At 39.5% G+C, this 50,570-nt stretch overlaps 1 long non-coding RNA gene and 1 pseudogene across 1 annotated transcript; one reads left to right on the top strand and one right to left on the bottom strand.

Annotated features, from left to right (window-relative positions):
* Positions 1-24,244: 24,244 nt before the first annotated feature.
* LOC144364945 (uncharacterized) lies at positions 24,245-34,180 on the bottom strand. The gene is made up of 3 exons (XR_013423107.1): positions 31,392-34,180; positions 26,860-26,920; positions 24,245-24,861 (listed from the first exon to the last, which is right to left on the bottom strand). It is a non-coding gene; the product is annotated as an uncharacterized LOC144364945 (long non-coding RNA).
* LOC144378430 (cysteine-rich PDZ-binding protein pseudogene) lies at positions 24,866-25,174 on the top strand (annotated as a pseudogene).
* Positions 34,181-50,570: the final 16,390 nt, after the last annotated feature.

Consider the following 50,570-nt stretch of genomic DNA (forward strand, 5'->3'; position numbering starts at 1 on the left):
TTAACTCCTTTCATATTATAGGCCAAAAGTTACTAGTGGCTGTCATTTTAAAATATTTGAAATACTTATCAGCTAATAACACAATTTGATAGCATATTAATGAAAAAAGAATTAAAACCACTTAGTTTATTGGATTTTTTAAAAATATTTTTATTAGCTATATTGACCTTTATTTATTTGTTTATATGTGGTGCTGAGAATCAAACCCAGTGCCTCACACATGCTAGACAAGAGCTCTACCACTGAGCCACAACCCCAAACCCTTGAATGGTTTTATTATCCAGTTTGCCTTCTTGTATTAACATGGATATTTTTATTTTAAAAATATATATATATATATTTATAACAGGCAAGCAGGAAATCAGAGGGACAGGATGTGACTTATAATGATGGAGACAGAAATTTGTAGATGTTAGACTGTTGCTTTTAAGAGGAAAGAGGAAAACACGAGCTAAGGAAAGCAAGGAATGCAGCTCTCAAGCTTCAAAAGACAGGGAACAGATTTTTTTTTAAAATATTTATTCACAATACCTTTATTTCACTCATTTATTTTTTACGTGGTGATGAGGATCAAACCCAGGGTCCCTCGAGTGCAAGGCTCTACTGCTGAGCCACAACCCCAACCCCACCCAACAAATTATTTATTTATTTTTTAATTATTTTGTGGTACTGGAGATGGAACCCAGGGTCTCCCACATATTAGGTGAGTGCTGTATGTTGCACATACCACAGACCTAAGGAACAAATTCTTTCCTAAATCCTTGAGGGCATGTGGCCCCACTAATTACTTGGTTTTAACCCATTCAAACCCTGTACAGACTTCTGAATGGTATTTGTGTTGTTTGAAGCTGCTAAATTTGTGATAATTTGTGATAATAGTGATAGGAAATGAATAAAGAATATGCCATGGAAGTCAGAGGTATAGCTCGGTGATAAGGCACACCTAGGATTAATCTCAGTATTGTGAAAAAAAAAATATTTTGGATCTCAGTTTTCTTGTTTTTCAATTAAGAAGATCAGACTTCATGATTAATTTAATTAATTGATTGATTATTTTGGTACTGAGGGTTGAATCCAGGGCACTTTACCACTCAGCTACATTTTTAATTTTTAGAGAAAGGGTCTTGCTAAGTTGCTTAGAGCCTCACTAATTTGTCTAAGCTGTCTTCAAATTTGCAATCCTTCTGCCTCAGCCTCCCGAATTGCTGGAGTTATAGTTGTACCACCATGTCCAGCTAGACTACATGATTCATTTATTTTTAAATTTTTTTTTAGTTGTAGTTGGACACAATACATTTATTTTGTTTATTTATTTTTATGTGGTACTGAGGATCAAACCCAGGGCCTCACATGTGTCAGCCAAGCACTCTACCACTAAGCCACAGTCACAGCCCCCAGACTAAAATGATTTATAAAGACATTTTCAATTCTACAAACTCATAATTCTATTTTTTTGGCCATAACCTGTCTTTTGTAAATTCATCTTACTCATAACTACCCATTCAGTGCTTCTCTCCCTTACTGAACCAAGCCCTGTACTGATAGATGGTATTGTAACCATCATCAACCTGTGCCCATCACTGAGTAGGTGCCCAACACATGAGTATTTAATGAAGGCTCCTCTGGTTGTCTTCAGATTTCAGGGCTTATAAAATAAATATTTTGGTCCCTGTCACACAGTCCTACAATTGTGCTTTATGACAGAAAAGGAAAAACCAGGAATAAGAGAAAATGAACCCCACAGGTTTTGCCAAAACTACGATCTGTTAGATAAATTGCTAAAGTAGACAATAATAGTAGAATCCTTCAAGCAGTAATTCCATAATCATCACAATAGTTTAAAATTATACATACTCGGGGCTGGGGATGTGGCTCAAGTGGTAGCAGTAACGTGCTCATTTCGCATGCACTGGGCGCTGGGTTCGATCCTCAGCACCACATAAAAATAAAATAAGATGTGTCCATTGAAAACTAAAAAATAAATATTAAAAATTAAAAAATATATACATACTCTGAAGAAGTACATTATGTATAACAGAACAAATACTATTGGACAGGTGTTATTTAAGCAATCTCATATTGAATTTCTGGATTTCTGCAACAACAGTTAAAGGATAAAAATTACATTTCTTAAATGTATATATATAAAATAAAAAATGCACAGAATATTTCTGAAAAGATATACAGGAAACTGAGAATCGTCCTTACCTACAGTTTACTATCCACATTAACTTGACTTTACTGTCCCCCTGTCTTCATTAGCATGATTCAAGTTCCAGGAAAACTCTTACTCAGGAAATAAAAGTTAATTTTGGGAACATGCAGAGAACCTATTTTAATGGCTTGGCTTCTCAATAGACTGTTATCAAATGATTATTTACTAAGGCTTTTTGAAACCCTCAGAAAAGTGCATCCATAATTCCTAACCATGATCCTTACCCAAACTTGAAGACTGACCCTGTAATTACGAACCACTTTACCAGATCCTAAAAGCTCATAAATATTCACACTTTACTTTCTCCTCCCAGATACTGCCAAGACTCCATCAAGGCAGTGTGCTCCTTTACCATGGTGTAAATAAGTCTGGATTTGCTTAATCAATAGAGTTTTGGATGGTATTTTCAAGGAGCTAGCACTGCATTTGACAAACTGACAGAGGTGCTTTCTTTTCTTTTTTTTTTCTTTTCTTGTAGTACCAGGATCTAACCCAGGGACTCTCTACCACTGAGCTACATCCCCAACTACTTTTTTTTTTAAAGTTTACTTTGTTTTTTAATTTTTAAAAATTTGTTCTTATTAGTTACATGACAGTAGAATATATTTTTAAAAAATAATTTTTGGGGGGCTGGGATTGTGACTCAGCAGTAGAATGCTCAATTAGCACATACAAGGCCCTGAGTTCCATCCTCAACACCACAAAAAAATAAATAAACAAAATAAGGGTATTGTGTCCAACTACTTCTAAAAAAATAAATATTTTAAATAATAATGATAATGATAATTTTTTAGTTGTAAATGACACAATGCCCTTATTTATTTTTATGTAGTGCTGAGGATTGAACACAGTGCCTCATGTGTGCTAATCAAGCACTCTACCACTGAGCCATGACTCCAGCCCCTAGAATGTATTTTGATATATCGTATATACATGGAGCTTTGTTTTAAACAAGGTCTTGCTATATTGCTCAGGTTGACTTTGCTTTCCATCCTCCTGCCTCAGCCACCCAAGTAGCTGAAATTACAGGCATAAGGTACCTGCCCAGCTATTAGTGGTAATTATTATCGAGGAGGAAATTAGAGATGTGGAAGACTTCTTTTTGTACACTTGAATTTTTACAAGGGAGTATCATCTATTGTGAGATGTGTGTGTGTATGTGTGTGTGTGTGTGTGTGTGTTTATTTATTTATTTATTTTAGTGGTGCAGAGGATCCAACCCAGGGTATCATGCAAGATAGGCAAGCACTGTACCACTGAGCTATACCTCCAACCTCTAAACAGCATTATTAAGGCAAAATCAGTACATGGCTAATTACACATATTTAAAGTATATAGTTGATGAATATTGATCAATCATGAAATAGTCAGCACAATTAAAGTAATGAATATATCATTACCCCCTAAATCATCCTCCTACTAGTTTGTAATCTTTCTTCTTTCTGCTGTTAGATGAGTTTTAAACTACTATACATGAATTTTTTTTTTTTTTTTTTTTTTTTTTTGGTACTGGGGATTGACCAGTGGGCTACATCCCCAACTCTTTTTATTTTAACAAAGGTTCTCACTAAATTTCTAAGGCTGGCCTCAAACCTGGAAATCCTCCTGCCTCAGCCTCCTAATTTGCTGGGATTGCAAGAGAGCACCATAGTGCAGGCTTAAGAATAATCTTATCACATCCTCATCATCACTTCTCAAAACAAATCTTTTTTTTTTTTTTTTAAAGAGAGAGTGAGAGAGGGGAACAGAGAGAGAGAGAGAGAGAGAGAATTTTAACATTTATTTATTTTTTTTCTTAATTCTCGGCGGACACAACATCTTTGTTGGTATGTGGTGCTGCTGAGGATCGAACCCGGGCCACACGCATGCTAGGCGAGCGCGCTACCGCTTGAGCCACATCCCAGCCCCTCAAAACAAATCTTAACTCCAGTTTTACCGATAAGAAAACTGAGATATAGGTAGGTTGAAAAATTTGCCCCATATCATTCATCTAGCAAGTTGTAGAATTGTTATTTGAACACAGGCAGGCTGATGGCAAATATATACTAAATCTGTTTTCTGTTTTTATTTTTGCTGTGCAGGGTATAGAATCCAAGGCCCCATGCATGCTAGGCAACTACACTCCATCCTACCAAATCACTAAATTAGCAATTTTCAAACTGGAATACATTTATTATATCTAAGGCTATACAATGATTTTTTAAAACATTTAGAGTTTTTTTGTTTGTTTTGTTTTGTTTTTTAATTTTTTATTTTTTTATTGGTTGTTCACAACATTACAAAGCTCTTGACATATCATATTTCATACATTAGATTGAAGTGGGTTATGAACTCCCAATTTTACCCCAAATGCAGATTGCAGAATCACGTCGGTTACACATCCACAATTTTACATAATGCCCAATTAGTAATTGTTGTATTCGGCTACCTTTCCTATCCCCTACTATCCCCCCTCCCCTCCCCTCCCATCTTCTCTCTCTACCCCATCTACTGTAATACATTACTCTCCTTGCTTATTTTCCCATTCCCCTCACAACCTCTTATATGTAATTTTGTATAGCAATGAGGGTCTCCCTTCATTTCCATGCAATTTCCCTTTACTCTTCCTTTCCCTCCCATCTCATGACTCTGTTTAATGTTAGTCTTTTCTTCCTGCTCTTCCTCCTTGCTCTGTTCATAGTTGCTCTCATTATATCAAAGAAGACATTTGGTATTTGTTTTTTAGGGATTGACTAGCTTCACTAAGCATAATCTGCTCTAGTGCCATCCATTTCCCTGCAAATTCTATGATTTTGTCATTTTTTATTGCTGCATAGTACTCCATTGTGTATAGATGCCACATTTTTTTTATCCATTCATCTATTGAAGGGCATCTGGGTTGGTTCCACAGTCTAGCTATTGTGAATTGTGCTGCTATGAACATCGATGTGGCAGCATCCCTGTAGCATGCTCTTTTAAGGTCTTCAGGGAATAGTCCGAGAAGGGCAATAGCAGGGTCAAATGGTGGTTCCATTCCCAGCTTTCCCAGGAATCTCCAAACTGCTTTCCAAATTGGCCGCACCAATTTGCAGTCCCACCAGCAATGTACAAGAGTACCCTTTTCTCCACATCCTCGCCAGCACTTGTTGTTGTTTGACTTCATAGTGGCTGCCAATCTTACTGGAGTGAGATGGTATCTTAGGGTGGTTTTGATTTGCATTTCTCTGACTGCTAGAGATGGTGAGCATTTTTTTCATGTACTTGTTGATTGATTGTATGTCCTCCTCTGAGAAGTGTCTGTTCAGATCCTTGGCCCACTTGTTGATTGGGTTATTTATTATCTTATTGTCTAATTTTTTGAGTTCTTTGTATACTCTGGATATTAGGGCTCTATCTGAAGTGTGAGGAGTAAAAATTTGTTCCCAGGATGTAGGCTCCCTATTTACCTCTCTTATTGTTTCTCTTGCTGAGAAAAAACTTTTTAGTTTAAGTAAGTCCCATTTGTTGATTCTTGTTATTAACTCTTGTGCTATGGGTGTCTTATTAAGGAATTTGGAGCCCGATCCCACAATACGTAGATTGGAGCCAACTTTTTCTTCTATCAGACGCAGAGTCTCTGATTTGATATCAAGCTCCTTGATCCATTTAGAGTTAACTTTTGTGCATGGTGAGAGGAAGGGATTCAGTTTCATTTTTTTGCATATGGATTTCCAGTTTTCCCAACACCATTTGTTGAAGATGCTATCCTTCCTCCATTGCATGCTTTTAGCCCCTTTATCGAATATAAGATAGCTGTAACTTTGTGGATTAGTCTCTGTGTCCTCTATTCTATACCATTGGTCCACTCGCCTGTTTTGGTACCAGTACCATGCTGTTTTTGTCACTATTGCTCTGTAATATAGTTTGAAATCTGGTATCGCTATACCGCCTGATTCACACTTCCTGCTTAAAATTGCTTTTGCTATTCTGGGTCTTTTATTTTTCCATATGAATTTCATGATTACTTTATCTATTTCTACAAGAAATGCCATTGGGATTTTGATTGGCATTGCATTAAACCTATAGAGAACTTTTGGTAATATCGCCATTTTGATAATGTTAGTTCTGCCTATCCATGAACAGGGTATATTTTTCCATCTTCTAAGATCTTCTTCTACTTCTCTTTTTAGGGTTCTGTAGTTTTCATTGTATAAATCTTTCACCTCTTTTGTTAGGTTGATTCCCAAGTATTTTATTTTTTTGGAGGATATTGTGAATGGAGTGCTTTTCCTCATTTCCGTTTCAGAAGTTTTTTTTTTTTTTTTTTTAAAGAGAGAGTGAGAGACAGAGGGGGACAGAGAGAGAGAATTTTAACATTTATTTATTTTTTTCTTAGTTCTTGGCGGACACAACATCTTTGTTGGTATGTGGTGCTGCTGAGGATCGAACCCGGGCCGCACGCATGCTAGGCAAGCGCGCTACCGCTTGAGCCACATCCCCAGCCCCCGTTTCAGAAGTTTTGTCGCTGATATACAGAAATGCCTTTGATTTATGCGTGTTGATTTTATATCCTGCCACTTTGCTGAATTCATTTATTAGTTCTAGTAGTTTCTTTGTAGACCCTTTTGGGTCTTCTAAGTATAGAATCATGTCATCTGCAAATAGTGATAATTTAAGTTCTTCTTTTCCTATTTTTATGCCTTTAATTTCTTTCGTCTGTCTAATTGCTCTGGCCAGTGTTTCGAGAACTATATTGAATAGAAGTGGTGATAGAGGGCATCCCTGTCTTGTTCCAGATTTTAGAGGGACATTTAGAGTTTTTAACTTCCAGATCTTGAATTTCCACATGCAGTCTGTAACTGAACTCTTCACTGAAAATGGACTATATGGGTCAAAGCTTCATAATCATGATCTCTTCTCACTCCCTTTTCACTCTTTCTGTATTAAAGATGTAACTCATTCATTCCACAGTGTATTGTTCTGGGATTTAAAAAACAAAACAAAACAAAACAAAAAAACCTTCTTGAGCACCAAAGGCAATTTGAGATATTGTGATTTTGTGATTGTGTAAGTAAATTTTTTAATTTTTTTTGGTACCAGGGATTGAACTCAGGGGCACTTGGCCACTGAGCTACATTCCCAGCCCTTTTTTTGTATTTTATATAGAGATAGGATCTCACTTACTTGCTTGGCACCTCACCATTGCTGAGTCTGGCTTTGAATTCATGATCCTCCTGCCTCAGCCTCCAGAGCCTCTGGGATGACAGGTCTGTGCCACTGTTCCCAACTTAGGTAAAATTTTTTAATGTAGAATTCTTTTTCAAGTCAAGATTTAATGATTCTCTCAACATATTAAAGGAGGACCCCATCAAGTGGAGCACTGATAGATCATTAAAATTAATTTTGTGTGTGTATGTGGTAGTAGAAAAAAAAAGTGATAATCATGAAGGGATAAATTCATTGAGAAAATACCACATCCACCTCAACACAAGATATGTTCCAATTTTATTTTGCTTTTGATGTCTAATATATATTTGTCAAAATATGTAGTGTAAGTTTTAACTACTTTAAAATTTTGTGCTTGGTTTGGTCCATTGTATCTATTCATAATTGAATTATTAACTCAATCCATAAAAAGTCTTAAATATGTGAGACTTTTAAAATAGAAATACTTTGAAATTTCAAGTTAATAATGTATATACATATACTTACCTTTTATAAGACTTACAGGATTTTCACATTGCTTCATTTCTTATCACAAGAAATGTGATATTTCAATCACTAGACAATGGGGTAAATGGGCAGGGAATAATCACTCCCGTTTTATGGACAGAAAAGAGAAATCAAAATGGGGATACTAATAGAATTTATGTGTAAACTTAAATAAATGAGAATTTATAGTAAATTTTTCATTCTAAAACTTACCTTGGCCAATGTACATTACCCAAAGCCTCCTACTAGGCTGGAGAAGGAAAGGCCAACTTCCTATGAAAGCACAAACAACCCAGACAAAACCCAGCAGCCACCTGAAGCCCAGAGGTGTCTGGCGAGGGGCATGTGAAATGTAGATGACATTGGCCAAAGATATAGGAAGATAAGTGAAAAGAAAAGAGACAAAGAAGGAAAAGAGTAGTAAATTAAACATAATTATAGGGCAAAGAACACTAAGACGCCTCAAGATTTTTTCAAGGGAGAGGGCTATGCCAGATCTAAAGGGAGAAGGATACAATCACTAGACAATGGGACTACCACACGGAGTGGTTATCTCACCTCAGGACCACAGACCTTGCAATGAAAGCCCAGCAAACACACTAGGAAGGCTGTACCCCTGGAGGGCAACAAGAGCAGAAGCTTCTTAGTGATGCTGGTGCCTCACTCAGCAAAGCAGTCCAGCAGAATATCTTCTGGGCCCTTCTATTGAAAACTGCAGCAAATTTATTTCCCCTGATCTGTACCTATGGGGAAACCAAGAGTGAAAGTTTGGGCAGAGTGAGATGTTGGGCAGCAATTTGGCCACAACTACTCTTGTGAAAGTACCAGAGATAAGGTGCTTGAGAAGAGTGGTCCTAAATTGAGGCAAGAAGGTAGAGCCTTTATCCTATACATTGGTCCATTTTTTATTATGAGCTGTCTGTCCTAGCAAGTGGCAGAAAATAATCCAGAGGGGACACTACTAGGAGTCACCAGCTACCAATTCTCACAACAACTGAGGAGTGCGCTTCTTTATGAAAAGAAATGTTTCTGGGTGGTGTACCACAAAGCCCACTGCAACATTCAAGGGCTTTGAGATTGTTCACCTAGATAATCTAAAAGAATCCAGGGGAGCCAGGCATGGCGCGGAGACTGAGGTAGAAGGACCACAACTTTGAAACCAGCTTCAGAAATCTGAGGAAGTCTTAAGCCACTTAGTGAGACTTTGTCTTAAAATAAAAAGAGGGAGATGAGATATAGGTCAGTGGTAAAGCACCCCTAGGTTCAACCCCCAGTACAAAAAAAAAAAAAGAAGAAAAATCTTGGGGGGAATCAGGACAGTAAGTAAATGCAGCAAAGTTGATAGATTCAAGGCCCAAATATAAGACAAATATAAAATTAAATGAAAATAACATTAACAGGGGCTGGGGTTGTGGCTCAGCGGTAGAACGCTCACCTAGCACATGCAAGGCCCTGGGTTTGATCCTTAGCACCACATAAAAATAAATAAATAAAGATATTGTGTCCAACTAAAAAAATAAATATTAAAAAATAAAATAACATTAACAATAACATCAAATAACCAAATACCTAGAAATAAATTTAAATAAAATGTAAATGTGTAACACTACCACATTGAAAACTATAAAACATTGCTGAAAGAAACTGAAGATGGCCTTAATACTTAAAAGATAGGAAACAGTATTATAAAAAATATCATTTTCTACAGTTTCAAAGCAATCTTCCCAAATTCCCAGAAGTTTTTTTTTTTTTAATTAAAACTGATTCAAATTCATATGGAAATTCAGATTGCCAAGATTAGTCAAGGTTATCCTGAAGAATAATTACAAAACTAAAGGACTACACTACCAGGTATCAACAATTACCTCTTATCCCAGCTACATGGGAGGCTAAAACAGAAGAATCATAAGTTTAAGGCCAGCTTGGGAAATTTAGTGAGACTCTGTTTCAAAATAAAATTTCAAAAGGGCTGACTGTGTAGCTCAGAAATAGAATGTTCCTAGATTCCTTTCCCAGTACTGAAAACAAAGCAAAACAAAGGAATTACAATGAAAGTATATCTGTGTGTGTGTGTGTGTGTGTGTGTGTGTGTGTGTGTTTTAGAGGGTATTATAAGAGAGACAAACCAAACAATGAAATAAAACAGAATCCAGAAATAAACTCTCAGTTTTCCTTATTTATGATAATAACAACAACAACAACAAAAGACACTGTAATGTAGTAGGTAAAGATCAGTCTTTCCACAGATGATGCTGAGTCTGGCTATATAACTGGATATACACATACTAAAACAATGCATTGTGCCCTATCATGCTAAAAGCAAGTTTAGGTATATTGTATAACTAAATATGAAAATTAAACCAAAAATATCTTCTAGATGAAGAAAGTAAGACAAATATTTTTATGGCTCTGGGACAGATAAAAATTCTGTTTGATAGAATATAAAAAGCACTACTATATTGAAATTGAGACCCCAGGGTCTCAGGAAGCTGAAATGGGAGGATCATTGAATCTAGGGGTTTAAGACCAGTCTGGAAAACAATGAGACCCATTCCCCCACCACCTTGTGAAAGAAAGAAACAGAACCAAACTAAAATTTTAATTTCATTAAAAAACAAAACACAAAATTAAAAACTTTTGTTCCCCAAAAGGCACCATTCAAAGAGTAAGAAGGCAAACTGTAGACCAAAAGAAGATATTTGCAATATATATATATATATATATATATATATATATATATATATATATGTAAAGCCTCTTATCTAGACTATAAAAAATTACAAAAAGAAAGTCCGATACAAAAGCAGATAAAAAAACAGAGTGTGAGGGGCTAAGCAAAGGTTAAAAAAAAATCTATTTCATCAAAGATAACTTTTAAATATAAATAAATATAAATTATTAAGGGAAAAAAAGTAAGCAAAAGACTCAGACACTTTCTTTTTATTCATTTATTTTTGCAGTGCTGGGGATGCAACCTAGGCCCTCACACACAGTAGGCAAGCACACTTCCATGAGTTGTATTCCCAGCCCAGACATAGATACTTGGTAAAAGAGGATCTCCAATCCTATAAAGGTACCACTTCACACCCAATAACATGGCTCTAACTAAAAAGTCTGAGAGCAACAACCATTTGGGAGGATATGTCACCACTAGTGGGGATGGTAAAGTGGGGATGCAACCACTTTGGAAAATGATCTAGCAATTCCTGAAATTATTAAATGTAGAGTTATCATATGGCCCAACAATTCCACCCTTAGGTGGAAAAGAAATGAAAATGTACAGCCACTCACAAACTTCTACTTGAATGTTTACAGTAGCATTATTATAGCAAAAAGGTGGGGAAAAAAATGTCCATCAACAGATGAATAAATAAAATATGACATATCTGTATAATTAAATATTATCTGACCATAAAAAGAAATGAAATGCTCATGATACAACTTGGATGAATCTTGAAAGCATTAAGGTAGGCAAAAGAAGCCAGTCACAAAAGTCTACATATTATCTAACAGCATTCATATGAAAGTTCAGAATAAGAAAATCTATAGAGACAGAAAGTATGTTAGTAGTTGCTTAGAGCTGGGCAGGGAGAGTCAGGAGATAAAGGATAACAGCTTAAGGGGATAACATTTCTTTTTGAAATGACAAAAATTTTCTAAAATTGACTATGCATATCTGGGAACATACTAAAATCCGCTGAATTGCATCATTGAAACAGGTGAATTGTAGAGTATGTGAATTATATCTCAAAAGGTTTTTTTTTTTTAAGGGGATATTCAAATGACCAATAAAAATTTTTTTTGGAGTGCTTAACTTTATCAGTTACCAGGAAAATACAAAGGAAAATCCAATGTAATATCAGTGTACATTCACATACTAGTTAAATAAATAAGGAAATTGCAGTTTTGTCAAAAATCTAGAATAACTAGAATTTTCCATACCTTTCTGTTGAAGGTATAAATTGGTCCAAACATTTTGGAAAATAGTTTTGTAGTATTAACTAATGCAAAACATATGTATAGCCTATGACCCAGCAATTACATTTCCAGGCACATACCCATGATAAATATATGCAATATGTTCACCTAAAGGCATTTATTAGAATAGTCATAGCAGTGCTATAGAGGCAAATCTAATAATCATAAAACCTTGAAACTATCCTACTTTCCACCAGTTATACAAATGATAGGTAAACTTAGGTATCAACTGATACAATGGAATACTGTGTAGCAATGAGAATGAAAGATTCATAGAACAATATTGATGTATATCACAAGCGTGTTCACAAGGGATTTGTTTGCTTATTTGTAGTATTGGGGACTGAACCCAGGGCACTCAGCTTCTAAGCTACACACTCAGCCCCATTTTTTTTTTTTTAATTTGTGCTGAGAATCAAACCCAGGTCCTTATGCATGTTAAGCAAGTACTCTACCACTGAGTGACATCTCCAGCCCTTTTTTAATTTTTTATTTATTTAAATTATTTATTTTTTTTTGTTTTGAGATAGGGTGTAAGTTGCCCAGGCTAGCCCCAAATTTGTAATTCTCCTGCTTCCACTTTCGGAGTATGCGGGATTACAAGTGTGAACCACAACACCTGGCTGAAATATTTATTTATATAGGCAAAGAGTACAGGCAAATCTAATTTATGTTCTTAGAAATCAGCATAAATAGTTTACTTCTGAAGATTGGAAATCAAAATTGGGGAGTGGGCTTTAAGGATGCTGGCTACATAGGTATTCTCAATTTGTAAAAATTCATTGAACTATCACACTTCTGATATGTATACTTTTGGTGTGTTTATTATACTTCAAAAGGTAAGTATGAAAAGTAAAAATAAACCATTCATTTTTCTCATTGCCTATCCAAGATGTCCAAGGGTAGAGAGTCCAGGCTGGGTCAAGGATGTAAGTCATCAAGAAGCCAGGCTCTTTTGTCGCTCTGCTTTCTCCTCTTCCTGCATGTGGTTCTATCTGCACAGCTGCAGAATGGTTACTTTACTTCCAGGTATCTTACCTTGTTCCAGTCAGGAGAGGATGAGGCCAAGAGGTTTCCCTTGAGAAGCTTTATCATTTTATTCAGGCTGGAGACTACCCCCTTTTTTTTTTTTCCAAATTTTAATGTTTATTTTTTTACTTTTCAGCGGACACAACATCTTTATTTGTATGTGGTGCTGAGGATCGAACCCTGGCCGCACGCATGCCAGGCGAGCGCACTACCGACTGAGCCACATCCCCGGGCCCTACCCTTTTCTTTTGGTAGTCTGTAATTCTGCTTCATGTCCACACCTAACTGCAAGTGATTCTGAGTAGGTGACAATTGTCGTGAGCATGATGCTCTAAATAAAATTGTGCTTTGTTAGTGATGAAGTGAATAGATAAAGGGGAGGCAATAAAAGTGTCCAGCATAGGCTATATGCTCTCAAGGACCTTACATTCTAGTGGAGGAGAGAAGAGAGTTAACAGAAAACTCAATTTAGCAAGTCCTCTGCAGGAAGTACAAACTGCTACAGGCATGCAACAAACCTTCCTCTTTTGTTCACCTGTTTTTTTTTTTTTTTTTTTGGTCAGTTTAATTCACAGGCCCCAGTCACTAAACATAACAAAGGTAGAGGAAAAGTTTGTCCTTTACGTAGTTCACTCTAATCTCTTACATCTAATTAGCGACTGACAATGGTGAGCCATCTGAGACCTGTGCTTCTTGGAAAACAGACCAGTTTAGAAATGTACCCATCCTTATTTTCCTTCAATCCTCAATCTTTTATATTCTGGAGAAACAAATAACTGCAAAGGACCACCTTAATCTTACATACAAATGTCACTTTAATGCTAAGTGCCACTCAACCTTTTTTTTTTTTTAAATTGAGAGAGAGAGAGAGAGAGAGAGAGAGAGAGAGAGAGATTTTAATATTTATTTTTTAGTTTTCAGCAGACACAACATCTTTGTTTGTATGTGGTGCTGAGGATCGAACCCGGCCGCACGCATGCCAGGTGAGCGCGCTACCGCTTGAGCCACATCCCCAGCCCCTCTGAAGAGTTTTTGTAACCATTTAAAATGTTTTCTGCCCATATAACAACTGTTCCTCCTCCTTCCCCTCCCCCTCCCTGTCCCCATCTCCCTCCCCCCACTCCTCCTTTTCTGTTCCATAGGAGATTGAACCCAGGACCTCTTGCATACTAAACAAGTGCTCTACCACTGATCTACATCCTTTGCTCTGAACACAACACTTTAACTAAATTAAATTCTCCACTCTGATCCCTTCTGCATCTTTAATATGCTTCTCTGAGAAATTTTGGTCAAGATTTAAGAAAGAAGCCAAAGACTTGAGTTTTTGTTAAAGGATGGTCACTCTCTTTTAAAAGAAACTTTGGTGTCCAAAGAATTATACACAGAGCCAAATTCACAGATTTTCTTTCTAGAGCTTTTTTTTTTAATTGAGAGAGAGAGAGAGAATTTTTAATATTTATTTCTTAATTTTCCACGGACACAACATCTTTGTATGTGATGCTGAGGATCTCTGTATGTGGTTCTGAGGATGGAACTCAGTCAGGCGAGCGCGCTACCGCTTGAGTGACATCCCCAGCGCTAGAGTTTATTTTTTAAAACCTATCCTCAATCCCTAAATCCCAGCTTCCCAATACTTAACCCCCAGGAAGATGTTCTTATCTCCTTAATTTCCCTCTACCACCATTCCTTCTCTGGCTGGTGAATGGCTGAACAGAACCACTAAACCACTGCTCTGCTCACTCTGATTTTTCTGTGCAATGCCTCCTTTGTGTGATTATTCCTATCCCATCTCCCTGTGAAGTGGTAGAGAGTAGCTGAACCTTGGGCATGCTCCTCTGTTACCCACCCAGTAGTCAATCAGAGAAATCAAGTAAGTTGATTGAATGAATCTTGCTTCAAGAGGCAGAAGAAAATTCTACCCTTCAGCAATGCCACAGAGGACTACTTCAGTCTCTTTTCAGCTTCTATCCCAAAAAGCAAGCAAACAAAAAAATAATAACCAGAACACATCAAGATACTCAGATCTTTGGAGCTTTTCTTATGACAGATGTCAGAGTATCTAACTCTCTCCCCATCCCTCCATTAAAGCACACACACACAAGCACACACACAGTCTCTCAAATATTGTATGTGTATTCAAAAATCTCAAACACATGATGAGATTATTAATACTGCTATCTCATAGAAGTGGAATCAAAGTAATCTTTATTTTCATTTTAGTACTGTTATATAATGAAGATATATTATGTAAAAATAATTAGAAAAAATCAATCTATTTTCAATCTCATAGAAAAAAATATTGTTTTTTAAAAATTACATAGAAACCTCCATACTCATGCCACTATTAGCTTTTTCTCATGTGTACTATGGAGATTATTATTCTATCTTCAAGAATTTAGGACAGAAAAGGAAAGCACACTTTCTGTCAAAAATAAGCTTCCAAGAGACAGTAACTCAAAAAAGGTTTCTCTTCTGAATACTGCCAACCTTTCCCAAAACTCTATTGTTTTCTCTGCTGGAATTAACCTCATTCACAGGAATTGGAAAACTGAATTGCTACTTGTTCATCTGTAAAACAAAATAATGAATTGTTACTTGGGGGGTTTCTCACATATTCAGAATGAAAATGTGTCATAAAACCTACTGCATTGCCCTTTTCTGAGCATATTCAGAGTTATAAGAGGATTTCAATCACTCATATTCTCATGTTGTAGTAATTTCTTTTTTTTTTTTTTTTTTTGGTACTGGATTTTCAACCCAAAGTTGCTCTACCACTGACCTATATCCCCAGCCCTTCTTATTTATTTATTTTTTTTTTAAATTTTGAGATGGGGTCTTGCTAAGTTGCCCAGGCTGGCCTAGAACTTGTGTTCCTCCTGCCTCAGCCTCCCAAGTAGTTGGGATTACAGGTGTGCAGCACTGCACCTGGCTACAGTGAATTATTATTATTATTATTATTATTATTTTCCAAAGAGAGGGGGAGAGAGAGAGAGAGAATTTTTAATATTCACTCTTTAGTTTTTCGGCCGACACAACATCTTTGTTTGTATGTGGAACCCAGGCCGCACGCATGCCAGGCAAGCGCACTACTGCTTGAGCCACATCCCCACTACAGTGAATTATTAATCACAGCAAAAATATTAGGAATAGTTAGTCCCTTGAGAACAATGATTTATGAAGTTCTTTTGGTCTAAAGACTACATCATATAAAATGTCTTTGATGTGGAAGACTTTAACAAATGTTTTAAGAGGTCAGATAGTATAATGCGCTGCATGTCTTAGGAAGGAATACTTGTAAAACTCAGAGAGAGACCATGAAGAATGAAGCAGAAATATGTCAGGAGATGTAAGTGAAATCTCAGCAATCACCTAGATAGCAGTCACAGACTCTGATGGTTGCTATTTTCAGGTTGGTGGCCAACACTCTTTGGCCAATGATAAAAGTATAAGTCCTTGAGTCTTTTTACTGAGTTGTGGGGAAGTTAGATGAAATATCTCGGTAAAACAATGTAAGTAGGGCTGGGGATCAGATCAGTGGGTGAGTGTATGTTTAGCATGTGCTAGGCCCTGGGTTCTCTCTGTAGCACTGAAAACCAACCAACCAATCAACCAGCCCACACTGTCGCCCTGGAAAATAAGAAACTGCAGCTAGATAAATGAGTTGATAGGAGGGCAGGGGTTGGAAAGAGATGTACTAACAACAGTAAGTATTAATTTCGACACCCTTATTGATGGTTATACAATAAGGATATCTTTATTCCCTGTGTGGAAAAAAAAATGATGAAAATAAGTACTGTACCAATTTTTAGAACATGACTAGTCCTTGAGAACCTACAGTTTTGTTGAAATATAAGGCAAAAGCAGGACAAAGTGGGTACACCTCTAATTCCAGCTCTTAGGGAGGTTAATATCTCTACCGAACATTCCAACTATTAAAATTTGCTCATTCTGGGCTGGGGATGTGGCTCAGCGGTAGCGCGCTCGCCTGGCATGCGTGCGACCCGGGTTCGATCCTCAGCACCACATACCAACAAAGATGTTGTGTCCGCCGAGAACTAAGAAGTAAAAATTAAAAATTCTCTCTAAAAAAAAAAAAAAAAAAAAAATTTGCTCATTCTCCCAAGTTTAATTTACATGTTACATCTTCAGGAAAACTGCCCTTAATTTCAACCAGTTAATTTGTAATTACCATGAGAACAAGAAATATTTTCTTCCTTATTTCTGTATTCTTGCTGAAGTAATATAAACATTGTAGATATTTTCAGAATAAATGTACTACTCTTGTGACAATCTAATATTGTGTGTGTGCACATGTGCATGCTGGAGATCTAATCCAGGGCAAGTGCTCTACCACTAAGCTATATCCACAGCTCCTAAGATAATTTTTGATGTAATTTGAATTGATCAAACAATTCTATGCTTCCTTTTTTCTTCTACTGATACCCCACTAATTCAATTTCCCCTTACCGCTAATCTTGGCAAATGAAACAATCTCCTGATCCCTCAAGTCCAGATTCTTTGACCTCTAAATTATCCCATATACCAAGAGACAGATTAATCTTTCTGAAACCAAGTTTAATAAGAGAATCATTAATAGCTCCTCAGAATTAGGCACAAACTCAAGGCTTCCATAATATGAGCTTATCCTGTGTTTCCAACTTGAGTACAACTTCAGTTAGACCCAATAGCCATTCAATGCTTTTGCAAATTGGTACCTCTGTTCACACTCCCTCTTCCTTTCAAGAGTTGTGTAACAAAACTTTACATATTCTTTTAGATCACCCCCAAATGCCACTCCCTTGTAATGACTTTTTTTTATCCCCCAGCTGAGGAGTAGCTCAGTGGTGCAGCACTTGCCTAGCATGTGCAAGGCCCTAGGTAGTATCCTCAGTACTGCTAAACAACAACCAAAAGACTTCTCTTATCCCTTAACCTGACATCAGCTCTTTCTCCCCTTTGAAATCCAATATATTTTACTTTTTGTATGTTATATAATCAGACCCTGCTTTGTAATCTGTAGAATGTAACCTAGCTTTCCTTCTATACTACAAACTTTTTTTTTTCTGTGATGGCTACCTCTGATCTACATCCCCAGCTCTATACTGTAAACTTTTTAGAGATTATATCTTACTAGCTTTCTGATACCTACAATAGTAGAAGAAAGAGGTACATGGGGATGTGGCTCAAGCGGTAGCGTGCTCGCCTGGCATGCGTGCGGCCCGGGTTTGATCCTCAGCACCAATACAAAACAAACAGAGATGTTGTGTCCGCAGAAAAAAAACTAAAATGAATAAATAAATTCTCTCTCTCTCTCTCTCTCTCTCTCTCTCTCTCTCTCTCCCCCCCTCTCCTCTCTCTTTAAAAAAAAAAATCTTGTTTTTATGTTTACAAATCCAATAATGTGTTTTCTAATTTGTATATATATATAGATCGATCGATAGATAGATATAATGATATATGTCCTGTTTACATGTAAAATATCTCATGATATTTCACATTCTATGAAGAAAGAAAATTAAAAGCTTCTGGTATTATTTTTGTTTTCTTATGACCCAATTTTATTAATCCTTTTTTATTTTTCATATACTTTTTCTTTCTCTAGAATTATAAGGACCTAGAAGGTAAGAGCAATATGTTCTTCTCTATCTCACATCAGGATCTTAGCCTACCCAGTAAGTGGCAATAGGAGAATAGGCTGCTTACCTGAATGGAAGACAAGCCCCATTATCCACTGTGTTGCTTAGCCAACTAAGTCATTATGCTTGTGGTCTTGGCTACCTCCTTAAGTCAGGCTGGCCTTAATAAACTGGGCCAAGGATACATAGGCTGTGAGTTCCACAATAAGAACCTCATGCTCAGAGCAAGGCTTGGTATCCAAAGACCAAGTAGGTGTCTGGCTTCATGAATGGATACTCAAGTGGATAAAGAAGCATTGCTAGGAAGGTTTTGGAAGGAACTAAGTTTCTCATTTATGGTTTGTAAATATGTATCCTACTGCAGACAAAGTATCAACTAAGAATTAATCATGGATTAGAAAAACTATTTCTCAGAATCAGCTGATGAATTGACCATGAGGCAAATGCAGGTATGTGTGTGTGTGTGTGCGTGTGTGTGCATGTGTATGTGTGTGTTTGTGTATGTGTGTGTCTGTCTGTCTCTGTGTGTGTGTACACTCACACATAATTTCCTAAAGCTAGAACATCAGTAAATTTTCTTAGGGCTGGGGATCTAGCTCAGTTGGTAGAGTGCTTGCCTTGCCTTGCATGCACAAGACCCTGGTTCAGTCAAAAAAAAAAAAAAAAAAAAGAAGAAGAAGAAGAAGAGGAGGAGAAGAAAAGAAAGAAAAAAATGTTCTTGCCACTGGAAAGGACAGGAAAATCACCGTTATTAATTTATAGGGTCTAATACTAATGTAAATAGGTAAGAGGAAACTTCTACCATCTAGTTTCTCTTTGTGTTAAAAAATATATAATGCCCTTTGAGGACTTAAATGGGCTCTCACAAAGCTCCCAACAATGATTTTATGAGTTAGCTATTTCTATTAAATGAATCCTAGAATTGAAGAATGTATGTGGGACAGAGAATACCAGAAAAATGATAGGCAACATGCAGCATACTTTCACAATTCCAAAGAACTTCTTTTTTTTTTTTAATATTTATTTATTTAGTTTTTTTTTGGCATACACAACATCTTTATTTGTACGTGGTGCTGAGGATCGAACCCAGGGCCACACGCATGCCAGGTGAGCGCGCTACCGCTTGAGCCACATCCCCAGCCCATCCAAAGAACTTCTAATGTGACCAATATACCTGAGATCACAGACTGTTGACCTAACTTTTTAATAAGTGTATTCCTGAAATCCATTTCTCCAGCCAGGGAGAAAACATAAACTAACAGGATCTGTGTATACAGGTTGTTGCTGGAAGGGACAAAATTTTTCCAGAGTTTGCAGACCCTGACTCACCATTGGGTCCTAAAATGTGAAGATAAAGAACTCATGGCCAAGCGTGGTGATGCACACACCTGTAATTCCAGCAGCTCAGGAGGCTGAGACAAGAGGATCACAAGTTCAAAGCCAGCTTCAGCAATGGTCAGGCACTAAACAACTCAGAGATTTATTTATTTAGAGATCCTGTCTCTAAATAAAATGCAAAATAAAGCTGGGGATATGTTTCAGCGGTTGAGTGACCCTGAGTTCAATCCCCAATACCAAAACCAAAATAAAACAAAACAAAAACTGAACTCATAAGGCATTCCTTATAAGATGAAAATGAATAAGGAAATCATCACATCCTCCTTGACCTCAAAAGCTTGAATAGGGGCAAAGATGGGTGAATGCCTCTAAGAACAGTCATGACAGGAAGAGTATAAAGAGAAGCTAGAGCCAGGTGCAGTGGCACATGCCTGAAATCCCAGCAGCTGGTGAGGCTGAGGCAGGAGGATCTGAAGTTCAAAGCCAGCCTCAGCAACTTAGTGAGGCCCTAAGCAACTTAGTGAGACCCTGTCTCAAAACAAAAAATAAAAAGGGCTGGAATGTGGCTCAGTGGTAAAGGCCTCTGGGTTCATTCCCCAGTACCCCCATCCCCCCAAAAAGAAGCTAGTAAAACTCGCATCTTTGATGCTTCCCATATCCAGCAATGCTGCTGCAATATGTGTACTCAACATTACCCTAGAGGGAAGAGGGAGACAGGAAGTCAGAGCAGCAGACAACACCTGCCATAATTATGTGCAAATTGTAAAAAGCATTCTCTCTGAATAGATAAATTATTAATTTTTATTAATTAAATAAAATTAAAGCTATCACATTCTGCAAGCTTTCTGTAGCTTCAACATTCCAGGACAACAATGAGGGGAGAATGGACAGGACTTCAGTAACAGCAGCACAATCTTAGCAGTGGCCTGTTAGACCCAGCATGAGGTTTTCAACTGAGCATGCATTTAGGAAACTCAATGAATTGGAGGAATTGAGGTTTAAAAAGGGAAGACTAAGGGGAGAGACTGCCATGTTACTGAACCTGAACTTCCAAAATGGAACTCCCCTCAAATCCAGCTCCTTCTCCAAGAGAGAATAAATGAGACCTTCCTTGCTTAGCACCCTTCCCAGAAAGACCTTAGCAAGTTTTAAAAACTATGTCATCTAAATTATCATCCTCATTCTGAAGATAATAAAACAAACACTTAAAAAGATTAAATATCTTGTTCAAGATTACACAGCTTGTAGGCAGCAAGACTAGGAAGTTAAACTTGAACACCTGTGCCAAACCACCAAACTTGCCAGTGACAGGTTTCTTAATGCAATGTCTGGCTCTGGAATGAAAGGAGGAGGAAACACCTCTGGCATCTTGTTGTAGTCAAGCCATTTCTTGTACCTCCCAGTGTGCTATATTTCACAGCATGCAATAGCTTGGATCAAGTATACCCCAAATGCTCGTGTGTTAAAGCTTTGGTTACTAGCCTACGGTGCTATTAGGAGGTGGTGGAACTTTTAGGAGGTGGAGCTGAGTTTGGGAGGAAGTTAGGTCATTGGGGACATACCTTTGAAGGGGATATTGGGACCCTTGCCTACTTTCCTGTCTTGCTTTCTTTAATTACCATGAAGTAAATAGGCCTCCTCTACCATGTGCTCCTGTCATAACATACTGTACTATTGCAGGCCCAAAGCAACACAGCCAAGCAACTATGGGCTAAAACCTCTGAAACCATGAGCCAAAGTAAGCCTTCTTCCTTATAAGTTCTTTATTGCAGATATTGCAGGAAGGAAGGATACATAGGGAAACTGATAAAATATGTATGAGGAATACTAATGAATCTATACAGATATTTTATTTTGATATTCAAGATTATTAATGTAGGCTGGGCGCAGTGGCACATGCCTATAATCCCAGAGGCTCGGGAAGCTGAGGCAGGAGGATGGCGCGTTCAAAGCCCCCCTCAGCAATGGCCAGGGGCTAAGCAACTCAGTGAGACCCTGTCTGTAAATAAAATACAAAATAGGGCTGGATTTGTGGCTCAGTGGTTGAGTGCCCCTGAGTTCAATCCCTTGTACCCTAGCCCCCCACCAAAGAGAAATTAATGTAGGTCCTGAAATAGCAATGTAAATGAAAGTCTGTAAAAATTTTTCTTTCACAGGGTGTATTATGAGATGAACAAATTATCCTGTAGCATCAATGCTTCATTCTGTGTTTGGAAGTGAGAGAGGAAATATAGTGCCTCTGGAATCAAATTGCCATGGTCATCTTAGTCCTGCAATTTTATTTATTTATATATTTATACATACATATACATACATACCAGGGATTGAACCCAGCAGTGCTTAACCACTGAGCAACAATCCCAGCCATTTTTATATTTTACTTAGAGACAGGGTCTTGCTAAGTTCCTTAGGGCCTTGCTAAGTTGCTGAGGCTGTCTTTGAACTTGAGATCTTCCTGCCTCAGCCTCCCAAACTGCTGGGATTATAGGTGTGTGACATTCCACTCTGGGCTAGTCCTATCATTTATTGGTGTGCACCTTTGGTAATTTACTGAGTCTCTGTGCTTAGTTCCTTTATCTGTAAATTGGAATTGATAATGGTATGACAGTACCTAGCTGATTTACTGTAAACATTAAATAGTATCAAAGTACTTACTCAGAGCAGTGCCTGGTACAGAGGAGCAAACCTGTTACAAAAGTCACTAAGCTGCCTGTTAGTCCACAACAGGAAATGGCTTTGCTTTGGTTTGGGGAGATAGTAACAGGCCCAAAGACTCTCTAGTCCAGTGGTCTGAAATCTCAGCATCTATCAGAATCATCTGGAGGCTCTGTTAAAATACAAATTGCTGGCTTACACCCCCAGAGCTTCTGTTCACTAGGTCTGGGCTGGGAGCCAGAAGTTGCATTTCAAACAAATTCCCAGGTATAACTGATGCCCTTGATCTGAGGACCACATTTTGAGAACCACTCTCATTCTACAGACATTAAAGCTGAGACCCAGACTGGAAAGTATATTCACCAAGGTCACCCATAGCCTGGAGTGAGTACTAAAGAAAACTAACTCCTAGGGCATCCTCTTTTGATTTTGCTCAGAGATTAGAGATATGAATTCCTTCTAGACACATCAGGGGAGCTGCAGGCCCCTGCACAGATCTGCACTTTCACAGCTTTGTGCATGGTTCCCTGCTAACCCCTTCAGAGCATTCTGGATGTTCTGAAGATGTATATCTGGGCATGACCAAAATATTTTGTGACAAATGTTGTCCATCTACATGGGTAAAAAGGAAAACAGCATGCATGGAGATTTCCAGGTGAGGGTACACAATTTTATAGTTCATTCTGGTGGATGTTCCAGAAGGGGAGTTGAGGAGACCATGCCACAGGAGGCCTAGTCAAGGGAGGCATTAATGGATATTAACAAGGACAAGAACAGGGGAGGTACAAGGTTCAAGAGAAGAGTGAAGGACTTTACCAGATACATGGCTAAACAGTATGAAAGAGGTAGAAGACTGAGTGCAAGGAGGAATAGGGTAATAGCGAGAGGTCGAGAAACAGTTCCAGAATCATGCATTGGAGTACAGAACTCCTGGGAAGTGAGCAATATTTCCATCCTGCTCCCCAAAAGCACTGTATGATACATTGCTGTATTTGTACATCAGCTCCTTCTGGTAATCTGAGAAGCCAGATGTGATTTGAGATGTCAGTGATAACTTCAAAAAACATTCCCATGGGCTAGGGATGTGGCTCAAGCAGTGGCACGCTCACCTGGCATGCGTGCGGCCCAGGTTCAATCCTCAGCACCACATACAAACAAGGATGTTGTGTCTGCCGAGAACTAAAAATAAATATTGAGAGGTTCTCTCTCTCTCTTAAAAAAAAAAAAAGAAAAGAAAAGAAAAGAAATTCCCATGCCTTTCAAGAATGGGGACATTTCAGGGGCTGGAAGTTCCCTATATCTTACCACCCTATCATAGTCCTTGAGGAGAAAAATATTTAAAGACTAAAACAACTTACCTATCTCCAGGAAACCTACTGTCTGAAACCTGATTTCCTCAGGCAGCAACCCTGCCCTCTCAAAGTACCACAAGACAGATGATGGGAGCAAAAAAGACCGTGTTCTGCTCCCCACAGCCACTGGGCATGTGCACCAGACTGTCTAGGTTCTATAGGTTCTCCCCATGATATCTACTGAGGTCCAAAAGGAGAGAGAAAGAATGTGGCTGTAGAGAGAAGCAACTATTACGAGTTATTATTACTTATTCAACAAATATGTATTTGCTATCATTTAGCGAATACCTACTACGTGACGTGGGGAAACAAGTCAAACACACTATCTTTAAAAAGTTCACCGTCAGAGGGAAAAACAATTAGAAGTATAATTCACTACAAATGATTTTTAATATAGTATTATACTATTGGGTGTGTACAAGATGCTGGAGCACACAGAAGGGTTTACAGGTCACCTAAGGGAGTTCAGAGCTTTTTAGAGGACATGTCACCAGAGCTGACAAATAACAAAACTTACCCTGAGACACCAACATCTCATCTTTTCCTAGGGAGCACTTGTATGCTTACAATTTAAGGACAGACTTAGTGGGGGAAGGGTTGGTTGCAGTGTGGCACCTATTTCCTGTATTCCTGGCTCTCATCCTGGTCTAGTACTTTAGGTAATTGAAGACAGCGGCAGTAAGGCAAAAGGATTCCACACCAACAAAGGACGGCTGGAAAGCAGTTAGTCCCTCAGTGGGTGAAAGACAAGTCTCTGGACTGGGAGGTGCAGAATGTCACGGCCTTCCACTCTGTGACGGCATCAGCAACGCCTCCTTGCCTGAGTGGTTGTGAAAACTGGAGAGCTCTCATCTGCGCGTTTATTCCTGCCGTAGTTTTCCAGGCGTAGGGTAGGCGGGACCCAGGGCTTGGATAGCAGAAGTAACAGAAGGAAATCTTTCTCAGGAGTATTGATGTTTGCAAGCTGCTGCTGCCTCATCTAAGGGAACTGCAAACGGAAGGATGGTGTTCAGAAATGTGAAAAGAAACTTGGTACTGTTATCACCCCAGATATATGGAAGGATGGTGCAGGCATCACAGAAAGTGGTGAAAGAAAGCTAAATGAAAAGAAAGCTTTGACTTCAAAAAGAGCAAGATTTGATCCATATGGAAAGAATAAGTTCTCCCCTTGCAGACTTTGTAAAAATTCTGTGCCTCAACCGGGTTCTCATTACTGCCAGGACTGTACCTGCAAAAAGCCCATCTGCCATGTGTGGGAAGAAAAGTTTGGATACCCAAACTACAAGCAAACTTCTATGTAGATGTATTGATGAGGTTTCTGGCTTTTTATGATTTTGCTTTCTGCTTTGAATTTTTAAGACATAGTAGAGATAGTCAACTTAAAAACTATCTATTTCTGGACAAATGATTAAGTTTTAACCAAGAAAGTTGGTAGACATCCATTCTTTTGCTCTCAAGTTCTGAACAACCACTTTTGCATTAAGCGATTATTTTCCTTATGAGCATTTTATTGAACTAAAGTAAGAGATAAATTTAATGAAAAAACATTCCCACGTTCAATATGTACCTTAACTTTACTTAACATTACGCTTGGGGAGCGGGTACCAGGGATTGAACTCAGGGGCCTTCAATCACTATGCCACATCCCCAGCTCTATTTAGAGACAGTGTCTCACTGAGTTGCTGAGTTGCTTAGCACCTGACAGTTGCTGAGGGGGGCTTTGAACTCATGACCCTCCTGTCTCAGTTTCCTGAGCTGCTAGGATTACAGGCATTCGCCTCTGTGCCTGGGTTAACATTACTCTTATTATCTCCTCCATCTATTTTATTTATAGATATTGCAAAAATGAGATTATTAATATTTTGCTTTGAACTAATTCTAATTCTAATCCAGCAATTCCTTAATTAATTGCAGTTTCAGAGGATATTTAAATGTTTGAAGCTATTGTTGCTAAATGGTTCCTTAGAAATTAATCTAGACCCAAATCAGATAAAAGTTAGATTTGTGATTTTTTTTTTAATTTGTTCTTGAAGCCAAAGCACCAGTTCCTTTCATATAGGAACAAGAACACAAGGAAAACCCATGTGTCCAAATGAATATATTGGATTTCAGAAAAGCACATATTACACACATTGCCTTGAATTCAAATTGTCATGAACAGTGTGCATATTGATGTGTAAATGAAAATGACCCCCTCACACCCTTTTCATAAAACTCTTTGAAGCTGAAAAAAAAATTTTTTTTAAAAAACCTCCTTTCTATCTCTCATAGAAATAAATTGAACAAAGTAAACATCTTGACTTTTTTTAATAACATAGATGCAAGAAACCACTCTGAGGTTTCAAATGAAGATTTTTCTTACACTGCTTTCATAGGTTGAGGACTTTTATTTTAAAAATTTGTAGCCTAGTATAGGTAGCCAAAAGGGTATTCTCTATTTCTAAGGGACCAGAGGAAGGAGGAGGGGAAGGAAAGGGGAGATACTAGGGATTGGCATTGACCAAATTATATTATTATATTGTGTGCACATTCTAATATGTAACAACAAATCCCACCATTATGTATAACTATAATGCACCAATAAAAAAAATTAAGAAAAACTGGTAATGGTGGCACATGTCTATATCCCAGTGACTCAGGAGGCTAAGGCAGGAGCCAAGTTCAGCAGCTTAGCAAGGCTCTAAACAATTTAGCAAGATCCTGTCTTGAAATAAAAACATCCAGGGATGTGGATCAGTGGTTAAGCACCTCTGGGTTCAATTCCCCATAAAAAAAGGAGAGAGAGAGAGAAAGAAAGAAAAAACAATAACAGTGGGAAAAAAAACTAAAGTCAATACCTGCATTTAGATTTGTGTGACCTAGAGTAAGAATGCATGGTCTGTATTGTAAGGAGGTGAAGATATGTAAATCTGTTTTGGTGATTGCATATGATTATATAAGAATTCAGGGAGGGGCTGGGATTGTGGCTCAGGGGTAGAGCGCTCACCTAGCTTGGGCATGACCCAGGTTTGATCCTCAGCACCACATTGTGTTGTGTCCATCTATACCTAAGAAAAAAATATGTATATATTAAAAAAAAAAAAAAAAGAATTCAGGGAAGGAAGGAAGTTCCCATACCCCACCAAACTTTCTTGGTTTTAGACTTAGATTCATTAGAAATTATCTGAATTTTCTGGGGACTCCACATTGTGTTATCTTGCTGTGCTTTTGAGTTGTCACTTATCCAATAGGAAACAGATCCCAGAGTCAGGTCTCGGAAGAACTGAGGGGCCTGATAACCTTCCAACTGAAGTGATGGAGATGATAATTTAGCCTCTGGATGAATATCACTACTTCTTGATGAGGTTAAGAATAAGAGAATTTTGGAAAACACAAGATTTCTGTTATGAGCTAAGTTGGGATGGAGGGACCACTAGAACAAAAGAGAAGAAAGCAGAGAACACTCAGAGAAAAGGAGGAAGAACTGAGGGGCTGATTGGTTACAGATGAAAAGGTCAGGCGAACGTTGGAGGAAAAGACCACCAAGAGACTGTCTCATGCAGCAGCAAAGGGTTTATTGGGGGTCCAGCATACTGGGGCTCAGAGCTCACTTCAGAGGAGCAGAGAACAAAGAGCCCCGAGAACAACTTAAGCAGAGCTTATATACATTCTTTGGAAAGGGCAGGGACTTTACATACATCATAGCATCCCTTAGCAAATCATTACATACCGTGGGAAAATCAAATAACAACTCTTAAAATATGATCAGCACATTCACTGGCGGGAACAGGTGGGGCAGGGGTGATTGGTCAGTCCTAAGAAGGGGTATACGTTTAAACTGATTGGTTGAAGCCCTGAGATGTATATGTGCTGAGCTGCACGGTTTCCCAACTTGTTATCAACTATCATAAACTACTGGGAGGGTCATCTGGCATCCCTGGTATTTCTCTGTCTCATGCTGATTGGTGGCTGCTAGGGGGTTGCTATGGATCTCCACCTAGCCTACTGAGTCAGGAACACCTGGTGCAGCAGATCTCTCCTGTTATTTGTAGATAAACAACTTAGCAGGGTGGGAATGTGCCTAGGAGTGCTCTGTGGGTTTTTCCAAGGACAAAGGCCATGTCCCTTCCTTGGACAGCTTTGCTCTGAGATAGAGGCTGGTTTTTCACACAAGCCAACAAAGGTGAGTGATAGATGAGGTTTGATCCGGAAATGAACAGATTAAGACTTAAGGTTTTGGGGCTGGGGATGTGGCTCAAGCGGTAGCGTGCTGGCCTGGCATGCGTGCGGCCCGGGTTCGATCCTCAGCACCACATACAAACAAAGATGTTGTGTCCGCCAAATACTAAAAAATAAATATTAAATTCTCTCACTCTTTCTTTAAAAAAAAAAAAAAGACTTAAGGTTTTGAAAGCCCTAACCTGAGAGAGAAATTCTTGGGAAAATTCCTGCACCTGTGACTCACAACCCAGTAGTATTCCACAGCAAGAAACTCAGTACAAAAACAGGAGACAGAAAGGAAGCTTCCAAAGCTCCACAACTAAGAATGTCTGGAGAATCCACAGACCTCAAAGGTAAATTACCTTCTACACCCATTACGGTGCTGTAATTGGTGACTAATGGGTTCAATTCTTGGCTGGGGTGAAGCTCAGTGATAGAACACATGCTTAACTTATGGGTTTAATTCCCAACACTCCCTCCCCACCATACACACACACAAAATAGATGGTTTGACTCTTGTTCCATCTAGTATGGAAGGCTTGCTCTCTCTCTCTCTCTCTCTTGGTGATGGGGATTGAACCCAGGACCTTGTGCATGCTGGCAAGCACTCTACCACCTGAGCTATATCCCCAGCCCCCAGAAGGCTTTCAATTAAACTTAACCTCATTATTAAAAATGTTTACTGTTTCTTCCAAATGTTAGTCACTGTGTCCTTACTCTTTGACTTACATTCTGAATTTTTTGAGGAGAGGGATAATATTAGCTTAGTTGATTCAACAAAAATACAGTGAGCATTATGTATGACCAAACATTAGAGAGATGTAGAAGACATGGTCCCTGACCTCAGATACCTCCTGCCTAAAGAGAGGTTACATATCATCCCAAGCCCCAGTTCATAAAACAGATGCAAAAAAAATTTTTTTTAGCTAAAAAATTATAGCTTTATTTGGGGCTGGGGTTATGGCTCTGCAGTAGCTCACACTTGCCTGGTTCAAAATAAATAAATAAAGCTATTGTGTCCATCTACAACTAAATTTTTTTTAAAAAAATAGCTTTATTCATCTTTCAGAGATTATTCTTTGGATAAGAAAATTATGTAAAAAAAAAACAATGATTTTTGTTTGAAAAAGTCTATCATGTTTATTTGCTAACACAATTCTATTAACTGCAGTATATATTAAGTCCCAAGATATACCGTTCATACAGTTGTCTTATTTATGTGCTTGAGGAAGACATGGGGGTATGTGTTGAACCTCCCTAGTGTCTTTTAAAGTAATATTAGCAATTAATGGCTTGGAGAATCCAGCACATAAAACTGTCTACCCTCTTTTTCTTTTAAATCTCTACTATCACTTCAAAATTCCCTTTGTGGCAAGAGGCACTTCCAGGTGGCTCTACCTGCTGAAGGCTGCTTTTCTAAGTAGTGAGACTTGATCCTCACTGTCCACTTCTTCAACTTCTGCCACCCTTGAGCCTCTGATTTCTAGGTTAAACTGACCGATCTCATCATTTTTTCTCCATGATGTATTTTAGTTCTAACCACTATCTTCTAAGCAGTATATTTCATTATATGAGTTCCTTGAATGATTGAAAGAATAAGAAATGTGAAATTTGAATGTGAAAGGCCCCAATGCAGAGAATCATTCCTCTTGGCTAAGAGCTTCACATACTCAGGGTTAATTGTGATTTTTTCACAAGTCTGCTGGTAAGAGAATCACTGCTGCTCCTCAGCCTTGGCCTCCTCCTCCACCACTCAGACCACTCAGAACAACCCAGGAAGGTACACAAAGGAAGAAAGAGGCAGCTGCCCAGATGGTCTGGTCAGATTTTTTCACAAAAACTTTTTAATAATAATGATAACAGACTTCTGGTTTGCCTTCCCTAATGTTCTTTTTTGACTGATCCCATGGAAATCAATGTCTGAGGACAACAGAAAGAGAAGGACTGGTTGTATACCCTCTCACAGTGGTTCTCTTCCAACACAGCTGGGAAACTCCTTCAAGCAGAAGGGCCAAGAAAAGCTACCTCATACAACAGAAGATTCTTCCAAGATTTTCTTTCTTTCAGTGCCTAGATGAATCTCTTCTTTCTTATATATGAACTTCCCTTTACCTCCCTCCTCTACCATTGTTTCCAAAAGAACAAATTGGTTAGAGCAGCTCTTTGGAAAAACTGGAAAGATCCATGCCTTCAAAGAACCAGAGCCTCCAGATAATAGAATTCTTGCTCAGATGCTCTCCAAACCCCTGATCAATGAGAGCTTGAGAAAAACCCCATGGGCCAGTCTCTGGACACTCATCATATTCAGCCACTTGTGGTAGTGATGATACTGTTACCGCTGCTGACCGGTGACGAGTCCTTGCTTCCCCAATGTTGAAGAATAACACCAGAGAAGCACGCCGAGGCAAGGTCAGAGTAGAAATTAGAAGTTTATTAAAGGACAGCAGAAAAGACTTCTCCCAGAGGAAGAAGGGGACCCAAGAGGTGGAATCCGTGGAAGTGCGGTTGTTTCCCCTTTATACAGTTCTTTCAATGATGGACCATAGGTTGGAAGGCCCGAGGGGTGGGACACAGGTGGGCCAAAGAAGTAATCTGGGCATTTTTGAGTCAGCATCTTCAAGTTTGCTGTTCATTAACATTTCTTTGGGATGGGCTATCTTCAAATCTGCTGGGGCTATTCATTAACATTTCTTTGGGATGGGCTATCTTTAAATCTGCTGGGGGCTGTTTCCTGGGCTTCATTAACATTCCAGGAGAGTTGCTCAACTTTTCTGGGAATTCATTCTCAACATGGCCTCCATTCTAGATTTCACTCGATATTAGACCCAATTTACCTAACTACACTGACTACCTAACTTTAAATCTGGCTTCAATACCAGGAAGAAAACATCATATAGGCCTGACAAGAGGGGAAAAAGGGAACAGAATATTGAAACAGTGAAACCAGTTGAGAAACCTGGTGTCACAGTTCATTACTCCCAATTTACTTTTGTTACTCCAGAATTCTTATGTTCATTCTATCGTAATTATCTTCCTTACTCTTTAAACGTTAACCTCTACTGCACCATTTTTCATAATCTTCATGCCTTCAATTTCATCCTCTCTTCTTATTAACATCCATATTAACTATGCCCATCTCATACAATCCTTCCTATTTTCATTTCCATCCCAGCTTTTCTACCACCTGATGGTGCTGTATTATTTCCCTAAGACTTTCTTTCCTACTTGCTGAAATTTCTCTCATTCTGATGCAAACTGTCCTCTTTCAATTCCCTCTCCCCACCCCAGTAGCAGACTACTCCCAGAGCTGTTGCTCACCTCTCTCCAGCAAGACAGTTTCATCCACCACCTGGAGGACACACAGGGATCCCAGAGCTGTTTACAGCTACAGCTGCACATCTGCTCCTGGTAACTGCTGGGAAAGTGAGAAGCCAAGTGAAAGCTAGGGAAGGGAAAGGTTGACTGTGGGGATCAGGTCAGCCCGTGGAGGAGGGGAACAATGTGACTTGGATCATCAGCCAGCATACCCAGGCTCCTTCACTGTTACATTTACTTGTCTTTGTAACATCCAGCTTTTCAGGACTAATATACTTGACAGAGGTAGAAAAAGTGAGCAGCAGAGTAGAGTAATATAGAAAGTTAGGGGAAAAAAAACAAGTAGAAAGTAGAAAAGCTCTATAGAATACATGACTCCTTGGAAATAATTTTTAAAAAGAAGCAGCAGGAGATTCATTTCAACATGAATCTAAAACACTAAAGATATTAATACCAGATAGCATCCAATTTTCATTTTATCTAAGTATTTTCCTGAGTCTACCTTGTCTCCAAAACTAGTGCACACAGATCTTTCTCCATACCCAGCTCTTTTTATCACCCCATTCAGTTGCCATTTTACATGGCTGTTAAAGCACATTTTTTTATCTTTTTTTTAAATATCTTTATTTTATTTTTATGTAGTGCTGAGGATCGAACCCAGTGCCTCATGCATGCCAGGGGAGCACGCAACCACTTGAGCCACAACCTGAGTCCCATAAAGCACATTTCTATGGAGAACTAAATGTTGTCAGCTCTAACACCTCACTGGGGAAAATGCCATATATCACCAGGGAGGGAGCGGGGGTTAGTCTGAAGTGAATGTCAGTGAGAGAAACAGAAGGAGACCTTCAGTGCTGAAAGAGAACAGGGAACATACATGTGCACCCACCATTGCCACCTGAACACACTTCTCACTGGACCACCACAAGCCTCAGTTGCCCGTCATGTCTGATTTTGCTATTATTCTGTTTGTGTTCCGTTCTTGTTGCTTCTATGCATAGAACTCTTCTCTGGGATTTTAAACTATCCTTTTCTCTTCCAGGAGGAGCATGTATACTTACCTTTCTTCTTAAAGTTCACATGTTTCTGCCCTTCTATGTCCAAACTCCCATTCTCAATTACTTAAAAAAGAGAAGAAAATAATGAACAGCACAGAAGTTACGGAGTTTCACCCAGGCCTTACCTGTAGAGCATCTTTGCATCCCTCCACCCGCAGCTCAGCATCTGGGGAAAGTTATCAAATAAAGGATGCTGCTAATGGGTCCCAATGGCTCTTCCTCCAGTTAGAGATTTGGCTGAGAACCATGGGTGGGGGGGTGGAGGCAATGGGGAGACAAAAAGGTCAGACAGTATTGAAATCATCCCTCACAATAGATAGCTATCAATCAGATGCCACCGGAAACGCCTGTCAATCAGCCAGATCTCCTAACGCCTGTCAATCAACAGGACCCCCCTGGCCAATCCTGGAGTTCAGCCAACTCCCCTGACCAACTCCAAGGGGGCAAGGGACCCTAGAAACACCTCTTCCTGTCCCAAGCCCTTCCATTCCTGCTGTAAGCCCCATAAAAGTCCAGTCCGCTTCCACGCGGTTTCTCCTCAGACCCTTCTCCTGTCCCCTCTGTGGGTCTGATGGAGTTCCGCCTGGGAGTGATATCTCAATAAAGCCTGTTCAGCAGCCCTTTTAAATCTGCCTCCTTTGGCCGCAGCCTGCCTTGTCTGATCTGACAGCTATCTTTCATTTCTTGGAAATTTCCAGACTTTTTTTTTTTTCCTATCTATAACCCTTATAAAATCATCGAAAATCCATCCTCATGATTTTTTTTTTATCACAGTGCAATTCAAAAATTTAGTGGAAATAAATGCACCCTAAAATACCCTGTGCTCTTGTGATGGTGGAGAAATCTTCCCTAACTCCACCTTCCTGTCCACTCACTGGAATTATTGCTCAGTGAATTATTGCTCAGCAGGCTGTCAGCTCCTGCTCCTGCTGAGGGCTTGATGTCAGTTCCACAAACTCCCACCTGACCCCCAGAGGTTCCATGAGGCTTGGCCAGAATTTCACTTTCCTCCTAGGCCCTTCCTAGGCATGAAGCAGTGGGTTCCATTCTCAGCATTGCAAAGCAAATGAGCAAATGAACCAGTAGTTTACAAAATGAAATTTCTCCTGAGTTCCATGTCCTTCTCACCTTCCATTAACCAAGGTCTCCACCTTTTGACCCTGCCCAACAAGTTTCTCAGTTAATTTCTCATTTTATTTTCCCACACAATTGTCCTGGGATCCTGTTTAAAATCTATTTTCATTTTTTTTTTTTGACATGGTGCAGCAATACAGTAACCATTAGCCGCATGTGAATACTAAATGCATTATTCAATATTCACTGACTATTGAAATGGGGTTAATCTAAACTGAGATATGTTTTAAGTATAAAATATACTGTTTCAAAAACTTAGTTGAAACAAAGAATGTGAAGCATCTATTAAAATAATTTTTTTAAAGAGAGAATTTTAATATTTATTTATTTTTAGTTTTGGCGGACACAACGTCTTTCTTTGTATGTGGTACTGAGAATCGAACCCAGGCTGCAGGCTACCGCTTGAGCCACATCCCCAGCTCCGTGAAGTATCTATTAATGGGCCAAGTGTGGTGGTTCACACCTATAATCTCAGCAGCTCAAGAGGCTAGACAGGAGGATCACAAGTTCTAAGCCAGCCTCAGCAACTTAGTGAGGCATTAAGCAACTTACTGGGATCCTGTCTCAAAGTAAAAAATAGAAAGGGCTGGGGATGTGGCTCAATGGTTAAGTCCTTCTGGATTTAATCCCTGGTCATCCCCCCTCCCCCCCCAAAAGTATATATATATATATATATATATAAAATCTAGCTGGGGTTGTAGCTCAGCAGTAGAGAGCTTGCCTAGTATGTGCGAGGCCCTGGGTTCGATTCTCACACCACATAAAAATAAAGTATTGTGTCCAACTACAACTAAAAAATATTTTTAAAAATCATCTATTAATAATATATATCTTTATTTCAGGTTGAAATGATATTTGGAACAATATATATTGGGTTATGTAGAAAGACCTGTCTGAAAATAAAAAATAAAAAAGGGCTGAGGATGTAGCTTAGTGGTAGAGCACCCCTAGAGCCAATCCTAGTACTCCTTACAAACATAAAATATATTTAAAAAATTAATTTTACTTGTTCTTTATATTTTATTTTTCTTTGTGTATGTGTGTGCATGGTACTGGGTCTGAACTCAGTGAAGCCAGATTTAAAGTTAGGTAGTTAGTGTAGTTAGGTAAATCGGGTCTAAAATCGAGTGAAATCTAAAATGGAGGCCATGCTGGGAATGACTCAGGGAAAATACAGGACAACTCATGGAATGTTAATGAAGTCCTGAAAAGGCCCTAGGCCAAAGTCCACCTGGAAGAAGTGTTAATGAACAGCCCCCAACAGATTTGGAGATAGCCCATTCCAGAGAAGTGATAAGCCCATCTCAAAAGTCCTTCCTGCTCAGACTACTTCTTTGGCCCACCTGTGTCCCACCCCTCAGGCCTTCCAACCTACATTCCATCACTGAAAGAACTATAAAAAGGGGAGACAACTGCACTTCCACGGATTCCACCTTCTGGGTCCCCTTCTTCCTCCGGGAGAAGTCTTTTCTTCTGTCCTTTAATAAATTTCTAATCTCTACTCTGACCTTGCCTCGGCGTGCTTCTTTGGTGTTATTCTTCAACATCGGGGAGCAAGAACTCGTCACTGGTCAATAGCGGTAACATATGGAGCACTCTACTACTGACACCCCCGTCCTTTTTATTTTTATTTTGAGACAAGGTCTTGCTTAGTTGCCAAGGCTAGCCTTGAACTTGATCTTCTTGCCTCAACTTTAATTTGGTAGTGTAGCATCTAAAATTTTTGAAATTACATATATGCCTTGCATTATATCTCCAGGTAGACAGTCAATCGATCCATCCTCTCTGGCTAACTCTCCCCATCCCTATTTCCTGTCTCACATAGTAGGAGAAGACAATTTCTTGGTTAGAGCTTCCATCAGCTAGATCAATGTAGTAATTCACCAGCACTTCCTGGGGCTGGTTACATTTCAAGAGGTCATTTAGCCTGTAGATGCAAGGAAGCTGTGGGTCACAGATGCATTTTGGTAGTAATGAGCCATTGTTCTGAATTATACATTAAATCTTCCATGTGGAACCTACCCTGAAAGAAAGAGTCGGTTCCACAACCTTGGAACTTGTACCCCAACCATCTTATCTCCCTGTAAACTTGTGATTATGATTTCCAAATAGAGCTCTTTCTCTCAAATCTTCATTACCTAAGAGTGGCAAGTGGGTACTTCACTAGAGGTCCGGCCAAGGACAATTGAGGAAGCCTGGTTGTGGTGCTGAAACATGCTGACATGCCAAGGTCAATGCTTGGCACCAGAATCATGAGCCACCACACAGCTTTGTAGATTCAAACAGCAATTCTTTATTCCAGCTCTCACACCACCTCCACACAGGTCCAGGGGCAATCGCGTTCTGCCGTCTCCCGCACAATTCACCTACTCCACGAGGCTATCTCCCAATCCCATTTTAATCTCACGAGAACTCAACGGGAACAAGCAGCAGGAACACCCTAATCCCAGCAATAATCTTCAACCGCCAACTTCCCTAAAACCCATTATCTTAAACTGGCAACGCCTTAAACTCAAGGAGCCGGTTACTTCCTCAAACCTGATCAGCTCTAAACCCGGATCCGCCTTGGTCCTTGAGCAAAGTCACCTTATTAAAGCATGCATGCAATGTCCCATCGAATGTCCTCTAAGCAGCATGGGGTACGCTTGGCAAGGAAATTTCGATGCGTCATTCCTACTTGGTAATGGCCCTCAGCACTGACATATAGAGTAAGAGGAGGGCTGAGGTATAATTGTCAAAGGATGAAAAATTATGGGTGGGCTGGGGATGTGGCTTAAGCGGTAGTGCGCTCGCCTGGCATGCGTGCGGCCCGGGTTCGATCCTCAGCACCACATACAAAGATGTTGTGTCCGCTGAGAACTAAGAAAATATAAATAAATATTAAAATTCTCTCTCTCAAAAAAAAGAGAAAAATTATGGGTGATAATACCTTCCCGAATTGATGTCTAGCAGAGAGATAAGCATGACCAAGATTATATAGAAATCAAATATTATATTTTAGGGGTAAGAAAATGAGGCTTAGAACATAATAAGATTGAAAATAGTTAGGTTTGAGTACAGTGATTGTGCAATGCCTAGAATAAAGAAATAGTCCAGTTAACTACAAGTCAGGAAGTATGTGATGGCTTAAGTAATGTGGCTGAATGATTACTGTAATGTCACCAATTCTTCTCCCTCTGTGTATCAATATTCTTTACCATGTAATTTTATAGTACCCTCTTAGCTGACTGTGAGCCCACCAGGTGACCTTGAAAGGGATTTTGGGATCCTGGCTCCTTCCTGTCTTTCTCTTTTGTTTTCCAAATACCACAAGGAAAGCAGGTTTCCAAGGCCATGTGCTCCTGCTGAGATGCATTGTGTTGCCACAGGGTCAAACAACAGTGGCCTGAGACCTCTGAAACTAGAGCCAAATAAACTTCCTCCCTTTAAGCTGATTATCTTAGGTATTTTGGTCTAATGATAGAAAGCAGACTGACAAAAACCATTTTTATAAGCAATAGGAGAGAGAAGAAGGAAGAATAGAAAGAGAACTTCACTCAGAGCCATTTTTTCTTCTCTAGCCTGCTTTCCAATAGGATCAGACAGAGATAGGGATAAGTTATAAGACAAATTAGTAGAAATAGTGGTTTTTTTTTAATTTTAATATTTATTTTTTAGCTTTCGGTGGACACAACATCTTTGTCTGTATGTGGTGCTGAGGATCGAACCCGGGTCGCACACATGCCAGGCAAGCGTGTTACCGCTTGAGCTACATCCTCAGCCCCAGAAATAGTGTTTTTTATTTGAAAAGTTATTTGATAAATATTAAAAACGGGATCTAGGAAAGACTTTTTGTCAACTGTGGAGTAGGATTGCTGAGTAAAAGAGTGGAATCACAGATGGATGATTAAAAAACAGGAAAATTCTGACATTTTCCTGTAGTGAAGCCTTCCTCTCTAATAAGCCAACCTCCTGGTGCTTACCTTGAAAAACCAGCCTCTACCTCAGAGCAAAGCTGTCCAAGGAAGGGGGCGTGACCTTTGTCAAGGGGACGTGACCCACAAGCACTCCTAGGCACACTCCCACCCTGCTAAGTTGTTTATCTACAAATAACAGGAGATATCTGCTGCCCAGGTGTCCCTGACTCAGTCAGGCTAGGTGGGGACCCATAGCAACCCCCTAGCAGCCACCAATCGGCATGAGACAGGGAAATACCTGGGATGCCAGATGATCCTCCCAGTAGTTTATGGTGGTCGATAACTTGTTGGGAAACCATGTAGTTCAGCACGTACACCCCTCTTGGCTTAAACCAATCAGTTCAAATGAATCCCCCTCTTGTAGTAACCAGTCACCCCTGCCCAACTTGGTCCTACCAGTGAATGTGCTAATCATGTTTTAGAGTTGTTATTTGATTTTCCCGCGGTGTGTGATGATTTGCTAAGAGATGCTATGATGTATGTGAAGTCCCTGCCTTCCCCAAAGAGTGTATAAAACTGCTGCAAACCCTGGGCTCGGGGCCTCTCAGTGTCATCAGTTGCTGTGTGTGCAGGGAGGACTGAGCTAGCTCGCAATAAACACCTCTTTGCTGCTTACATCAATCTTGGTCTCTGGTGGTCTTTTGGGGGTCCCAAATTCGAGCATAACAATCTCCAGAGAAATATCTATCCCATTCCAGCCAACTGTATCCAGTGAAGAAGAAGGAAGATCCTGCTGTTAGTAATTAGGGTCTGGTGGTTCCATTTATGCCATAAATCACCAGGAACACTGCATGATTTTTAAAAATTTTTATTTGTTCTTTTTAGTTAACATGACAATAGTTGGATGATTCTTGAGGAGGGAGTCATCATGGACCCTAACTCTGACATTTCCCCCCTTGATTGTGAGTTAAGAACAGGCCACCTCCGGGGCTGGGGATGTGGCTCAAGCGGTAGCGCGCTCCCAAGAACAGGCCACCTCCAATCCCTCATGAGGGGAGGGTTTGGATACTTTAAGCAGGTAGGTTCCTGGGACAGGTAGGTTCCTGGGACAGCCTTTTTCCTTTCTTTTTTCTTAATGAGCCAGGAAGACCCCTCTTACCTGTCCCTTTCTCCACCAACAAAGCCACATTTATTTGTGTTTGTACACACACCACTGAAGTTGAAAGTGGACATTTACCAGATGCCACGACTCATCCTGCTTTGTCAATCTACTGAGGCAGAGAGAGGGAGGGAGGGAGGGAGGGAGAAAAGAGAAGAGGGAAAGAAGAGATGGATAATGTAATTCTTTTCATAATGTATTACAGAAGGAAGTAATTTCTTCATACTTTAGTTTCTTCATCTTTAAGATAGAAAAACTCTCCTGTAACATGGAGTATTCACCCAAACGTACATGATCATGAAACATCACTGAGGCTCCAAGGTATGTGAAGGGGAAAAGAACCAACTGTAGAACTAGAAAATTGTATCTTACAAAATTTGGGTTAATTTTAGACAGACTGAAAAAAGACATCTGTCTAGGATAAAGAACACTTCTTTGTTCTTTGGAGCTGGGATAATAATCCCTGTGAAATGCTTTTTACTTTAGGATTTTTACTACTTTTCTACATTGGTACTTTCTGACTCTTTGGGATATGTGTGGATGACTGTACTTTTTTTTCTTTCTTCTTTTTAAAATGTGGGTGTACTTTTCTACATTTCATTTTCTCACCTGTCCAGAGAGTTTCCTGCATCTGTCAGGGAACTGATTTTTTTTCTACCTCTTGATACCAGCAAATACTAGTCTTCTAACACACAGACACCCCCACTGCCTCCCTCCATGTGGGCTTCCCATTGCTGTACCTAAAAAGAGGAGCACACAGCTGGAAAACCCCACTTGAGATTCTGCCCTCTTCCCCAGACACTGCAGTTCCCTCTTCCCTGCATTGCAGCCACGGAAGTGCCCTGAAAATCCTACCCTGCTTTAATTAGCTCTCTTACCCTCTCCTGCTTTACTCAGAACCTTAGAATATTCCCACTACACATAAGTACCACCCTAAATGCAGAAACGATAACTTTTCTCTTTACTCTTCTTTCTTGTGAGATTTAACACTGGACTCTACACAAAGTAGACACTAAAATCAATAACACTGACCAAGAGAGCAATGGAAAGTGAAAGCAGAAACATCATTATTAAAATTTGTTCTGGGATAAGTCATGACTCCAAACCACAAAACATCATGAATTTTAACCTGACCATAATTCCCCTCCCCATTAACAGCTTCATCACTTCTCTCACTATAGCTTTAATACCCATGCTCTTACCCAAGACATAATTTTGTAAAGAAAGATTCCTCCATTGTCAATAATTGTTTGGGTTCCAACACCTCCACTTTAAATTAGACAATACTGGGAAGAGTGAAAAGAGACATGGAAAAGGAACAGGAGGAAGACATGACTAAATAGGTAGTGAACAGAGGGGCATGAAAGATAGTGATATTAATTTAATTAATGATCGTAACTGGTCCTCTTTGTGCTTTGAATATAGCCTTTGCTGCTCTGCCACTGTGTTTATTTTTTTTAAATATTTTTTAGTTGTAGGTGGACACAACATCTTTATTTCATTTTTATGTGGTGCTGAGGATCAAACCCAGTGCCTCACACATGCCAGGCAAGCGCTCTACCTTTGAGCCCCAGCCCCAGCCCTTGTGTTTTATTTCTTGAATGGACATGTTTCTTTCTCATCTTCTCTCCCTTCCACCCTAATTTCAGGGGAAATAGGACTACCTATCTTCCCCAACCTAGGCAGAATTATCTGTCCTTGAGCACATACCCACCACAGGAACAAATTCAGATTTGGGGATAGCACCAAAAGATCTCAGAAATGACAAGGGAACTATAACTCTGACAGAGAACACATAGAATATAGCCTTTGAATCACCTTTTTAAAAACCTGCTATTCACCTTTTTAAAAACATGCCTCTAATCTTGGCTACTCAAGAGGAGACAGGAGGATTGCAAGTTCAAAGCCAGCCTCAGCAACAGTGAAGTGCTAAGCAATACAGTGAGACCCTGTCTCTAAATGAGATACAAAATAGGGCCAGGATGTGGCTCAGTGGTCAGGTGCCTCTGAGTTCAATCCCTAGTACCCCCCAGCCCCCCCAAAAAAACAAACCTGCCCCACTGTTCCCCCAGATGGGCAGAATCATAGCCTCTGGGGCAGAAGTCCTCTGTGTATCTCCTTTGCTAGCAAAGCAATAAAACTTCCTTTCCTTTTTTCTCAAAGTCATGTCCTCATTATTGTATTGGGATCAGGTACAAGGACCAGCTAATTAATTTAATTAATTATTAATTTAATTAATGCTTTTGGCTAACAGCATTACTCAAAATGCACTGAAGTTATTAACTCTTTTAGCATTAATGCAAAAATGAATAAATAGCCCCTCCCTCAGAGCAGATTTTACTTTGCCTTTGTTGATTTTGAGACAAGAGTATACCCAGCATTTTGATCTGCTAACTCCCCCACTTACCATATTTTTCCATGCTGAAAATTGTAGATTATGCCCTCTGCCACTGTCACTATAAAGGTGCCCAACATTGCCCTCTGGTGTCAGTTGGAAGGATAGGTCTACAATGCCTTACTTGAGCACCACTTCCAGCCATTTTGCGATCCCATTGCTATTTGGATCCTGGGTCCAATAAAGAGAAACTGCATGATGTGCCTGTCTGCTTCTTTTTCCGTACTGTGAAAAGCAGGCAAAGAAGCCAAGAGCAGGTAAAGAATCCTACCTATTACTCATGATTCCTGTGATCTGCATCCAGGAAGAGCTACTCCCTGTCTAATTTATAATTGTTTTATTACTGAATCAGATAAATATTTCTAGAGATTCAGACTTACTTGGGAGAGGAAAAAGTCCTCAGGAATTCAAATTATTAGACTGAGTTCTCTAGGGTGTTATTGGTTTTATTTTTTCATTTTTAAAATTTTTTTTTATTTTTTAGTTATCAGCGGACACAATATCTTTGTTTGTATGTGGTACTGAGGATCGAACCCAGGCCGCACTGCACGCATGCCAGGTGAGCGCCCAACCGCTTGAGCCACATCCCCAACTGTTATTGGTTTTAGAGAGTGGGCTTTAGGCTCTTATTACTTACTTACTTACTCATTTATTTTGGAATGGAGATTGAACCCAGAGGCACTCAACCACTGAGTCTCATCCCCAGCCTTTTTTTTTTTTTCTTCTTTTTTTAGAGAGAGAGAGAGAGAGAGAGAGAGAGAGAATCTCTTTTAATATTTATTTATTTATTTTTTAGTTTTTGGCAGACACATCTTTGTTTGTATGTGGTGCTGAGGATCGAACCCAGGCTGAACGCATGCCAGGCGGGTGCGCTACTGCTTGAGCCACATCCCCAGCCCCCCCCCTTTTTAAAAAATATTTTATTTAGAGACAAGTTCTTGCTGAGTTGTTTAGGGCCTTGGTATGTTACTGAGGCTGGCTTTGGCTTTGAACTCACTATCCTTCTGCCTCAGCCTTTCAAACCTCTGGGATTATAGGCATGAGCCACTGTGCCCAGCTAGGATCTTATTTATAAAGGAATGTTTTGTTTATGTTTGTTCTCTTTTAAGAAACAAGACTGAGGGAATTGATTGTAAAATACCTTAGATGTAATTTAAAGGAAAAATAGAGGTGATACTGTGAGGAATTCACCCTTTTGTTCCTGTTCCTCTGAGACTTCTCACATATATTCATGGTACTATTTAGCCACTGTCCATGACAAGACCTATTACAAAATGAAGAATAGCACAAAACCATTCCTGGTTAAATTGGCATGGCATGGAAAATCACAGGAATGGCAGGGGTTGTGGTTACAGTGGGGATTGGTGTCCTTGTCTACAGAGGATATGGGGGCTGGATAAGAAAACAGGAATAATTTAGGGAAACTGGGTTCTTGGTGCTGAAGCATTCTTGGAATTCTGGACCAAGATCTCAGAGGTGTTTCTGCCTTCAAGGTTTAGTATTATACACTCACTTCTTCTTTCCCCACAATGAACAAAGACTTACTTGTAGTTCACCCTGGAGTACTGAGGAAGGAAAGCCAGGTAGTGTAAGTTAAAGCAAGATATGAAAAAGAATAAGTTTGCTAAAAGCAAAAAATGCACAAAGAACTCTTCCTATCTCTCTTGCCCATTTCTTTCTTTCTACCTGTCTCTTTTGTGCCCTAAGAGAATACTTGAGGGAAAGACTTATCCGGAATGGGAGGAGAAAGATGGCTCAAAGGGATGGCCAGTCTCCAAAAGTTTTCAAGAAATGGAGCTCCCAGATCCTTTAGCAGTCTTAAGTGCCTTAGGACTAAATTTTTTCACAACAAATAAACCTACAGAAAAATGTTAGTATCCTGGGGCTTACCAGTATTTAAACTTCTTTTTGGAAACCAATCATCTCTTGACCTCTTCCTATGTATCTGAAAGCCTATAGAGAGGGACCTTACTTTCACTTATTATAAATTAATTTTGGAAAAATTTTGTTTAAAAACCTTCCATGAAAGGCTCATGTATAATTTCCCCCAAAACATGGTTGCCAAATCTAAAGGCTAAATCTGTAAGTTGGTCAAAACAGGTCATTGTGTTTGTAAGTAGATGAGATTGAAAGCTGAAATTTGGTTATGAAAGGGCTCAGAGAGGATGCGAAGTCATTCAAAAGAGAAAATCAGTTTGGGTCTAACTTGGAGAGGAAAAGGAATGAAATCAAATGATGCTTGCCTTTGCGTCTTAGGCAGTACCATGTGATGCCAACCAGTGAAGAAGCTGATACAAGGGATATTGGCAAAAACTAAGGAGGGGAAAAGGATTAAAGTACCCTAAGATTTCCACAAACCTGAGACCATATAGACAATGAGGAGGCAAATATCACTCATATTGCTACGAATTGTCACAAAGTCCAGAAAAGGAACACTTCCTCTGACAACAAAGTACTGTTCTCACACAGGAGGCCAAGACTCAGGAAGGACATAGGTGAGTCAGAAGTAGATTCTCGAAGGAAATAAGTACTCAACTAGGTAGGCAACATTTCCAACTGTAAATTGCCTGAGGTTTCTGAATATTTGAATAGAGCAATTAAATTAGACAGGGTCAGTTCATCTTGGTCATAATTTTGTTGATTGAGAATAAAATATTATACTCTATAAACTCATAATTTTTGTTCCTCAGTTTCTTGGTAAAATTCCTTTTGTTAGTCTCAGTGTTTCAGCTGAACCTGCAGGATGTTGTTACATATGTAAAAGGAATGAAGACCGGAGCTATTTTACAAGAGGATTAGAGCCTAACTGAAAAAATCACGGCACTTCTGAGAAATTCAACATAATCTGAACGGAGCATGGCAGGGGTTGATGATGAGATCAACCTCCAGGGGGCAGTAGAGTCTAAGACAGATCTGGTGTTTCCTCCGTAGGCCTAGAATTTCTGTAAGGAAATACTCAACATTTATACCAAACTCCTGCTGAAGAGGGAAAATAGATGATGGGAGGGAAGAACTAAAATTAATTCTAAATTGGAAAAGTGGTGGAGGAGGCTACCCATCAACAAGCTCCTAGCTTCCCTGTACACAGGGAAATAAAACAGCAGCTAAAAGATCATGGAGTAGAAAATGAAAATAATGCATTCCCCATGTACATCTTAAAAAGTTCACTTGAGTGCATGGACTGTGACTGAAGGAAAAAGAATGCAGCAGGAGCATCTAAGAGATAAGTATCTCAGAAGCATGTAGAAATTATGATAGCCCCAAAATGGGATCAAACCTATCATGAGACATTGTCAGGAACAAATTTCTGTTTAAGGAAAATGTAAGTATTTGCCAAATGTTATCACATTTTTACCTTTCATAGTATATGTTTAATGTTGCCTTAAGAGAATTATCTACTTCACAAATTTCCTTGCTTCATACTAAACCAAAGATAGTGACAGTGCATGTATTTTCATTTTATCTTTTTCCTTTTGTTAAATACATTCCAAAACTGTCCTCCCTCACTCCAGTACTGGGGTTTGAACCCAGTACTAAGCACAAGCTCTTACATTCCTAACCTACTATGTATCTTCCTTCTCCCACCCTCATGCTGGAGATTGAATCCATAGCCCAGCACATGCTAGGCAAGTGCTCTACCACTGATCGGTATCCCCAGCCCACCAGCCCCTATTTCTTTTCTTTTCTTTTCTTTCTTTTTTTTTTTTTTTTTTAGAGTAGAAATTAGAAGTTTATTAAAGGACAGCAGAAAAGATTTCTCCCGGAGGAAGAAGGGGACCCAAGAGATGGAATCCCCCCTATTTCTTAATATCTGAACTGCAGAGCCACTTGGCATTACCCCTGAAGAGAAGGTCTTGAAATGTGCAAAAAGTTTTTTGTTTGTTTGTTTTTTTTTTTAACAGAGAGTGAGAGAGGAGGGAGAGGGAGAGAGAGAGAATTTTTAATATTTATTTTTTAGTTCTCGGCGGACACAACATCTTTGTTGATATGTGGTGCTGAGGATCGAACCCGGGCCACATGCATGCCAGGCGAGTGCGCTACCACTTGAGCCACATCCCCAGCCCAAGTTTTGTTTTTTTTTTAAAACAAAAGCTAATGTACCCATCTCAGGAATGTTAACCTAATTGACATGTAGATACTCAGAGTAAGAACTGGTCACTTCTGCTGGTTCTTAGGTAGACAGAAGTGAGGATATAGGCCAGTGGTTGCTGCTTCCTTTTGCATAAAGTTCTACAACCCAGCAGACAGGAGAATTTCTACCCAGGAGACTCTCTTCTTTGCTTCTTTATTCTCTCTCATTCTTTCTTAACCCTTTCCCTTTCTCTTCTCCCAACTAGATTCTTACCTTGCTTACCTTGTCATTCACTGGAACAAAGTCATTTCTCTCTCTCTCTCTTTCTCTGGATACTGGGAATTAAAATTGAGCCCAGGGGCACTTTACCACTGAGCCACATCCCTACCCGCTTTTATTTTTTATTTGAGGCAGAGTCTCACTAAGTTGCTTAGCCCCTGGCCCCCCAAATTGCTGAGACTGGTTTTCAACATGTGATCCTCCTCTACCTCCTGTGTCAGTGGGATTACAGGTGTGTACCTGGTGACACCACAGAAAGATACTGGAAAGGACAGGTGTCATTAGAAAAGAGGATTTTTCTTGCTCTCAGAATCTTTTTTCCCACCCATTCTGTTTCCTCACAAGTACTTCTGAGTTAGCAAAACCTCATTAGGTTTAGCTGAAAAACAAAAACAAAGCAACAAAAAACCTAGTCTGAGAGAAAGAGAAGTAGAGCCCAGTTTCTTTTCAGGGCTCCTGACTGTGAAACCTCATAATGGAATGTCCCTCTAAGGAAGAAAGGATAAATACAAATTAACAGGAGCTGAAGCCAACTGCCCTGGCTCTAAGACCTAGGAATCCAATTACACTTATATTCTGCTCCAGGAGAAATGTGTACTTTAGTTTTGGATACATGCACAGCAGTAGCAACTTCACCCTCTGTGCTTGCTGGTATAACAAAGCACCTATTTAACACCAGTAACACATCAACCCTCCAGAATTTGTTAGCTTCTGACCTCCAGGTCCATAAGCTTATCACCAAAGTACAGATCCCCTCCACCATAGCACAGCTGTTTCCCCTGTCTTTGTTCATCCCTGATTGTGTGTTCCTTACTCTGCAGCTCTGGGGTGTGGATAGGTTTATCAGTCTGCATAAACATACTTCCTTGGAATTATAACTTTTCTCTTCTTCACAGCTGAGATATTTCAAACTCTGGACATCTGAATTGTAGCCACTTCTGTACCACCAGAAGGAAATGGGACCTAGGCAAGAGAGAGGAATTCTGGGGAGAAGTAGGAAATTGAGGGAACAAAACCAACTGGCCCACAGCCTAACATGGGAGAATAAATAGAAAAGAACTGAATTAGACAGGGGCAGCAAGGGTAGAACCCAAAACAAGACGCCAAGAAGAAGGGAAACAATAGAATCTAAACTTAAGGTCAGGATCTAAAAGAAGACACCCAGGTCAAGAATGTGGGAGAGTTGTTGTTAGGCACTCAAGTTTAGGCTTAGAGGCCATAGCAAAAGTAAGATAATAGAGGTCATACTTGAAGTTTGACCAAGTAAGTGGCCAGGGAGGGGCACAGGAAAGGAAGAGATTACAGTTAGGGCTGAGTCAGTGCTTACTGAAAAGGAGATCCAGTACACGCATTCCTTCAGTCCAGAGTGTTCTGCCACATCTGAATCTTGTCCTTGGTCTCCAGGATAATAATAAATCTTACATCACAGTGCCCAAACCTCAGATCTAAACAAACCTTCTGAGTGGAGGGGAAGTTAAGCTTGGTTGGTAATGTCAATAGGTAGTTTCTACTAAGGGAACAAAAGAATTTCAGTGTATTAATGGTTCATTCATTCAATGAAAAACTAAGCATTTTCCCTAGAAGCATCCAACCAATAGCAATGAATCACATAGATTAAGCTCCTGTCTTTACAAACTTCATTTTCTATAAGGGAGAAGCAGAGGAGTAACAAATAGCTCAGAGCACAATCTTCACCCTCCCTGATAAGAGGCCCCCATTGAGAAACTATACCTGGAATCCCAACAGGAAGTTATGGCTAACACAGAGAACAGGGCACAAGGAGTCTACTATATTTTAATATTAATCTTTTTGCCAACCTTCCTTTTGATGCTTCAGCTTTTCTCCCTAAGGATCAAAGGGACCAAAGATGGGAAAAGATAGGGAAAGAAGCTACCTTCCCTAAATCAACTCTGACACCAAGTGCTTATGGGAGGAATTCTGCAGTGGCTGGCAATAGAGCCAATATTCTTAGGAGTTGCACACACAACTTTGGGGGTGAGAGATGGCTCAGGATCTGGAACCAGAGGTCACCTCCCCTGCTGCTCTTATATCCTGGAACCCCAGGCAGAGTGTGCAGCTGTGACTGATGCTCTGGTCAATCAGGCTAAGGTGGTAGAGAGGCCACAGTTCACTGCCTTAAATTTATTTCTCCCTGAAACATTCACAGTGGTCCAGTCAGTCCATAATAGTGACTTTGGGGAAAAGCCAGATCGAGCATTCAGAGCGGTAAAGCTCTCAACTCATTTTGGACTTCTCTCTTTTTTTCTGGTTATATTCTAAACTCTCACTCCTGGTTGATTTCATTTTCTCTTTTTATTATTCTGTTAAGGCAAGTCTGAGAACACAGGTATAGAGTCATTATTAACAGAAAATCAGCAAACCTTTTTCTAAATGGAAATTTTAAAAAATCGATACTATTCAGTATTGTGACTCTTTAAAAATAGGAACATACACAGCCCTAGAAAGAATATAAATTGGACAGCCTTTCTGAGGGCCGTTTTACAAGACACATCAAAAGCTTTTAAGATGTGCTTTATTCTTTGGCATATTCCTTAGCTCATAACTCCTACTCTGGAAATGTATCTTAATGAGGAAAAGAGCAGCAGAGGTAGTTACATTGTTTCTTCAGTGTGTTTTATAATGGAAGACCTTGAACCCACCTAGAATACAAACTAGTAAAAATGGTTTCCTGGCCCAGTGACCAACCCACATCAAAATAACACAAGCAAAAAAAAAAAGATTTATAGGGTGGATCAGACATGAAGAAAGAACTGAAGGAACCAGACCAAAGACTTTATTTATAACCTGGAATTAGAGTTGCTGCTGCCAGGACCCATTTTTCCCAATCTTTTCCTATTTACTGGTCCCTTGCAGCCTCCTCTTCTCCTATCACCTATGGGCTTTCCCCACCTAAGTAGTGGGGAAGATGGCTGGGAAGTGTCCTCAGTCTATATTCTTACAGTTCTATGATGTCAACTGACAACAATTTTCACATGTTTTCTTTTTGTGAAAAAAAAAATTGTGCACATATCAACACAACTTTATACTTTATTGACATCATCCACCTATTTATCAACTGCCTGTCAAGAGTCGGAAGAGTTGGATAATTTCTGCCATAGAAACACTGATCTACTTTTTTTGTGTGTGTGGCACTAGGGATTGAACACAGGGCCTCATGTATGCTAATATCTCTGGAGAAACACTTTGTTCCTTTTCTTCTGTGCTCATCTCTGAAACAATCATTGTAGCCAGGACACTGTGATAGCAGGGCCTAAGTCACTTTCTCTTTTGGAGGCTGGTGGTACTATGACTGGCAGCCCCACTAGAACCACATAGAGTTGGGAAGGGGAAAATCTCAAAACAGAAGAAAGAAAGAAAAAAATAGGAGTCCACTACTTTAAGAGGTGGATTGGGGCAAAGAAGCTGCGAATAAAACATTAGGAATCACATCAATCGCCCTATGACTTTGGTTGAATAAACTCTCATGTTAATACACAGCAATACTATGCAGCCATGAAAATTATTTCCTGATTTGGGTACAGCAGCACGTGCATATATTACCAGCTACTTAGGAGGCTGATACAGGAAGATCAGTTGAACCCAGGAGTTTGAAGATAGCTGGACAACATAGCAAGACCTTGTCACAATAAACAAATTAATTAATTAATTAATTAAAAAAAATCTGGCTGGGGTGTAGTTCAGCTGTAGACTTTAAGTTTTCTAATTTCACTTGGAATCTGAATTACTGGAAAGAGCACTGTTCCCTTTCTAAAAATGAGAAAAAATCCAAACAATCTGCAAAATCACTTTTTTTGGACCAAAACATTCAGTTCAAGAGCTGAGCTGATATTGAGGTCCAAAAGCCTAATATCGAAAAGGGTGACATTTCTCATGAGCAGAGCCTGGATGTATGGACTGTCTCATCTGCACCTAAGCAAAACTTTTAGTGGATTTCCAAAGATCTGGTGTAGGCCCAAAGACTAAAGAGCCCATGAGTGTTATAGAAGAGGAAGCATGCCCTTGCTCAGAGCATGCACTTGCTCATTACTTCTACCAGATGTTTACAAGGAAGATAGAGGGTGAGGTGGGTGGCTAGAAAGAGCCTCCCTCAATATTATAGGCCCAGAGGACAGCAGAGCTACCACTGCAGGAAGCCCAGCTGCCCATGATGCTCTTACTCAAAAGGCTTAAGACTCTGGGAAGGAGCAGCAAATATTGTTGCTTCCAGAACACAGACAAAAACCCACTGTTGGGTTTGGATTGTGGCTCAGCAGTAGAGCATTTGCCTAGCATGTGTGAGGCCCTGGGTTCGATACTCAGCACCACATAAAAATAAATAAAATAAAGGTATTGTGTCTAACTACAACTAAAAAATAAATAAATAAAAATAATTAAAAAAAAATTGTTACCAGAGGATCAGGTTGGGGGAAAAGCCCACCCCTGGAGGTGTGACAAGAAACTGTTCTGATGGGGCTGGGGATGTGGCTTAAGTGGTAGCGCCCTCTCCTGGCAGGCGTGTGGCCCGGGTTCGATCCTCAGCACCACATACAAACAAAGATGTTGTGTCTGCCAAAAACTAAAAAATAAATGTTAAAATTTTCTCTCTCTCTCTCTCTCTCTCTCTCTCTCTCTCTCTCTCTCTCTATCTATCTATCTATCTATCTTAAAAAAAAAAAAAGAAACTGTTCTGAGCCTGGGATTATATACCAGTATATTTAAAAGTCTCCTAAGACAAGGAGGGACAGGGAAATCTTCACACATAAGAAAAACCACAGATACAAAGCTGAGTTTGGCAACCTGTCAGTAGGGCAATTCTGAGAAAAGTTCATCTCCAGGACCCAAGTATTATATACTTTTATAAAGCTACCTAAAATCACAGAGAACCACTCCATCTCTTCTTCTCCACCCCAGCGAAAATACCAACTAATAAATAGTAGCTCTCTGCGATTCACTGGAAGAGGAGCAAGAACATGAAGAAAGACTACTTCTGCGGTGCCACCTGGTAGACAGGGAAGACTGTGAGTAGAGGGTGGAGCACAAGCATTGAGAAATCCTGGCAGCATTCCAGACACCATCCCAAGCATAAGGCACTAGAAGTGAAAGCCATTTTGGCCATAGTTAAATTTAATCTAACCTATCTTTTAAACTAGATTGACTCCATCCATCACACTGTCTGAGAAGAGGCATGT

The sequence above is a fragment of the Ictidomys tridecemlineatus genome, chromosome 6, assembly GCF_052094955.1.
Source record: "Ictidomys tridecemlineatus isolate mIctTri1 chromosome 6, mIctTri1.hap1, whole genome shotgun sequence".
Classification (NCBI taxonomy): domain Eukaryota; kingdom Metazoa; phylum Chordata; class Mammalia; order Rodentia; family Sciuridae; genus Ictidomys; species Ictidomys tridecemlineatus.